This window comes from Silene latifolia, chromosome 10 (genome assembly GCF_048544455.1).
Source record: "Silene latifolia isolate original U9 population chromosome 10, ASM4854445v1, whole genome shotgun sequence".
Classification (NCBI taxonomy): Eukaryota; Viridiplantae; Streptophyta; class Magnoliopsida; order Caryophyllales; family Caryophyllaceae; genus Silene; species Silene latifolia.
Window position 1 is genome coordinate 69355267 of NC_133535.1, and position 72089 is coordinate 69427355.

The following is a 72089-nucleotide window of genomic DNA, read 5'->3' on the forward strand; positions in this document are numbered from 1 at the left end:
TCACTAGCTTCCACAACTTCATCCTCAACTTGCTTCTTCGGTGCTTCATACCTTGTACCACTTCTCAAGTGAATGGCACTAACCGTTTCATGTCTAGGGGGATTACTTTGAGGTGGTAATTGCCCCTTTTGTCTTTGTGAGCTTGAAGATGCTAGTTGAGTCAATTGTGTTTCCAACATCTTGGTGTGAGCTAGAATGTTGTTGATGGTGGTTTCCTTTGCTTGGCTATCTTTTTGCATTTGAGTGAAAAATTCTTGTTGATTCTTTTGCATTTGGAGGACCGCTTTTTGGACATCAAAACCTTGGTCATTTTGGTGATTGTATGGATTTTAATTTTGGTAACCTTGGTTTTGATTGTAAAAGGGTCTTTGATTTTGGTTTCTCATGGGTGGTGGAGTGTATGTTGTTTGAGGGTTTTGAACATTTTGGCTTTTGTATGAGAGATTTGGATGGAATTTGGTGTTTTCATTGTAAAAGTTGGAATAAGGGGTACCACTCTTGTATGCTTGGAAAGCATTCACTTGTTCATTTGTCCCCCTACATTCACCTTGGTCATGTCCCAAAGTTCCACAATTCTCACATATCCCACTTGGGATTGATGAGGATGCCGTCATGGCATTAACATGATGCTTCGATGATTTTGAGTTTTCCTCAAGTCTAGCCATAGCTTGTTCAAACTTCAAGTTGATTGTGTCAATGTGAGCACTAAGTTGAGCACCCAATTGAGTAACAGAGTCCACTTCATGCTTTCCTCCTCTAGTAGCCTTGCGAGGCCTACTATATTGTGAGTTATGGACCGCCATTTCCTCAATCTTGTTCCATGTTTGATTGTCATCAACTTCGGTGAACATTCCATTTGATCCCATATTGAGAATGTTCCTAGAATCTTCATATAAACCATTCCAAAATTGTTGCACCAAAAACCATTCGCTAAGTCCATGGTGAGGACATGAGCGACAAATTCCCTTGAACCGCTCCCAAGCTTCATACAAAGACTCTTCATCCCTTTGCTTAAAACCCGTAATTTGAGCTCTTAGCATGTTAGTCTTTTCCGGTGGGTAGAATTTTTTGTAGAAAGCTAGAGCCAACTTCTTCCAAGAATCTATTCCAAGGGTGGCCTTATCAAGGCCCTTCAACCATTGCTTCGCGGTGCCGATTAAGGAAAAAGGAAATAAGACCCATCTAATTTGGTCTTGAGTCACGCCCGTTTGAGAGATAGCATCACAATAGTCGCAAAAGGTTTCCATATGAGAATGAGGGTCCTCACTAGGCATCCCCCCGAATTGGCTCCTCTCAACTAATTGGATGAAGGCGGACTTGGCAATAAAATTTCCGGTGAGATGTTGCGGTGTAGGAGTACCATTTGGTAGATTCTCCTCGGTGGGTACGGAGTGTGACGAGAATTTTGGCATTGTAGGTGGATTTTGTGGGGTATTGTGTAATGGGTTTTCTTCTCCTTCTATTGCGAAAGGATTGACAAACTCACTAGTGGGTTGGACAACTTCACTAATACCTCGTAAATTCCTCCTAACAACTCTCCTACTGTTCGTCAAGGTTCTTTCGATTTCACGGTCAAAAGGTAACAAATCACTTTGTAACCTTCTAGACATGCAAAATATCAAACAACTCGAAAACAATTAGAACAAACCTTGAGGAGTTTTACTTCCTCAAGGCGAAGAAAGACACAACTAATGACAATAAAAAGAAATCTAAATCAAACAAACACCGTCCCTGGCAACGGCGCCATTTTTGATGCGATCCCGTTAAGTATTCACAAATTAAGATGTGGTCGTTGGTCACGGTCGAATCAAAACACAATTTATAGCTCCACAAACAACTCTACAATTAGTAAAGAGGTAAGTAAAGGTCGGATCCCAAGGGACGGGAGTTGAAATGAGATTTCTATTGTAACTAGTGGTGTCTAAGGGGTGTCACAAATTGGGTTGATGTAGAAGGTTACTAAACTAAAATAGCAATGAAAATAAACAAGCAAGATGAATTAAAGGGGTGTAAACAATTGATTAAAGGCACTAGGGTGTCATGAGATCATAGGGGAATCATGGGATATGATCATACAAACATGTTCTCAAATTATAAGCAAGCAATTATTGTTGTGATGGATTGAGTTGGGTTATATCTTACAATCCTAGGAAAGTTTGGGTCCCGGAGCCGAATCGATTAGATTGTACAACACCTACAAGTCGACTTAATCTTCCCTACTCAACAACATGCATGGTCTAATGAGACTCGAGTTGGGTTATGTCTTACAAGTCTCATTGAAAAGATAGAAGATGATAGTAAATGCAAGGATTCATAGGCTTAGCATTTCATCAAATATAACATGTGCATGAGTTGAGATCAAAACAAGCAAGCAAATAAAACATGAAAGCATATTAATTTAAGCATGAATCATTCCCCATGTTGGTTTCCCCTAATCACCCATTAACCCTAGCTAAGAGACTACTCACTCATTATCATGTTGATCATGCTAGCAAGGTTGTCAATCATACCAACAATATGAAACATGATGAATAAATGAAAGTAATTAACAATAATTAAAAAGGGATTAAAAGATTATACCTACTAATGATTCCAATAATAAAGCAAAGATAAAAGAAGTACTTGAATGCTTGATTGAGAGGTTGTCAATCTCCCAACAATAACCCAAAATAATCTTCAATTACCCAAAATAAAGGATGAACAAAAGAGAGATTAAAGAACTAAAACTTGGATTAAAACTTGATTAATACTTGATTACAATATTAAAGAGAGATTTGATTGATATTAACTACACTAATTATTGATAAGATGAACATGCTCCTCTAATTAGACTAATGGGGTATTTATAGTGGAAATTAGGGAGGATGCACTAGGGTTAACTAAGGGCTAAACTAGTAATTACACTTTTTAATATGAGCAAGGAGGAGCCGGTATTTTCTGAGAGAAGGGCTTCTTTCTTCGTAGCTTGGAGAAGACAATCCGTGCTGTGCTAGAATCCGGGCGGAATAGGGTCGGGACGGGCGGATTCTGGCGTTGGAATCCGAGCGGATTCAGGGGAATCCGGGCGGATTGTGGAGGGGGAATCCGCGCGGATTGTGGCAAAGCCGCTCGGATTGTCTTCTTTGCTGGGACGGACGGATTGGTGACAATCCGCTCGGATTGTCGATCGACAACAAATCTTCTTCTTTTCTTCCCTTTTCTTCATAAATTCCTTGGGGATTTCCTTGGGGACTCAAGGATCTTTTCTCAACATTGCTCTTCTACTATGATATGTACAAAGGCCTTCTAATCTTGTCCCTCCTTGATGCTTGGTCATTGAATTCGATCAATTTAGTCTCGTTTTGCCATGAAAATGCAAGATTCTTACTCCTTTCCTACCAAGGGATCAAAATCTCAAAGAATATGCAAAACAAAGAACTAAAGATAAGAAATGACCCAAATAAGCACTAAAAAGCATGGAAACAAGGCTAATTCGGGGGCAAAATATGCGCCAATTATGGTCACATCAGAGGGAATGGGGCTCCCCTTTTTTCTGTAAAAAGAAGCGAGGTGGCCAAGCACCCCATAGTCTTCGTCTTCTTCGACACAAAACCACAAAAAACCACGAAAAATCGCCATTTTTCGACTTTGCTGCTTGCTTGATTTCGTGCCATTGCCTTTATGTCATCTCTAGGTATGTAAATCCTTTCGAATCCATTTGAATTTGTTTGTCTTTTTGTAAATTGAATTAGGGCGAAACCCTAATCCCTCGAAAATCGATTTGGGCGTTTTTGTTTAGCCCATTTTCGAGTGAAATTGATGATTGCATTAGGTTAGAAACCTGTTTAGGAGTATAGGGGTTCTTTTAGTTTGCATTTTGGCCCCGTTCCCGCTCCCTAGGCTCGAAAAACGTGAATGAGACAGAAAACCGTCTTATTTCACAATGTCGTGTTTGTTTGCTTGAGTTGTGTTCCCCACTAGGTTTCATTGTAGTCGGGGAAGACCGTCTTTGCCATATTGGACCTTTGTTGGGCGTTGTGGGCAAAATTTGAATTTTTTGCCTTTGTGAGACGGTCTTATGCTGGCGAAATAAGCGTCTGTCTGGGCTCAAATTGAGCCGGTTTGTCTTGAAATGGACCTTAACGGTAGTTTAGGTCACTGTAAGACGTGACTAAGTCACGTTGTTTTGTCGTCGCCGTGTTTTAAATTTTTGACCTAATTGTGCCCGGATCGGCGTAACATTGCCTTTTTTGAGCTGTGAAAAATACCCAGTTGTGTCGGGAATTTTTATCGCTTATTTTGTTGGTCTTGTGTGGGCTTTGAGGTGTTGGGTGGTTTTTGAAATTTTTGTTGTTTTGACTCGTCTTCTGCTTGAAAAGAAGGGCGAGTCGTTTTTCTTGTGCGATTTTTGTGAAGTGTTTTTGTTGGATGGGTTTGGGCGGGTTTACCCTTGTTCTGTTTTGCATTTGCAGGTGGTTTGCTTTTTTTTTTTTTGGATTTGTCCATTTTGTGCCGTCGTAATGCCAAAATTTCGGCTGACGTATTTATGTTTTGTCCTGATTGCAGATGAGTGTTCTGGGCCCACTAGGTCCGTTGCTGTTTTAGCAGGAATTTGTACGAAGAAAATGTCCTTCCAGGGAAGATTTTGCAGGGTGATCTAACTCAATTTTAATCGCCTGACGAATATAATTGAACAAATAGGAAAATAAATGGAAAAGTATGACACAAAGATTTATACGTGGAAAAACCTTGGGAATAAGGCAAAAAACCACGGGCACCAAGGCAGGATGGATTATCACTATGACTTTAGATAGCCTGACAGGGAATGTGTATGTCAAGCAAAATAATTAACAAGGCTGCTCAATAATAATGCTAAGACCGTTTGTTGGGTAAATATTAGAGTAGAGTACGAGTAAGTAATTGTGTCAATGTGTTTCTTCTTTCCTTCTTCTCTCCTTTTTATAGTGGCTTGCCAATGGTCCATTCAAGATCAGTTTAGGGTTTCCTGGTAAATAGGACTCGTGCCCTATTTACTCGGAAGTGGTTAATAGACTGTTGCTAAATTCCAACCGTTAGCCTTGCTTGGTCAATTCTTCTATGTTCTTGTTTGAATGTTGAATGGGTCTTCCTTATTTATAGGAACTCTTCTTCTACAGCCTGACCACGCTTCCCTTGTTGCCTGACTTGCTTCAGTTATGCTGCCTTTATCCCTGATGTGGTATCTTTTCAGGCCAGGCCTATTAGGTGCATGTCCTGTCTTTCCCTCATGATTGATGCCTGAGCAGGTGTCCCAATTGTCTTGCCATAGATGATTTTAGTCCAGGCTTGGCCTTGAGTGTCGCCTGACTTATATCTGATGAGGCAGGGTAATTCTGGGCCAAATAATTGCCCCTTATCTTCTTATTCCCAATGGATCTGGCCAGAAATAAGGAGATAAAAATTCGGGCCAGGCAAAAAGGTGTATAAGATTTTTTACCGGAAAGAGTTTGTGTTTGCTTCAACTTCTATAACGGCTAGTTTACCATAAATGAGGTAGGTTCATCAAACCCTAGGAGAATCATGATTAGGTTTGTCCACTTGCATTTCCCGTTTATTTTTGTGGCTATAAATACCTTGCTCCGTTCATCTTTGCCTTCATATTTCCATTCCTCAAACTTTTCTTTCTTTCTCTAAAATTCTCTTTGCAATTTTGTCTCTTCTAAAAAAATCACTCTTCAAATTTAAATCTGAAAAATGGCTGGGGGGAAAAAAAAGACAGCTGCATCCAAGGCTGCTGCTGAGGTTGAGAAAACCTCTTTAGTTATTGATGTTTCTGAAATCATCCCATAGGATGAGGTTATGGAGGTTCCTGCTCCTCCAGAAATTGTCTATGACGCACATGGGAGTTACTTATGCCCCTGTGAGGGCTTTGTCTGCCTCCTTTCCTAAGGCTAATTAGTTGAAGCCTGCTTTCGAGCATTATTTGAAGGGCAAGGGTCTTCTTCCTACTGAGGCTGAAGTTTGGATTCCTGAAAGTAGTCCAGTCAGGGCTAATTGGTGTAGTCCTGGCTGGTTCTGTATTTTTGAGTGGGCATTAAAGGGAGGTTGCCAGCTTCCACTTTCTCCATTTATGGCTGAGGTTATCAGGGCTGTCAGGGTTCCTCCTTTCAAACTCATGCCAATGGTTTGGAAGATCGTTCACTCTGTTGAACAATTGTGTGCTAAGCACAAACTGGTCATCACTCTTGATGATTTTAAGAATGTCTATCATCTGAAGAGCAACTCTGTCGGTCGTTTTAATCTTCGAGTCAGGTCGAAGATGGCTGATCTGTTCACCGATTTTTATTCAGGTGATGATAAAGGATGGGCGCAGACTTATATGTTCATCAGGGCTGATTCCATTGCCCCTGATCTGGATTATCTTATTATCCTGCTGTCAAGGGAGGTAATTTCTTCTTCATGCACTCAATTTTGGTTAAGGATAATTTGTTTTGATTTGTTAAAAATAGGCTTACTTGATTTGTCCTTGTAGTGGCTGATTGGGCTAATAATCCTTATGCTGAGGGATCGGCTGACCGGATTGTTGCTTTTATGGCGTTGCCTGAGGAGGAGAGAACATGGCCTGCCTGTCTGGGGCAATCACCTATGCCTCGCTTCAAGAAAGCCAAGTTGAGCACCTATAAAGCTGTTAAGGGTGCTAAAGCTTCAGGGGCTTCTTTGTCAAGCAATAAGTTTCATTGTCTTAGCTTTGTGAATTTTTCTTATTTGAAAACATGTTAGTATTACTAATAGAATTTCGTCGTGTAGCTACCAGGGCTTCTGCTAGAATTGCTAGCTTTGGTTTGTCCTTGGTGAAGGTATGTGTCTCTCAGATTACAGGGGAAAAATCACTGAGTAGCGAGGCTACAGGGAGTGATAGTACGTTGCAGGTTCAAGCGCCTGCCCAACAAACTCAGTTGGTATCTCCTCTAAAGGTTTTGGTCGATGAGCCTGGCCGTGCTGAAAAGAGGAAGAGGCCTGATGAGACTTCAGAGGGGGTTGATGAGAACAGGGGAGTCAGGGCCAGGCTTGATGAGGCCAAGTTTGCCAAGGAACAGATCCAGGCCCATTCTTTCTTGGTTGATGATCCTTTCTATAAGTACCAGGCCGAGGAGTCTTCTGCTCGTGCTTTGGCTGCTATGTACCGCTCTAGGGATCATGCTGCTAACCTGGTTACTTTGCTGCAGGAGGTAATTTTTTGTCAGGTTTGTTTTGGTTGCGTTTTGTTTTTCTTTGCCTGATTGGTGATATTTTTGCAGAATGTGAATGATATGTTAAGGGGCGCCTGTCATTTGGAATCTGCAAATGGTGTTAAGGATACTTTAGACTGGGAGGTGCAATGCCTGAAGAAGGATGTTGCCACCCTGAAAATAGATTTGGAAGTGGCAAAATCGAAAAATCAAACTTTGAAGGAAGATAATGAGGCAGAGAAGGCACAGTTGGTGATGGAGACATCAAAGCTGGGTTCTGCTCAAAATGCCCTGAAATCTCTCCAGGCCAAGTTTGACACGGTCCGGGAAGAGTTAAAGGCTGAGAAGCAGGCTATGCAGGAGCAGCTGAAGGTGAATGAGGAGTTGGCTGCTGAGAGGGACTTGCTGCAGGGTAGATACAAGGATGCTGCTCTTTACTTCTTTGGTAAGGGTCGTGTAGATGCCATGAAGGAGCCTATTGAAGTCAGGCCTTACTGGAATCCTGATCAGGAGATGGCTGATCTCAATGCCACTTATCCTGACCTTTACAAGTTGCATGCTGACGACGAGGTAGATTCTTCCCCGTCCAAGGAAAAGAGCGGTGAAGCTGCTGATGGAGAGGATGATGATGAGGAGGAGGAGCCTGTTGATGAAGGAATTAGCTCTGCTACTGCTTCCAAGGCAGGCTAGGTGACTTTGGTTTTTAGGGTAGTTGTTTTTGTTTTCGTCCATCCAGGAGGGGATGTTCCCTGGATAAACAATTTTTAAATATTGCTAGTGTTTTATCCTACCCAGGAGGGATGTTCACTAGGCAATATTTTTTGTCTTGATGCAATTTGAAGACGTTTTTCTGGTTCCTTTGAATATCTTGGTTTGAGTAATTGGTACCTTTAATAATGCATTTCGAAGTATTTTGTTAGAAAGATGCCTGTCATGAGGGCTTATGCCCTCGATCCTTTTTAGGAAATCATGGCTTTTTTGCCTGTCAGGAGGGCTTTTTAGTAAGAGGGTTGGTTGCCAGTCAGGAGGGCTTATGGCTCTCGATCCTTTTTAGGAAATCATGGTTTTTTTGCCTGTCAGGAAGGCTTTTTAGTAAGAGGGGTGGTTGCCAGTCGGGAAGGTTTATGGCCCTCAGCCTGTCTGGAGGGCTTTTAGACAAGTGGTCTGGTCTTTTCCACCATTGTACTTGTCTTTTTTATTTTTGTACTGAGCTTAGTTTTTTTCGGTCAGGCAGGCAGGTGCTAAGTTTTGTGAAGCATTTTTGAGATGCTTTGTTCAGGCTGGGTAGAGTGACCCTCAATCCTGAACATTTGTTTAAGCCTGTGTGTAATATACAGTTTATGGAAAAAAGGCGTAAAAAAAGTTTTCAGGATTCAACATAGTAAGAATAAAATAGGCAGACATGATAGAATTTGTATTGAAATAAAGTAGGCAGATATTCAGGCAAGATAGCAGGTAGCAGAAAAATACAGCATGTTAAGGTCAAATGATTTTATTCAGGGGTTTTCCATATAAGACTTAGTCAGGCAAGATACAAAGTTAATGGTCTTACCTGATTTGGATCATAAGATATTTGGGTTTAAACATGGAATAACTTTAGGTGGGAAATGTTCCAAGATCTGGGGATCAATTCTCCGTCCAGGGTTTGTAGTCTATAGGCTCCCTGTCCTACTATTTAATCAATCAGGTAAGGTCCTTCCCATATAGGAGCTAGCTTGCCAGCATTTTTGTCCTTGGTGTTGAAAGATCATAGATCCATATTAGACTCTCTAATAAAAATTAAATTATCTCATAATTTATCATTTTAGTGATCTATGTAACATGCATGCAAATATAAAAGCATAAAAATGAAAGTTAAGGAAAAACAATTTCCTTACATAGATTTTTATGGTAGTATTTGGGCACAATCAAGATCTCCTAGCTTGATTGTTCTTGAGCTTATAACAAAAGGATGATCCTCCTAACAAATCTTCAAAGAGAAGATCTCCTTCAAGATGCACCCAAGAACTCAACCCAAAAATCTAACAAGTATTTTACTAGAAACTTGTTAAAATTATTCCCTTGATAATATTTGTAATATTACTAACACTCTTAGTAATAAATTTTGATTACTAACTTCTTAGTAAAGATGTATATTAATTTTAGAGAGAGGAAGACCAAGAAAGATATCACATGCAAAAATGTACAAGTGAAGTGTAGAAAATGAACAACAATTTGGTCTTATTATGGAGGAAGTGGCGGGTGGAATTGATGGAGTGAAGGAGTCAATTTGTTTTAATATTGTCCAATCTTTTGTCACATGCACAAAGATGTTATGACAACTTATGGAAGAAAAACAAGTAAAAGTGAAATGATTATAATCATCCACTAACTTCATTTACACGGTCCACTTGCCCATTTACGGGTCCATATTAGTTCTTATATTTGTCGCACAAATACGTGTAATTTTATTTTAAACATCGTTTCATGTTTAAATACTTCCATAATTAATTAGTTCAAACCACTCCATAAATATACATGTACCGCTACACATATTATTTACGTACTAATATTAATCACATTAATCAATTAGTACAATTTTAGCGAATTAACAATTAATTAACTAAAACCCGTCTCCCAAAATTTATTATTCAATTATCGCATAATTAAATAATAACTGTCGTGCCTCGAGTTCGCAACTCGAAATCTCTCTAAAAATAATTGACTAACCTTTTAGTCTATAAATAAGGGGACTAAATAAATTGTATCTCATACAATTAATTAGTTGTCAATTGGGGTTCGTTCCTATAGGTGTGACCGAAAGGGGTCAGTTGATCACCGCCGTCTCACGACAATAACGTCAAACTCTAGTCAGCCAACCGTTATCGATTTACGTTAATCAACTGACGAGGATCAAATAATTAAATATCTGATGATATTCCTTTAATGAGATTTATTATGTAAACGCACTATTGTGGAGGACACGAACTTCAACAATCTCCCACTTGTCCGACACAAGGTGTGCGCTACCAATTCTCTTGTCCGTTTTAATCTCCCACTTAATGCAATGTGTCTTTTAGGTCGCACTTGCACATGAACATATCGCGAGTGGTTTTCTCGATCGGGAGTGTGACTACCTGACCGAAAAACTCTCTCACAGATTACTTCCGAGCGTGGCTACGCATTTGTAGTCATTAACTCCTCGAGTGGCCTTGAGATATAGTTTACCCAACGTGGGTGGACAATTCCTGTATGCCATATCTATCCTATTGCACAATACAGATCACCATGACCTAGTAAATGCCCTTTTGGCCTCCATTCACAGCACGACCTAGGACAAAAACCAAAGTCACTCGAAAACTGCACTTGCTCAGATAATAGTCTCCAGTCAAAAGAATCGACTCATTAGAACATCTTAGAGATCCCCGCCATGACCAGGCGTCTATAATAGAACTTAGGGACTCTCTAAATGGTCACTGTCCGGCAAAGTGTCACACACTCTGCCTATGTAATCGACTAGTCATCACGTATGACCTCATGGCGTTGAACAACCATCAATCGACTTACAATCTAGTCACTCCAAGACGTCACCTAATTAAGTGACTAGGGACAAAATACAATGTTCATCTTGTTCACTTGAATAGTGTTCAACATTGTCTCCACAACTTATTCAGATAAACAAGGTATTCAATGTTTTCAGTCAAACTGAATAATTGAGTTCTTAAAGAAACTCTAATAATGAATGCGATCATCACTTATGTAAATATCAATACTCTATCCAATATTTACATAACGATCTTTAGCAATTAAGGTATACTCCTCAATTCACATTGAGATGACATAACCATCACGTCTACGGCTTTGGTTAGAGGATAAGCAACAGTTGCATTACTCTAATTTCCATTGCTATTTTCTTTTGTTCTATGCAATCTTTTCATCACATAGAACATTTCTAAGTACACGTCTAAATAAGTTTTTAGACTCTGGTTCTAAAGCCAGTCAAACACTCCCACTGTTTTCACAGTCTTTTGGGATACGATATTCGGCTAACAGAACTACTCTAGTCCCATTAAATTCCGGTTATCAACTATCTCTCTTACAACATCGGATGTTGTAATGTACTTAGCTTTCGTTCATGATTTGTACGTATAACACTTATACATACACATCCTTCATATGACATCTTTTATGTATGACTCCTCATACATGTTTGCTTTATACATGTATAACTTCTTATACACATATGTATAACTTCTTATACATATTATTCTTTATGCACATAGCACTCTTACATGCTAATCATTCCTTAACGAGGCCCATAACATCTTATAAGCATAGGAATGTTTCCGTGTAATCCTTTTACACAAAATTTACAAATTCCTCCAAACTACAAGATTAAATCCTCAGTGCTTCTCAAGTACTCAAGGTTGCTCTTGATAATTATCTAGTGACACTCACTAGGAAATTATTGGTAATGACTTCTCATATTCTCAATATAATAAGTCCCGACGAGAGCAGCTTTTAGCATATTTAATAGATCCTGCAGCGGAAGCAAAAAGATCATATTAATTTATTCAACAACTTGAACGAGTCAAAAATCTTATCACATAAGTCTCTTGACTAAGGTGCTAGTATCCATGGAGATCTATCTCATTAGATCCGGATATTTAAGATGCGCCATAATACTCTCAAGTATTTACCCGACAGTATTTCTAGTCACTAATATGTCAAACACATATTTTAGACTAAGAAATATCACCTTAGCTACATTTCTAGTCAATAATATGTCAAGCACATATTTTAGACTAAGAAACTCACTTTAGCTCCCACTAAACTCCATGTATCATCATGTTATCTCGACACTCGAGTAATACCGTTTTGATAGACTACATGATTGAACCCAAAGTTCCAACTCTTTGACGTATATAAATCACAAAAAGGGATCTTTCAAGCATGCTAGGCTTCTTAACATTGACAACATCAACAAAACTTCTCCCTTCATAAGATACATTCAAGGAGAAAGTTTCTTTATCCTTTTGCCTAAACTCATCCTCATGAGAGGCTATATTGCTAAGACCATACGAATTGATAAAGGCATTTGGGTTGTCACAAACTCTTTATAACAAGCCCAAATTTTAAACATCTTATGTAACCTTAACGACAAGATCAAGGTAACCAACCAAAGTATTCACCTTAAATCAAGTCTCGAAAACATCTCGTGTTTCCTTCCTTATCGCATCGTGTGCAAGGATATCAATTCGAATTGCATGGTGACATGCCATCACATAGAGTTCATATTATAGAAAAGCCTTTGATTAGGGTTTAAGATTCGTCACTTTTGAAAAGTAACGCAATATTATCGCAAAATGATCTCCTTATAACCACTGAGCCACAATAAAGAACGTCTTCTTGCATTATACTCAGTTTGTGGGTCTTGGACTTCCATAAGTTCAAAATTTCTCCCACTCTTTCTTCCAGAAAATGAAAATCTTTCTGGAAAGACAGTATTATGAGCCACAAACTCTTTGTTCTCGTTTTGGAGGAGTAAAAACCAAGTGGTTCAATTTTGGATAACCCTCACAAATATACAAATTGGTTCTGAACATAAACATTTATGATCCCAAATGTATAAAAAGACAAGTTAGGGACTCTCCCTATCCATATCTCATATGGAGTCATTTAGGCTATTATAGTCGGGTTTTAAACTTTTAGTGAGAAAATAGCTTACAAAAATTGCGAAAACCCTCAAACTATATCTCATAAAGTTCGGTTTATATACTTGACTACACCATACTCTATGGTGTCCCAAGGAGAAGGTATTATGTGAACTGGTTCACAATCTTCTTAGTAATTAACAAGGTCATTACTTGATATTACCCATTTGATCTTCAAAGTCATTACTTTGAAACTTCCGATCAACATCTTGATCTTGACGTGCTATTGGTTTACTACCTCATTTTGAAAAAATTCCACGTTTCAAAAAAGTACTTTTATGTCTTATTAAATAGATATGAGGTTTTCATATCTACTTAACATTACGGTAAAAGTAACGAAGTATATATATAACCAACTATTGTCCTTACACATCTGTATGTATATGGTCAATCACCTCACTATTGTGTTTCTTTTCTGCAAACGAAAACATAATACATGCACACATACCATAAGACTCATAATCAAATGGTTGTTCGATGTGCTTATCGTTTATTCGTGTAAACGAATTTACTTGAGGTTTGATCAATTTGGGTTCACCGAATTAGAGACATTAAAATCTACAAAATAGTATAATATTTAGTTTTCGTGAAGAATGTAAAATTCCTCTAACTTGAGTGGTCTAAACCAACCACCAAGTCATCATAGGAGTAGGTACAACATTTTGTTTTAAATCACATGAGTGATGCCTTCTATGTATAAACATAGATACTTACATTCTTTTAAAATCAAATTTAAGTACATTTGTCCCTATCGAAATCATTGCTACTCTAGCACCATTTCGATACAAAATGTCCTATGTTAGACGTCTTACGTTTTATCAATTCATGTAAACTTCTTTACAAAGAAATGACCCATACTTGATATCTCATACCAAGATAGTGGAACTAGCCTATCCATTGAGTAGATGTCTCTTTCAACTTTTGTTCTTTCGCATACATCTCGGGTTGATTCTTCTTAACTCCCACTCACTTTCACATTTCTCTTTGCTTCATTCAAGCAAAAATGAATCTCATGAAGACCTCTCTTCATGTCATTCGTGATATTTTATACACTTAGTAAGAGTGAATTACTATAAAGTGAGTGCAACATGTGGCAAAATCTCAACTTCTTGCGAAATTTGACTACCTAACCGTTCAATTGTTATCATATGCCTAAACTCTTTAGCGCATAAACAATTGATTTGGCCTTTCTCGAAGTGAGCCATTTGACGGTATCATATTGGAGTATTATAAGTGTTTTTGGAAACTCTTTTCGCAAACTTTTGAATTACACTTGAGTAATTAAAACTAATATGTCATCATCATGATGGAGGTGTCACTTCCGAAATTAAGACTCTCTTGATAAAATGTGACTTCCTTTTAAACTCGTAATATGAGTTTGTAACATGAAACCCCTTTTTAATATGTATGGACGTTAATTAAGTTGTATAATAACCGCAAAAATCGTTGTAAGCTTATGTAGGTGAATTGGTAAATCATGTTACCAATCATTAATTCCTTCAAAGAAACCGTTTTCTATGAAAGAATGAAACAAGTATAACAATAAATAGAGAAAGGAGGATGAAGTGCGCGATGCCATACATATATGAGAATGAACGAAAAATAAGAAAAATTAACATTCAATGTTTTAATTTTACTTGTGAAACATCTTTAACAAGTTTTAACATTTATATAATGATCTCCCACTAAATTATATAAATGATTCCAAGACCCAAATATTAAACAAAAATGAGCATCGCTTGGGCGAAACATCCCATAATTGTGTAAATTCTGTAAGTCACGTTGACTAATTCTACCTCTAGAACTCTTGGTCGACGAATTTCTTTAAATCCATCTACTAGCCTCGGAACACAAGACCGTCTTATATCCCATTGAGTCCAACCAATTTTGGCGTGTGATAACCGCTTACCACCCTACTTACTCAAGGTAAAAAGAGAACACCCCGCTTGGGCGAGCGTGGCTCTAATGAACAAGAGATTCATAGGTGTTACTAATTGGTAAGGCTAATCTCAATTTTAGTTATGTGAGAGATCTTGTCAATTTAGTCATAAATTCCCAATAAGTGAACTACGTTGGCGAATGTAAATGACGTGAATTGACAATCGCGAAGATAAAATGCATGTGAATGGCGATTTTGGCATGCGCAAAAATAAAAACAAGTAAACAAGTAAGCATATGAATAAATCCTAGTATGGCCACCTAGTTAATAAAAACTAGTCTATTATATTTCGGAAACCAACTCCTTGGTCCCTTGCCTCTTCATTCCGAAAGTAACTTCTTCTTTAGGGATTTGGAACACCTTCCAAAAATAGACTCCGTCTCGATGTAATCCGTCTTTTGGAAACGCCGGTAAGAATAACTATTACAATTGAATTACATATCTATTCCTATTATATATTAATTAATAAAAAGAAATAAAACTATTAATTAATTACAAACCGATGATACGAGATCGTATTTAATTACAAACAAATCGATATTCCCATTCATTTCGGGTAATAACGATTAGAATAAACTAGGCCATACTAGGTACAACAAGATAAATACTTTAAATAAATGACAATAATTCATTTAACTTAAATATATATGCTTAAAATGCTGTAAAATGATGCCAAAATCGCTCTATCTATCAATCGTTGGTATCCATCTCGGGTTTTGTGGATTTAATCGATTTTTAACATGTAAAAATCAATAATCAACTCTTAAATCTCATTTAAGTCCAAACTAAATGTCTAAACTATTTTGAACCTCAAAATTAGTCCTCATTAATTTTATGATGAATAACTAGTTTGATTTGGTGATATTTTGCTAATTTAATCGGTAAAATCATAATTTTTAAGTAAAAATCCAAAATAATTGAAAAATTACCCAAATAATTGAAACAAAAATTTTAAGTATTCTGGAACACTCCCAAGAACAACAAAATGTCAGAAAAAATGCCCCAAAAATCCGGATAAAATTTATGAAGAAAAAGATTGATATTTATCGGTTTTTAACCACCAAAACCAATAAACATCAAAAACAAGGTGAAAACATATTTTAAATTACACTTTTAATATTTAAATTATATTATCAAATGTACATAAATTTATAAAGGGCAGAATCAATTATTTCGAAATTATAATTAATTTATTTCACTTTTATCGACTTTTATCTCATAAAATCAATAAACATGCAAACAATTCAAACCAACCTTCAACCTTTTGCATACAATCAGTAGAAAACATGCATGAAATACCATAAAAATTCCATGGCCCGAATCATCATTTAACAGTTTTTTATTCAATTTATAACTAAAATACGGCATTTTAACTCGGTTTTCTACCAAAAATCATTAAAAATAGCAAAATAAATTCATAAATCACCAAATTTTACCACAAATCTTTTGAGATCAGTAGGTGTGCATGCCCCAAAAATTTCGTGCTAAAACCTCTTCTAACACAATTTTTGAGTTTTTATAAATTATCTCATAATTCATTAATATGCTTGAAATCAACATGCAAATTACAAGCCTAAGCTCTGATACCACTTGAAATATCATAGATCTATATTAGACTCTCTAATAAAAATTAAATTATCTCATAATTTATCATTTTAGTAATCTATGTAACATGCATGCAAATATAAAAGCATAAAAATGAAAGTTAAGGAAAAACAATATCCTTACATAGATTTTTATGGTAGTATTTGGGATAATCAAGATCTCCTACCTTGATTGTTCTTGAGCTTATAACAAAAGGATGATCCTCCTAACAAATCTTCAAAGAGAAGATCTCCTTCAAGATGCACCCAAGAACTCAACCCAAAAATCTAACAAGTATTTTACTAGAAACTCGTTAAAATTATTCCCTTGATAATATTTGTAATATTAATAACACTCTTAGTAATAAAATTTGATTACTAATTTCTTAGTAAAGATGTATATTAATTTTAGAGAGAGGAAGACCAAGAAAGATATCACATGCAAAAATGTACAAGTGAAGTGTAGAAAATGAAAAACAATTTGGTCTTATTATAGAGGAAGTGGCGGGTGGAATTGATGGAGTGAAGGAGTCAATTTGTTTAAATATTGTCCAATCTTTTGTCACATGCACAAAGATGTTATGACAACTTATGGAAGAAAAACAAGTAAAAGTGAAATTATTATAATCATCCACTAACTTCATTTACACGGTCCACTTGCCCATTTACGGGTCCATATTGGTTTTTATATTTATCGCACAAATACGTGTAATTTTATTTTAAACATCGTTTCATGTTTAAATACTTCCATAATTAATTCGTTCAAATCACTCTGTAAATATACATGTACCGCTACACATATTATTTACGTACTAATATTTATCACATTAATCAATTAGTACAATTTTAGTGTATTAACAATTACTTAACTAAAACCCGTCTCCCAAAATTTATTATTCAATTATCGCATAATTAAATAATAACTGCCGTGCCTCGAGTTCGCAACTCGAAATCTCTCTAAAAATAATTGACTAACCTTTTAGTCTATAAATCAAGGGACTAAATAAATTGTATCTCATACAACTAATTAGTTGTCAATTGGGGTTCGTTCCTATAGGTGTGACCGAAAGGGGTCAGTTGATCACCGCCGTCTCACGACAATAACGTCAAACTCTAGTCAGCCAACCGTTATCGATTTACGTTAATCAACTGACGAGGATCAAATAATTAAATATCTGATGATACTCCTTTAATGAGATTTATTATGTAAACGCACTATTGTGGAGGACACTAACTCCAACAGGTGTTGGGGAAGACTTTTCGTAGGACCAAGTCTCGTTCTTTGAACACCTTGATGTTCACATTTTTATTGTAGCTTCTTGCTACTGTTTGCTGGTAGGAAGCTATCCTGATCTTGGCTGCGTCTCTCAATTCTTCAGTCAAGGTCAGGCTGTCTTGCAATAGTGGCCTGTTCTTCTCTATGGTATTCAGGCTACTTCTGGTAGTTGGTATATGGATTTCTGTTGGGATTACTGCTTCACAGCCATAGACCAAGGAGTTTGGGGTTCGGCATGTGGATGTGTTAGGTGTAGTTCTATCAGCCCATAGGACTAAGGGGAGTTCTTCAGCCCATCTGCCTCTTCTTCTTTTAAGTTTTTTCTTAAGGCAACTGATTACCACTTTGTTGTTGGATTCTGCTTGACCTTTGGCTTTTGGGTAGCCTGGCGTGGAGGTTACCAGGATGATATTCCATTGTGCACAGAAAGCCATTGTCCTTTTTCCCATGAACTGAGTACCATTATCACAGACTATTTCTGAAGGGATTCCATATCTACATATGATATTGCGTTTGATGAATGATATGACATCCTTTTCCTTGACTTGCCTGTATGAGTCTGCGTCTATCCATTTTTAAAAATAGTAGGTCATGGCTAGCATAAAGACTTTCTGTCCAGGGGCTTGAGGTAGCTTGCCTACAATGTCCATTCCCCATTTCATAAATGGCAAGAGGGCTGAGATGGAGTGAAGTAGCTCTGATGGTTGGTGGATGAAAGGAGATTGGATTTGGCAGGCTTCGCATTTGGAGCCGTAAGCTATGCAATCAGCTCTGAGGGTTGGCCAGAAGTAGCATGTCCTTAGAACTTTCCTAGCCAGGCTTCTACCACCTTTGTGATTTCCACAGTATCCATCATGTATGTCCTCTATAACTTGTTTAGCTTCATGAGGTTCCAGGCAACGCAGGTAAGGTCCAGCCTGAGACTTTTTCAACATCGAAACTGTCCATATCCGGTTCATCCTTCGGAACCATATCACATCCCGGATCTGGTGAAATAGGATGAATTGAGACGCTATTTTGTAAATACGTAATTATCTTGAATATATTAATCATTCTTGCTAACTGTTCGAAATGAATTTTTTATTAAAAGCCTTCTACTTTTTCAAAAAAGTTTTTTTTTAAGGGTAAGTCCAATTCGAGTATTTGGATTGAGAGACGAATCCATTGAAATTTAATTTCCTCAATTTGTCCACTCCTTTTAATTTCAATTATACGTTTACCAATAATAATAAATAACTAATAAATCTAAAAAAAGGTTAAATAACGAAAAAGAAAAATTCTTCCTAAGTCTTTGACAAATTTAATCAAGACTCATTACTCATTATTATTTTGACACACGACAAGGCATTTTAAGCTTAAGCATACTTTACTTGTCGTGTGTCGAAGACCGGGAAGGCAAGGAATCCCCCTAGAATAAATTTTCCTTTCATTTATATTTTTTCGCTATATTTTCTGCTTAGGCTAGTATCTAGTCGAATTATATTCTGGAATAAAAAACTTTTGATCCACTCTATGACATTGAAATATGATATATGATGATAATAGTAACATCATTCCAATTTCGATTGAAAAAGGTGAAAAAGTCAAATAGTTTTCTTCGCGATAGTTATATTATAACTAATAATGTAATGTATTATTAATTAAAGTAATAATTTCAGACTTATTGTAAATGTAGACAAAAATATAAGTAAACTTTTTAAGAATTTTTTATTGATAGTCTAAAATTGTCAAAGAATTGTCAATACGAATTATCTTCTTGTTACGATCTTTATGTTGATAAATCCACGAATCTAGAAATTCATTTCGGACATACGAACAGTTCCTTGATTTGGGTTAAATGCTTGTTGAAGTTTGGCTTTGAATAAATGGTAAAAAATGGATTCATATTGGTATACTCTAAGCCATCATCAGAAAAAAGGGGGGGATTATTTGTTTTTCCGATATACGAAAGAGTCCTATTCACTAAACTGATCTTTAGGAAATTTCGAATTATACCATTTGTCCTTACTTCAACAAATGAAGCACGGGCCTCTTTGATAGAAGAATCTTTTTTGTCTTGGTTCCAATTCAATACTAAACAAGTACGTACTAATTGAATACTTGTGTCATAAATTCCCCGAGTGACTTTGCCATTTCCATAAAGGATATAATTGAAACCTCGAAGTTGCACATTACCCCTTTCTTGCAACAGATCTTGAGGGAAAAGTGTTGCTAAATTGATACCGTCCGTGATTTCATATGTGACTACGGGTCGAACCAATACAAAATACTTTTTCTTAATTTATCTTGCCAGTCCATGTCTTGTTTTTTGCCATTTTTATTTGATTTAACTTAGTGCATTTCGTTTAAATTCGCGAGAAGCGACTGGACGCATTGTATGTGCCAATTGCCATTTAGCTAACAAGCCCGTGGATATTGAGGTTCCCCAAGCGATTCTTCCGGATACTGTATTTGAAGCAGTTGTTAGAATTCCTTATGATATGCAATTAAAACAAGTTCTTGCTAACAGCAAGAAAGGAGGATTGAATGTCGAGGCTGTTCTTATTTTACCCGAGGGATTTGAATTAGCCCCAACCGATCGTATTTCTCCAGAGATGAAAGAAAAGGTCGAAAATCTTTCTTTTCAGAGTTACCATCCCAATAAAAAAAATATTATTGTGATAGGTCCTATTCCTGGTCAAAAATATAGTGAAATAACCTTTCCTATTCTTTCCCCGGACCCTGCTACTAAGAAAGATATTTACTTTTTAAAATATCCTCTATATGTAGGTGGTAACAGAGGGAGGGGTCAGATTTATCCTGACGGAAGCAAGAGTAATAATACAGTTTATAATGCCACAACAACAAGTATAGTAAAGAAAATTTTACGAAAAGAAAAAGGCGGATACGAAATAAGCATTGCGGATGCCTTTGATGGACGTGAAGTGGTTGATATTATCCCTCCAGGACCAGAGCTTCTTGTTTCAGAGGGTGAATCTATCAAACTTGATCAACCATTAATGAGTAATCCTAATGTGGGTGGATTTGGTCAGGGAGACGCGGAAATAGTCCTTCAAGACCCATTACGCGTACAAGGTCTTTTGTTCTTCTTTGCATCTGTTATTTTGGCACAAATTTTTTTGGTTCTTAAAAAGAAACAGTTTGAGAAAGTTCAATTGTCCGAAATGAATTTCTATATTCGTGGATTTATCAACATAAAGATCGTAACTTTTTTTATTAAAATTCATCAGATTTTTTTATACTAAAAAAATTCAGGGGGAGGGGTTATTTTTGGATCTATAAAAAATAGGTTCAAGAAATGAGTGAATTAAGGATCCCCACTAGAAAAACTAACCCAATCCATGATGATGTGCCGGGAAATAAAATAATTTTGTTACTTGACCAACCATCTGGAGAAGCAAATACAACGGGTACGCTAATCAGTAAGATTGATGAAGTAGCGACTAATGCAAAAATAGCCAATTGGAAAGCTATAGTCATAATTGTAATCCTCCACGTTACCAACAAACGAACTATACCATTTGATCCCCCTAATCAGTCATTGTAAAAAAAATGTATCGTAGAAGGATTTTATACTACGGGAATCCATTGATATAATGAAACGCGCAAGAAACATTACTTCGTTGATTTGTACAAGTCTTTTTTTTCATTAATTATTATTACTCTAAATACCTCATGGTATGGTATTATTTGGACTACAAAATCAAACCAGATTCTAGAACAAGATTTGATAACTACTAGTCAACAAATCGGAATTCATTTATCAACAGATTTTTTTCTTCCCTTTGAACTCATTTCAATAATTCTTTTAGTTGCTTTAATAGGTGCAATTGCTATCGCGCGTCAATAATAAATTTTTAAAACTCTCCATGAATCTAGGAACTTTTGCTTGCATTGTATTATTTGGTCTACGTACCGGAACTGATAACATTCGAGATTGTGCAGGATTATACACGAAAGATCCTTTTTTGGCTCTCTCTTTAGCCCTATGTCTCTTATCCCTAGGCGGCCTTCCTCCACTAGCAGGTTTTTTCGGAAAACTCTATTTATTCTGGTGTGGGTGGTAGGCAGGCCTATATTTATTGGTTTTAATAGGACTCCTTACGAGCGTTCTTTCTATCTACTATTATCTAAAAATAATCAAGTTAGTAATGACTGGACGAAACCAAGAAATAACCCCTCACGTGCGAAAACATGTTATTGATAATAGTATTGGTGGAAGCTTTGATCCTAAGGGCCCTTGCTTCATTCTTATCTTTAGGAAGTGTTCCCTATAAGAACCAATCATAGTATGGTTTGGTCCAAGAATTTGTGTCCTCATTGATGGGACAAGTTTGGTCGGTTTTTTCAATGGTTTGTTCTAGCAGGTGAACAATGGGTATTTTATCAAACACGGCAGGGCTGAAATTTGACCCAGGCTGGCTAAGGCATCAGCCTGAGTATTCAAGTCTCTTGGTATTTAATCAACGTCAAATGAACTAAACTTTTTGCAAAGGTTTTTGACGTAGTCTAAATAGAGAATCATTTTGGAATCCTTTGCAGCATATGTTCCTTTGACTTGATTCGAAATTAAAAGGGAGTCAGTTTTTACCTTGAGGTTTGTCACACCAAGTTTTATACATACCTTGAGTCCAGCTATCAGGGCTTTATATTCAGCTTCATTGTTTGTGGCTTTGAATTCACAACTAATAGCCTGAGCAATTAGGTCTCTCTGTGGTGATTTTAGTACTAATCCTAGGACAGTTTCTCTCATATTTGTTGCTCCATCTACGTGTAAGGTCCATTCCTGGCCTAATTTACGGGTGTCTAGGTGGTTGACCTCTTTTATGAGGTCAGGTTCTAGGTTGGGGCTGAATTCAGCCATAAAGTCTGCTAATGCCTGAGATTTAATTGTTGTCCTAGGCTCAAAGGTTATGTCATAAGTACTTAGTTGTACGGACCATTTTACCATTCTGCCTGAAAGCTCAGGTTTTCTCCGGACAGATTTGATAGGCAGGTTGGTCATGACAATTATTGGGTGACTTTCAAAGTAAGGGCTAAGTTTGGTGCATGATATAATTAAAGCAAGTACATATTTCTCAAGTAGTCCATACCTTGTTTCTGCATCCTGGAGACTTTTACTTGCATCGTAGACAGGGTGTTGTTGGCCTTTAACCTTCTTGGTTAGGACTCCACTTACTGCTGTTTCAGTGACAGATAAGTAAACCGTCAGGGATTCTCCTTTGTTTGGCTTAGCCAACAATGGAGGAGTAGTCAGGTATGCTTTTATGTCCTGGAAGGGTACTTCGTGTTCAGGCAACCATTTGAATGATTTGTTCTTCCTGAGGAGGTCATAGAAGGATCTGCATCTTTCTGATGATATGGATATGAATCTGTTCAGGGCTGTAACTCTTCCTGTTAATCTTTGGATATCTTTGACTGATTTGGGAGATTCCAATTCCAGGATGGCTATTATTTGTTCTGGGCTGGCTTCAATCCCTCTCTTTGTCACCATGTATCCTAGTAATTTCCCCGAAGAGACTCCAAAGTGGCATTTGGAAGGGTTGAGCTTCATATTGAATTCTTCCAGGATTTTGAAGGCTACTTCTAAATCTTTTACATGGTCTTCAGCCTTTTTTAATTTAACCACCATGTCAATAATATAGACCTCCATTGCATCACCTATTTGATCTTTGAACATCATGTTGACCAGGCAGGCATTGGTAGGTTGCCCCTGCATTCTTCAGACCAAAGGGCATTGCTGTGTAGCAATATATGCCCTTTTCCGCGATGAATGCAGTGTTTTCCTGGTCAACTGGGTGCATCTTGATCTGGTTGAACCCACTTGAGGCATCCATATATGTTAAGAGTTCATGCCCTGCTGTGGCATCTACGATTGCATCTATATGAGGAAGTGGGAATGGGTCTTTTGGACAGGCTTTGTTTAGGTCTGTGTAGTCTACACAAACTCTCCACTTGCCATTTTTCTTTTGTACCACAACCACGTTTGCTAACCATTCAGGGTACATGACTTCTCTGATCATTCCCATATCTAGAAGTTTGTCCACTTCTTCATTAATAATAGAGTTGCGTCCAGGGGCAAACTTCCTTCTTTTCTGTTGCACAGGCTTAAATGATTTGTCAATATTCAGTTTATGGGTAATAATGTTGGCGTCTATACCAGTCATATCAAAGTGGGACCAGGCAAAACATGAAAATTTATCTTTAAGAAAACTTACTAGTTCTGGTCTGATATTGTCAGGGACATCAGATCCTACCAGTACATGCCTGTCAGGATACTCAGGGTCTAAAATTACTTAATCTGTTTCCATTTTGGTTTCTGCCACATAAGTGCTCCTGAAAAGGGTACTATAATTGCAAGGCGAGAGAGTTACCTACCTTGGAAGGCTTTAATGATTCAGTATAACATTCTTGGGCAGACTTTTGTTCACCTTTAATGGTTGCTATTCCCCATTCTATTGGTATCTTGACACACTGGTGGTAAGTGGAAGGTATAGCTCTGACATTGTGGATCCATGGTCTGCCTAGGATAGCATTGTAGTATAACAGGCAATCCAGGACTCTAAATCTCTCATATGAGGAGACTCCTTCCACGTATGTTGGCAGGTAGATTTCTCCCAGAGTGTTCTTCGTTTCACCACTGAATCCTACCAAGAAATTTGATTTCTTTATGATCTGGCTTTCATCAATCTTCATTGCTTTCAGGACGTCAAGCATGATCAGGTTGACTGAGCTGCCCCCATCTACTAAAATTCTTAGGACACGTGCAGTTCCTATTTGCATGGTAATGACTAGGCCATCATGATGTAGATCAGGGATTCTCTGCATGTCAGTATCATCAAAAGTAATTTGAGGTAAAGTTTTGGGTTTAAAAGAGATTTCATTTTTGACTCCCTGGCTATTTTCTTTGCAACAGAGCTGGTTAGGCCGCGGATCTCAGATCCACCATTTATGAACTTAACCTCATAGATGGGTGGTGCTTGAGGTAGGTCACGTTGTGGTCTTTCCTGGTCCTTTCTTGCTCCATTTTCTTCCCTGCTTTTTGATGGCATCAGATCTTTTAGGTAGCCTTTCTTTAGCAGGTAAGCCACTTGCCTGCGCAGTCTCAGGCATTATTCTGTTGTGTGTCCTATGTCCATGTGGAATTCACACACCTTGTTGTGTCTTTCCTTGAGTTGGGGTTGTCTGTCTTCTTTGGCCACTTGACAATGTCTCCCATGTTGTCAAGCCTTTTGATTATCCTGCAGTGTCAACAGAGAAGTTATATTCTTGAATAGGGGAATAAAGATAGGAATTACCTCGTTGTTCGTGTGCATAGTTGACTTCTGAGTTGTCAGGCCTTGTATAAGGGGATGGCCTGGAATTGCTTCCTCTGTGATTGGAACTTTTCCTATTAGACCTGTCATATCCTGAACTGTTGTCAGTAGTGTCTGCTTTGAAACCTTTAATCTTCTTCCAGCCGGATATAGCCAAGAGCCAATGCCTGGATGTCTTCAATGGTCTGGCAAGGCTTTATAGTCATTTCATCACAGAAATCACTATCCAGTGGTAGCTCCTGCCTGAAAGCATCCACAGCTGTTCCAACATCACATCTGGGAATTGATACCTTTTTTTTGTTGAATCTGGTCATGATTGCTCTGATTGATTCGCCAGGCTTTTGCTTAATCCTGTACAAATCACTAGATCTCGTTTCAAGTTCCCTGCTGCTGGCGAATTGGTGGTTGAAGGAGTTTATCAGGTCAGCAAAGGACTTGATGCTTCTATTTGGTAGATTTATGTACCATTGTAGGGCAGGCCCATTCAGGGTTGTTCCAAATCCCTTGCACATGCAGACTTGTCGTAGTTCACTAGGTATAAAGGCTGCCAACATTCTTTATTTGTAGTAGGCTACATGATTTAGTGGGTCTGTAGTTCCATAATAAATTCTCATTGATGGAACCTCAAATTTCTTTGGTAAATCTATCCTTGCTATCTCATCCACGAATGGTGAGTCAGCATAACTCTCTGGATTTGCTTCTTCAATGGGTGTGGGTACTCCAGGGATCTTCTTAAATTTCTCATGGAGTTTCTGGATTTCCTAGAGCATGGCCATCATTATTGCTGTGTTAGTTTGATCTGGTATAGCCTCTTCGTTTGGGATTTCTTCTGAGTCTGTATCACCTTCTCCTGCTCTTTATTTTGATGGAGTAGGAGTACCAAAGTTGGAGAAATCAATGTTCCTGATGATTGAAGAGAATGGTGTGCCAGGCTGAATTTTTAATTTTGAGCCTGAGGCTTTGTCTCCTAGCCTTTGTTTCAGATTGGATTCTGATTCCTTTAGTTTCATAACCTCAGCTTCAGCCTGAGACATCTTCTGTTTCAGCTCTTCCAATTCCAACAATTGTTGCTAGGCGACAGCCAGTTGTTGTTCAATGCTATCTCTAGTCATTTTTTGGAATTGTTTTTGTGTTATTTCGTTTTTGGTTTTGATTATTTTTGAGCTAGATGCCCCATGGTGGGCGCCAATTGTTTTAGCAGGAATTTGCACGAAGAAAATGTCCTGCCAGGGGAGATTTTGCAGGGTGATCTAACTCAATTTTAATCGCCTGACTAATATAATTAAACAAATAAGAAAATAAATTAAAAAGTATGACACAAAGATTTATACGTGGAAAAACCCTGGGAATAAGGGAAAAAACCACGGGCACCAAGCCAGGAGGGATTATCACTATGACTTTAGATAGCCTGACAGGGAATGTGTATGTCAGGCAAAATAATTAATAAGGCTGCTCAATAATAATGCTAAGATCTTTTGTTGGGTAAATATTAGAGTAGAGTACGAGTAAGTAATTGTGTCATTGTGTGTCTTCTTTCCTTATTCTCTCCTTTTTATAGTGGCTTGCCAACGGTCCATTCCAGATCAGTTTAGGGTTTCCTGGTAAATAGGACTTGTGCCCTATTTACCCGGAAGTGGTTAATAGACTGTTGCTAAATTCCAGTCGTTAGCCTTGCTTGGTCAATTCTTCTATGTTCTTGTTTGAGTGTTGAATGGGTCTTCCTTATTTATAGGAACTCTTCTTCTACAGCTTGACCATGCTTCCCTTGTTGCCTGACTTGCTTCAGTTATGCTGCCTTTATCACTGATGTGGTATCTTTTTAGGCCAGGCCTATTCGGTGCATGTCCTGTCTTTTCCTCCTGGTTGATGCCTGATCAGGTGTCCTAATTGTCTTTCCATAGATGATTTTAGTCCAGGCTTGGCCTTGAGTGTCGCCTGACTTATGTCTGATGAGGCAGGGTAATTCTGGGCCCAACAGTTGCTGAGGCTTTAAAGGAGGAGGATGACCCAGGAAGAGGAGATATGGCTGTTGCCTTGTCCTTGTCGAGTTGTGTTTCTCCCTGGTGGCCTTTGTCCAGCCTTTGATCATGTGTTGATCATTGGCTGTTGTCTGCAGAGATTCAGACGTCTGAAGATTGGGAGTCAACGGGGGTGCATCATTCTGCGTTACCGTCTTCGATCGTTGTTGAATTCTGATAATTGGGGTTCAACATCGGGGTGACACCCTATGTCGTGGCTCCTTCTCATCGCCGAATTCCGACAATTGGCAGTTAACGTCGGGGTGATGCATTGAGTCACAATTTCTGATTGTCATGCCGTCCGAAATCTGCCAGGCACTTTTTGTTTTTTTTGTTACGGAGTAGGAACGAGGTATTACCGTCATGGTAACCACCTCTGCTTCCGCGGTTACTCCTTTCTTTTCCATGTTGCTCCTTTTCTTTTCCGATCAGAAGGATAGGGAGTGCTTGGTTCGGTAGGTGGCGGATAGCCCCCAATTCGTTGTTTTAGGCCAGTCTCTGTATGATAAATACTTGTACCGAATCCTGTTTGTATTGTCAGTCGTTTGTATCAAACGTGTGTTGGATGTATTTTGCGTGAGGCGGTATGTATATATGTGTTTTTGGTTCGTAGTTTGTTCGTGTTTGGCTTTTTTTTTGTGTTGTGATTCGGAGAAGCACGGTCATCGGCTGATTCCCCTTTGCTTTGGCATTTGTTCCTGCATTGTTAGTGTAGCAAACAGGCAACAAGTTGCACGTATGCACACACATAAACACGCAAAAACATCTGATGAAAACAAAAACAACCACGATGACTCGAAGTTAAAAATGAAATCGAAAAGAAATTTTTAAATTTCTGCGACCCGCCGCCACGTTTGGATTTTTCTAGTAAAGTTTTTTTTTCGTGGAATGTTAGTAATATTGATAGCACAGTCCCAAAAAGGACACCATTACACCAGCTAGAAGCACTGTTTTTTGTAACTAATGACAACATTAACTTAACACATACAAAATACATTCACTTAATGCCAACCATCAAACACCAATTCCTATCAACCTACTTCATATCACCTTGGAATACTCCTAACATGCGTCTCTTACAGTCATCTTTAATCCGCTAGACTAACTGACTAGGCTGCTGAACATATCCTTCAATTCTACTGATTTTTCTAGTAAAGTTGATTTGAAGTTTTGAGTAATTAACTCGTGTTTGAATTAAATTGCATCGAATTTTGCCGAAAATTGATTTGTAACTCGAAAAACTAAAACTCAAACCGTCATGGATGAATTTCAAAAGAGATTTTTGCGAGTGTATTTGATTTTGATATTTTGCGAGATCAAAACTCGGATTTGCAAAAGTTTGAATTTTGAAGAAAATTGACGTTGTGTTATCAATTGTCGATTTTTGTGGAAAATGCGAAAAATTGAAATTTTTTCGGAATTTCCGACTGACATAGGAACGATCTGTTGCGGATCGGGGCGACTAGCCCTTCCCCCCTAAAAAAAGAAGAGAAAAATCCGTATGTTTAAAGCTGCGTCATGGAAACCGTGTCGGATTTCGTAAAACGCGAAAACAAGGAAATGTGAGTGTGAGAAAACACAAAAATTCCGGATAATCCCGAAGAGGCGCGAGCCTTGAGGCGAGAGAATCTATGTGCCAGGAAGAAACACAACTTGATTGGGACAAATGAAGGTGTAGATCCTCAGGACCAGCCCAAAGAGGCGCGAGGCCATTGGCGATGAAAGCGAGCTTCCCCCTTTTTGGAAAAAAGCGCTGATTGTTTTGTATAAATAGGGACATTTGTGCTTCATTATTTCATCATCCGAAACACGGAAAATATCTCTACGAAAACCTTTCTTCTTCTTCCACAAAATAATTCATGGATGCTTTCGAAAATAGGTTGCGGCATTGGTGTCGGGATTTGTCGCCTCCCGAGAAGTATCAACTCGTTGTAATGGGAGTTGGTCAATTGTTGGTGGTTCGTCAAGTCAAGGTGCAATCCTTGTTCCTTGAAGCATGCTCTCGGTTTTGGGATTCGAAACATCATGTTTTCGTTTTCCCGAAAGGTGAAATTTGCTCTCTTGCCGAAGAAGTAGGCGCCATTGGTGGATGGCCGGGTTGTACTCCGGTGCTTCCTCCGAATCTGTTGTGTTACAAAGAGAAGTTTCGTTCAAGGTTGGGCTTGTCAATGAGCCAAGTGAACTTTCTCCTTGCTCCCCATGGTGTGGATATTTTGGCTCTCATCAACATTTTCTCAAACCGGTTGGATGTCAATGTCTCGGAGGTGGCTAGGAGAAGGGCTCTTGCCTTTTTCCTAGTGCATGCGTATCTCCTTGTCGATGCCTTGAAGAAGGAGGGGTCAAAATGGTATGGTAGTATGACCCTTGTGCACATAGTTGAGCAAATGGAGCACGGTTGGGATCCATCATGGTTGGTGCTCGGCGAGATCATCCAAGCTTTGGACAAGAAGGGCTCTTGTGGAGAAGCTCCTTCGTTCGAATCTCCAAGGATCCTCCAAGTGTGGCTCTTGAAGAGGATAAGGTATGTAGAGCCTCCGACCGATTCTTCTTCTTACTCCTTCCGTCACTTTACTATGAGGAAGAAGTTGTACTCAGATAGTTTTACATCCGCCGAGGCCTATTGGACCTCAAGATTGGTGTAGGAGGGTGGTCCTCATATCCGTTGGGTGGTGCCGTGGTGGCACTTGAGGTCCTTCATGGGGTTGCTCGGTCTGACCGCTTGCTCTTGTTCTTTGATGGTGGTGGGCTTGAAGGTTGCTTCTTTCATTTATCCCGAAATGCTCATGAGGCAAATGGGGCGTCAACAAAAAGTGCCCGCTCAAGATACTCTCGTCCAAGAGAGTGTTTTCCGGAACTCGGAGCTTGTGGAGGTCTTTGAAAGGTGGTGGGTCACTCGACCGACTTGGGAGGTGCCAAACCCTGTTGCCACGGCGTGGGTGACTCCTGCTTATGTCAAGTGATCAAGAGCTCAAACCTTGGAGGAAAGGTCAAAATCTCGAAAGGACGAGGTCGTCGACTTGAAGTATAGAGAGGTTGGCAAGGCCAACTGTGCCTTCTTTGTAGATTTTGCCGATGGAGCTAGCCCGGATGTAGTGAGACACCGAAGAGGAGAAGCTCGGGTCCCAAAGAGATAGTGGGCCGTGTATGGGCTCGGCTAGGACCGAGTATAGGGTCATGCAACAGACCGGAGGTTGTCGCCGTTGTAGATCCATTGAGGATCCGTTCCGAAGAGGAAGTCCATGCTAGGCGGGCCAACAAGAAGAGCAAGAGGAAGATGTACCCCGAGGGGAAAGGCAAGGTTAGAATGGAAGAATGAAGTCCTCCATTACCCGTTTTACTATTATGTTGTAATAGTGTTTGTGAGTTTTTATTATGTTGTACTAGCTATGTATTGTGTATTTTGTGCTACTTTTACTGTGTGAGATGTCTTAGTCGACATCCTAGCTTTGACAAGTTGTAGACTTGCTTAGCCTTATTTGTTGTCAAATTTGTAATCCTTCTCATTATTAATTAAATAAGAGGATTACTTGTGTTAAAAGAGTTGTGAACGCTTGTTTCTTTCATCCATTTTGTTAAGGAAATTCGGTTTGAATTATCCTAAACATTGCACTTGTGTAAGGGGATTTTTGTGGGAAGGGAGAAAGGCTTTCTTTTTTGTATTTTTGTGGAAAAGGGAGAAAGACTCCTTTTTTTTGGAAGTTGATATGGGTGATTTTTTTTATTTGTGGGGATGGTTGTATCCTTATTGTGTAAGAAAAGGACTGCCTATGTATCCACCTAAAGAGGTGAAATCAAACCATGATCGTAGTTTGTCGAATGTTTTGTTAATTTTATTTGGGTGTTGTGGTTGTATCCTTCTTGTGTAATAAAGGATTGCCTACGTATCCACTTGAAGAGGTGAAATCAAACCATGTTCGTAGTTCAGGTTTTTGGTTTGAGTGCAAATGGATGTCCCCTTTGACAGATCAAAGGTCGTTTGAAACATGGCAAGGTGCCGTAACTTTGACTCGGTAAAGCATGCAATTTCAAATCAGAACGCGTTGAGGAACTTGACTTGAAAGAGATATTGTGGTCACTAGTTGTGAAACTAGGGAGAGGTTTGTTGGTTGCCAGGTTTCAAGGGTAGTATTTCTTGAGTTGGTCTAGGTTGGTCGGGTTTATGAAAATGTCCCCGTCTAGGTAACTCAGTCTCACTGTGCCCCCCGAAAGTATTTTCTTGACCAGGTATGGCTCGGCCCAATTGGGTTTGAATTTCCCCCTTGGATCGACGGGTAGTGGTGCACGAACCGACTTGAGGACCAAGTCGACTTCTTTGATGTTCCTGGGTTTGACCTTTTTGTTGAATGTCTGTTGTATACGTCGTTGGTATAGCTGGACGTTGTGTAAGGCTGTAACACCCCCATACTCCAAGTGCCTTACCAGGACCACCTAAGGCATGTGAATGCTACCATCTCGGTTACCCGAGGCAATGTATATCAAATAGAAAATAAAGAAACGTACTTTATTAAGTAAATTTAAAACGATACATGTCTAATACAGAAACTGTTAAAGAAAATACAACTGTTTCCCAAAACTGTCAAACCAACTAAAGTAAACAAATGTTTAAGACACAGCGGATGACTTCTAGACATCTCGTGGCAACTCAACCCAGCTATCCCATGCGCGTCCATCTTATACCTGCTCAATAACTGCTCACCACCCCCGAATGAATCACCATAGTTTTCAAAACATTTAAACAGGATCAGTTACTGATTACACAAAAACTATACAACAGAATCAATACACAATTATCCAATCTCCATCATAACTCCACACACCTGACTACACACTAAAGTGTATAGTCCTGCCAGAATACTCATTGCAACAAGTATTCCACACAGCCAGTGGGGGACCGCAACCGTTCCCACCTAAGCCCCGATCATCTCATTCGAGTGATAACCCATGTTCCTAAATGTGCACATCCCCTCTGTGGCGGGTTTCACAGAGGGCAAATCAAGGGCGTGAAGCCACTCCCGCAAGTGACTCCACTCAGCCGAGGACGCACCTCAAGAACCACAGACAAACAATCACAACCAACTACATTATACAACAACAATCACCAATTACCAATTCTAATACGATATGAATCAACAACAATAAACAACCATCAACAACACTATGTAATCAATAACCGAGTATGGAAACCGTACATGGAAAAAGCAACCACAAGACCGTCACAAGCAGCTAATCAGTAATGCTCCTCTACGAAACCTCCTCCTATAATCACATATTCATACAATTACCATCTAAACAACGTAACACTCCCAAAAGCCCCAATTCTACCCAATTAGGGTTTTAAACAAACTCAACAAAGCCGTATAAAAATTATACAAGAATCTTACCCTTGACACGATGAACTCAACGGCGTAAAGAACACGACGATCCGACAATCTTAGCCCTTGGGATTTGATATTAACGCGAAGAATGAAATAACGTACTATTTTCTATCTTTGAAAGGTTTTTTAGAAAAGTGAAAAGTGATTAAGAAAAATGACGAAACCCTTAAATATTAATCACACGTTATTAACAAAACCCGGCTAAAATAACCCGTAAGACCAACTTACTCGATCGAGTAAGTGACATACTCGATTGAGTGCCCCTTACTCGATCGAGTGTCACACGTACTCGATCGAGTACCCATCAGGCAGACTACTGTTTCATATAAAAACATATTTACTCGACAGAGTAAGCTCCACTCGATCGAGTACCCATAGACATAGAAAACCGTAGTATTACAGTCTTCCTTTCTTAAAAATAACTTCGCCCTCGAAATTCAACCCAAATACAAAAACAAAACATACTAACTCAACCACGACACAACAACGCAACTAAAAACTCAAAACAAAACTCCAAACTAAATCTCAAACCGACTCAAAAAAACTAACAACTCTACCAAAACCAACATAGACCATACCAAAACCTTATGCGATCAACTCCTACCCCTTAAAAGAAACATGGTTACGTCTCCGTAACCATATATACCTGATAAAAAAGAGACGGATACCGCTCCCTCATAGCCTCTTCCGCCTCCCAAGTAGCTTCCTCAACCTCATGGTTAGACCATAAAACCTTAGGCAACACTGTTTCCCCGTTCCTAGTTTTCCGAACCTTGCGATCAAGAATTTGTTTTGGAACCTCAAGATAAGACAAGGACTCATCCAACTCTATGTTCTCCACCTCTATCACATGTGAAGGATCGCTCACATACTTCCGTAACTGTGACACATGAAACACATTATACACCCTATCCAAAGCCGCTGGCAACGCTAACCGGCAAGCAACCTCACCAACACGATCCAAAATCTCATATGGTTCGATAAACTTCTGGCTCAGCTTCCCTTTCTTACCAAACCTCATAACCCCACGCATAGGAAACATTTTCAAAAGAACCTTGTCCCTAACCTGAAACTCTATGTCACGGCGGTGTAAGTCTGCATAACTCTTTTGTCGATCTTGGGCCGCTTTGATCTTTTGCCTGATCAGCTTAACCTGTTCTATCATCTCCTGTACCATCTGTGGTCCTAAAACCATGGCCTCATCTCTATCATCCCAACAAATCGGACTCCTACACCTCCTCCCACACAAAGCCTCGAACGGTGCCATCCTTATACTCTGTGGTAGCTGGTGTTATAAGAAAACTCAATCAGATCCAACCTATCCTCCCAGCTACCACTAAACTCCATCACACAAGCCCTCAACATGTCCTCTAAGGTCCTGATAGTTTTCTCTGTCTGCCCATCTGTTGCAGGATGAAAAGCAGTACTCATCTTCAAAGTAGTTCCCATCAAATCCTGCAACTCTCTCCAAAACCGTGATATGAATCTCGCATCTCTATGTGACACGATATCCTTAGGCACCCCATGCAAACGAACCACATGCTTCCTATAATCCAAAACTAACTGTATCTTGGTCCAAGTATCTTTCATCGGAACAAATGAGCTGACTTGGTCAAACGGTCAACTATCACCCATATCATGTTGTTACCCTGTTGACTCCTCGGCAAAACCACTATAAAATCCATAGATATAGATTCCCATATTCACTCAGGTACCTCAAGAGACTGAATCTTACCTTGTGGTCGTTGCTGCTCTTCCTTGACCCTTTGACATGTCAAACATCAAGCCACAAACTCAGCTGTTTCCTTCTTCATCCCAGGCCACCAGAAAGTCTTCTTCACATCTTTATACAACTTGTCACCACCTAGATGTACTGAATATGGTGTGCAATGAGCCTCTGTCACGATTATATTATTCAACTCCTCATCACTAGGAAGACACCATCTACCATAAAATCTCACACTGCCATCTGTATGAATAGAGAACCGAGACACCGTCCCTTTGTCTACTCCAGCCCTCCACTCCTCAATCTTAGGATCCAAATCCTGTTTCCCGCAAATATCATCATAAAGATCTGGTTCCACTGTCAAGTCACTTATAACATCCCCTTTTTGTATCACATGAATCCCCATCTTCCCCACCTCATCTCTCAACCTCATCAAAGACATAGCTGTGCATAGAGAATGAAGTGTAAACTATGGGGACAGACACAATTTTGGACAATCCTTGAAACAGACAAAGAACAAATCTCAAGGAATGCCATAAACTTGAGGATTTTTGTAAAAATAGTAAATGGACTTGAAAAATTGTGAAACTTGGTAACAATTTAGTTAAAATGGTAAACTTAAATTGTGCCAAATCTTAGAATTTTAAACGCAATCTAAGTATTTTTAGTAAATAGAAAACCAGACTGAAACAGGCTAGTTCTCAGGCAGTCTCCTCAGTGTCACTCTTGTGACTGTTTTTGTGATATTTTCTGACTTAAGAGGGGATATAATTATCAAATTTACTCTCAAGCAAGCACAAAGATTAAACTTAATAATTTAGGGAGATTAAGACTGAATTGTTCAAGCAAGCACAAAATCAATTCGAGCTCAATCAGACGATGCACTCAAAACAGATCAAGCAAGCACAGACCTGCTCTAACTAGCACCACAGATCCTTAATCAACACCTTAGCAAGCACAAGGTATTATTAAGTCTGACTTATAACTAAGACTCAGCAAAGTTAGAAGATTTGCAAATTTTTGAGAGAAATCTCAAGGTTTTCATTAATCAAAGTCTGAGTAAAACAGACTCAGGAATGGTCCTTATATAGGCCTTCCTGTGAAGTTTTCAGTACATGAAAAACCCTAGACAACTCCATCTAAGGGTCAGGATTAAACTAAGGAAACAAACAAGAACATTGGGACTATATTACAACGGGTACAAAAGAAAATTAAGGCAAACTGAATAGAACAAAAGAGTTGCAGGCTGATAGTGACAGGTTGTCCTCTTGACTGTTGTATCTCCTTGGCTGGTTGTTGAAGGTCAAAATGGCACTGGTCCAGGCATCTTTTATGGCTCAAGGCTTTATCTATAAATGCTGAAATAAGCCAGTGCTTTCTTTGTTGAGAGTTTTCACCTGTTTGGCCAAAAATGGCAATCTTGCTTTATTTGAATTACCCCACCTGTAACTTGCTTTCAGTTTTGATTTTTCTGTGGAATTCTTTATGATTGGTCCCTGGCTCCTTAGGATTGATTTAATATTAGTTGAAAAGAGAGTTAGCTGGCCAAGGTGGCCGTTGGTGGCTAGCTTGGCTGTTGTTCTGGTGGCCTGATGAGACTGTACTGGCAGATGAGGTTGCCTGAGTGTTGTTGCTGGTTTGATTTCTGCCTGACATCCCTGGCAAAATATGAGTGTGCTTTGGTTGTGCCTTATCAGTCTCTAAAAGATTGTTGGCTTGGATATCAGCTCCTGCTACAACCCCCCCGGTTGAACATGGCTTGACCTCAAGCCTGGGCCCTCCCTCCCCCTCAGAGTCTTCATAGAATGGACTGAGATCACCCACATTGAATGTAACATGAACCCCATAGTCCCCTGGCAAGTCAATTTTATAAGCATTTGGACCAATTCTTTCCACGACCTCAAATGGTCCATCTGCTCTGGGCATACGCTTGTTCTTTCTTTTGGAAGGGAACCTTTCTTTCCTGAGGTGTAGCCAGACCAAATCTCTTGCCTCAAACTCCTTCTTCTTTCTAGGCTTCTTGGATTATTTCTTGTACAGCTCATTAGACCTTTCAATTTGTTTCTTTACAATTTCATGTAGCTTTAGCAGTTGTTCAGTTGTTCTCTTGGCATCAGGACTGAGCTCTCCCCTTGGAACAGAAGACAAGTTTAAGGGCATAAGTGGATTAACACCATAGACTATCTCAAAAGGACTGTGACCAGTAGCATTAGATGGTGCTCTGTTGAATGCAAATTCAGCTGCTGCTAGCTTTAAATCCCATCCTTTAAAGTCTTGCTAACTAGACACCTTAGTATCCTTCCCAAAGTTTTGTTAGTGACCTCAGTTTGGCCATCTATCTGTGGGTGGTGGGAGTTACTAAACAAGAGCTTTGTTTTCAGTAGCTTCCATAGGGTCTTCCAGAAGTAGCTCATAAATTTTGTATCCCTGTCTGACACAATTGTCTTAGGAACCCCATTATTTTTCTTTTTGATAAGGTAAGAAAACTAGGTTGATCCTCTAGAGTAGGACCAACCTATCTCATCCTTTCGAATGAGTGAGGTAAGTTGAAGCCACCGGCTTTCAAACCACCTCGAGTCTTAGGAATCCCATGGAGCCTCACAATATCCTTGAGATATAGCTCAACAACACTAGCAGCATCCTCAGTTTTCTTGCAGGCTATGAAGTGAGCCATCTTACTGAACCTATCCACAACCACCAAGATTGAGTCCTTGCCTCTTTGTGTCCTAGGTAGTGCCACAATGAAATCAAGGCTCACATCTTCCCACGGCTTATCAGGGACAGGCAGTGGAGTTTAGGGTCCTGCTTGGAAGGAGCTCTTCGCTTTCTGGGATGTTGAGCACCTTCTAAGGACTGCCTGAACATCACCTATCATTCTAGGACAATAAAACTGATCCTGTAAGATCTCTAAGGTCTTCTGAACCCCAAAATGTCCCCCTAATCCTCATGAATGGACTTCCCTGATCAGTAAATCCCTATAGGATCCTTTTGGCACACACAGCTTGTTACCATGAAACAGAAATCCTCCTTGCAGCATATATTTCTTGCCCGGAGTTGAATCTTCCTCTGTAAGAGTAATCCACTCCTCAGAGAAGTCAGGATCCTCCTTATACATCTCTTTCATGTATTCAAACCCACGGACCTTGTTACTTATGACAGTCAACAAAGAGTGCCTCCTTGACAGGGCATCAGCTACCACATTTTGTTTCCCTTCCTTATATTTGCTTGAAAAGTTGAAGTCTTGTAAGAACTCTACCTATTTAGCATGCCTATGGCTCAGCTTGTGTTGGCCATTGATGTATTTCAGGGCCTCATGATTAGAATGCAACACAAATGGCTTAGGCTTTAGGTAGTGACTCCAATGTGTAAGAGCTCTTATGATTTCATAGAACTCCTTGTCATAAGTTGAATATTTCAGCTTGGCTCCATTTAACTTCTCAGTGAAATAGGCCACAAGTCTCTGGCCTTGGATTAGGACATCTCCTATTCCAACTCCACTGGCATCACATTCTACCTCAAACAATTGTTCAAAGCCAGGCAGCTTTAGAATGGGAGTCTCACACATTAACTTCTTGATTTTCTCAAAGGAATGCTGAGCAGCTTCAGTCCATTGGAAATCTCCTTTTCTCATACACTCAGTTATTGGTGCAACAATTGAGCTGAAATTCTTAATGAACCTCCTGTAAAAAGATGCTAGACCATGAAATCCCCTTACTTCTGTGATTGTTTGTGGGACTGGCCATGTTTGCATGGCCTTAATCTTCTCCTGATCAACTGATATCCCTCTTCCTGATATAATGTAACCTAGAAATGCTACCTCATTAACCATGAAAGTACATTTCTCAAGTTTTCCATACAGCTTCTGCTCTCCCTGAGTATTTTAAAAACTGCTTCCAAGTGTAACAGATGTTCAGATGGACTGCTGCTGTAGATGAGTATATCATCAAAGTATACTAGAGCAAACTTCCCAAGGCAAGGCCTTAGAACTTCAGTCATTAGCCTCATGAAGGTGCTTGGAGCATTAGATAAACCAAATAGCATGACAAGCCACTCATACAGACCATGTTTGGTTTTGAAATTTGTTTTTCATTCATCACCTTCTCTTATCCTCACCTGGTGGTATCTTTGCCTGGGATCTATCTTTGAAAAGATCTGAGCCCCACTGAGCTCTTCCAACATGTCATCTAGTCTTGGAATAGGGAACCTATACTTGACTGTAATATTGTTTATGGCCCTGCTATCAGTACACATCCTCCAAGTTCCATCTTTCTTAGGTACCAGAAAAGGAGGAACTGCACATGGACTCAATGATTCCGTCACAAATCCCTTTGTCATTAGCTCTTCAATCTGATGCTGCAGTTCCTTGATTGCTGTGAGATCACATCTGTAAGCTGGTCTATTAGGGAGCACAGAACCAGGTACAAGGTCTATGTGATGCTCAATTCCTCTCAGGGGTGGCAAACCACTAGGCAACAGAGCTGGAAAAACCTCCTTGTATTTCTCAATGAGAGGTTGAACCTCTACAGGCACATCATTACTCTCCTCAGTGTTGATTTCCCTTGATAGAAGAATCAACACAGGTTGCTCTTGCTTTAGCTCTTTGATCATAGCTCTTTGGTAGGATCTATCTCCCTCTTTGGTGGTAAACCTGGTATCTCCTCCGGAAACTCTACCACCACTGGTATCTTATCAACTGTTGAACTCACCATACTATGGTCTCTCACATGGCAAAGGATCAAAGGACACCCCTTCCTCAGATAAGAATTCAATGTCACCGCTGCAATCACTTTGACTTTAGGTTTGACAACAAACCCACGATAAGACACACTAACTCCCTTAGGACCTCTCAAAGAGACTCTCTTTTGGTGACCGTCTATTCTAGCTTTATACTTACCCAACCAATCCATGCCAACTATCATCTCAAAACCATCCATAGGAAACTCTAACAAATCCACTGGAAGGTCAACCTGCCCAACTACCATAGACACACCCTTATATAGCCTCCCACAAGATATAGACTCGCCCAACGGTATAAAAACTTCATCTCTTACAGACTCAAACTCTCTCAAACCCAAAAGCTTAGCATGACGCGACGATACAAAAGAATGTGACGCCCCCGAATCAAACAAAACAAAGGTAAAGACACCATTAACAAGAAAAGTACCCGTGATCACGTGAGCATCATCTTCAACAACTTTCTTGTCCATCATGAATAGCTTACTGCTGGTCTTCTGTCCACCTCCCTGGAAAGAACTGGCAGAAGTAGACGGCTTGGCAGCCGACCCCTAGTTGTTGCTTGTTGTCGGTTTCTGATATGAATTACCGCCATTGCGGTTAGCCCCACCGTTGTTATTATTCTGACTACCCTGATTGTTCCATGACCCAGTCGGCCTGTTAGTAGCATAACTCTAAGAAGGACCCTGAGAGAAACTACCCTATGATGGCCTCTGAAAACCCCTGCTCACAGCACTGGTGCACTCATCTCTCTTGTGGCCCATACCGCCACAGTTAAAGTAAGATATTCCCCAGCTGCTACTACCACTACCTCGGCCATGCCTATAGAAAGCTCTACCACTGAACCCCGATCCCGATGAGTAAGCCCTCGCCTGGGTATGGTTGCCCCTCTTGTAACTAGACAGACCACCACCCTCGCTCTCAGCCTTTCTCTTCTAGGGACCTCTCTCCCTATTCTCATTGGCCATCTCGACCAACCTCTCAGCTCTCCCGGCTCGCTTATACACTTCCTTAACATCAGTAATGACTCATACAAGTAGCTTCTCCATAGTCTTATAGGTCAAGCCTTTCTCAAACCTCGACAGTAGGTTCTCCTGGTTCAACCCCATATCCTCAGCATACCTCAACTTCTCATTGAACTTATGGTAGTACTCAGCCACTGTCATATTAGGTCATTTTGAAATCATCAAACTCCTCTCTCAGCTTACTACGGACATGCTCTGGCATAAACTCTCGACGCATAGCTCTCTTGAACTCCTCCCAAGGTATAGCTGATTTCCTTTGCCTCACATACAGGTCTAAGACACTCTCCCTAACCTTATCCCACCATTCTCCTGCCACATCTCTCAAGTGAATGCAGCTTGTTCCACAGAGTAAGCCCCACTCGATAGAGTACCCAAAGATATAGAAAACCTTAGTATTACAAAGGCTTTAAGTCGCTGTTCATCTAGAAATGTGAGTTGTTCGAACCTTCGATAGGTCCATTCTGCCTCAGGAACTTAACTCTCTTGTAGGATGCGTAGAGATGGACCTCCGACTCTACTGGTTGAACCGCCTCCAAACCGTATGCTAGGTATAAAGCTGTGGCGCCTGTTGGTGTTCGAATGGAGGTTCAGTATCCTGAGAGTGCGAATGGGAGTTTGCTCGGCTGATCGCGGTAATTGTCTTGCATATTCATGATAATGGTGACAAGAGTTTTGTTTGCTGCCTCTACCGCTCCGTTAGTTTGGGGATGATAGGGGATGATCGATGCCGCTTGATTTTGTATTTGTCCAGAAAGGCTTGTGTTTCCGCCCGGAAGTGGGTGCCTTGGTCGCTGATGATTTCATGGGGTACCTCATATCTACAGATGATGTTGTCTTGGATGAACTTGGCCACTGGTTTTGCGGTTAAGACTGCATAGGACTATACTTCCAACCATTTGATGAAGTAGTCGATGGCAGCGAGGACAAAGCAGTGCCTCTTGGTGCCTATCGGGTTGAGTTTCCCGATGATGTCGATGCCCCAGGTCGAGAAAGGCCAAGGTGATGTCATGGTGTATAAAAGGGATGGTGGTATATGTTGTATGTTGGCGAAGATTTGGCAATTGTGGCAATGTTTGACGTAGTTTCTGCAATCGGCTTCCATAGTGGTCCAGTAGTAGCCTAACCGCATGATTTTTCGGGCTAACATCATTGCGCTCATGTGAGGGCCGTATTCTCCGTCGTGGACCTCTTCCATGATTTTTTTGGCTTTTTGGTGGTAAACGCAAAGGAGAAGGATCCCTTAGGGTGTTCTTTTGTATAGTTGTTCTTGGTTTATCACGAATTGTGAAGCAAGTAAATGGATGGCTCTTTGTCCTCTTGTATCATAATTAAGAGGGAATTCGTTTTTGGTTTTGTAGTTGAGGATGGTTTGGTACCAAGGTTCGACATAGTTTTCCTCGTCGTTATTGATGGCGCAGATTGGAGCGGGCTCACTCCTTCTCTCGACACATAAGGGCATCGATGACATATCGCCAGGTATGTTAACGAGCGCAGCAAGTTTTGCTAGGGCATCAGCAAATTGTTTTTCCTCTCGTGGCAGGTGGAAGTAGTCAACTTGGTCGAAGAATTCGGCCTCTTTATTGATTTTTGCTCGGTAGGGTGCTAAGCTGTCGCTTCGGATTTTTCATGACCCGGACACCTGATTGATGATGAGAGAGAAATCGCCGTGGACCCTTAGTCTTTTGCCGCCAAGTTTTATGGCTGCTTGTAGGCCGATGAGGCATGCTTCATATTCGGCGGCATTGTTGGTGACGGCGAAGTCTAGCTTGACTGATATCGGGACATGTTCCCCTTCCGGTGATATTAAGAGGATTCCTACCCCCGGAGCCTCTCAGGTTTGATGCACCATCAAAGTATAGGTCCCATGCGTCGGTATCGGCACAAAGTATGTCTTCGTCAGGAAGTGACCATGTGTCGGTCATTGTATCCTCGTTGATAGGGTTTTCTGCTAGGAAGTCGACGACTGCTCTTCACTTGATAAACTTGAGGGGTACGAATTTGAGGACAAATTCGGATAGCATGAGTGTCCATCTAGATAGCCTTCCATTTAGTACGGGTTTTTCGAAGATGTATTTAACCGGTTCCATCTTGGAGTAGATGTGAATCGTGTAGCTAAGCATGTAATGTTGCAGCTTCTTTGTTGACTAGACCAGGGCAAGGCATGTCTTTTCCAGTTGGGTGTACCTTGTCTCGTCACTACTACAGATACAGGCTATAACAACGGGTCAAAACCGTTGTAAAAACAAAAAGCGGACGTTGTTAAAGTGGCCGTTGTAGAAGGTATTTACAACGGTTTGGTTATTTAATGAAACCGTTGTCGAAAGTATTCACCACGGTTAAAAGCCGTTGTTGTTGGGTGTTCTCCGTTGTGGAAAGTGTTTCAAAAATTTGGAGGGAATAATATAACAACGGTTGTCATATGTATAACCGTTGTTGTAACTTTCCCTCCAAAATTGTGAAGTCTTTTGACAACGGGTTTATGCTACATACCCGTTGTTGAAATTGTTAGTAACAACGGTTCTTAGTTTAAAACCCGTTGTTGTAACTTTACCTCCAAAATTGTGAAGACTTTTAACAACGGTTCTTCGTTTAAAACCTGTTGTTGAATATTATGCGCGGTATTTGTGAAAGTCATTCACAACGGTGTTCTTTTTATTAACCGTTGTGAAAGGTCTTCACAACGGTTTTTTTTTAGTAACCGTTTTTATTACGAACTCCTATGTTTTGAAAAATTAAATTCGTTTCATGCCATTCAAAACCTCGCATATATCAAGAAGACCATATACCAAAGACTAAAGATAAATCACAAATTGGGTTAATCGAACTCAATAGATTCAATTCAACCACAACAAAGAAGATCATATATATATATATTTATTTATATATATATATATATATATATATATATATATATATATATATATATATATATATATATATATATATATATATACTTACAAGGAGTTGAATTTACATGAACTAATCATTCCCTAACTTCAACAAAAATTTTACTAATAAGTTGATCTTGTAACACCCCCATACTCCAAGTGCCTTACCAGGACCACTCAGGTATAAGGATACTACCATCTCGGTTACCCGAGGCAATGATAATCATAAGACAATAAGGAAACGTACTTTATTAAATAACTTTAAGTGATTACATAACAAACCAACTGTAAGCAAAATACAACTGTTCTCAAACTATAAACCAACCGAATGGAACGCTTAACAAACACAAATGGAAGACTAAAGACTACGATATGTGATGACTCCATCCCCGGCTAGATCCCACGCGTATCCAAGATATACCTGTCAAGCAACTGCTCACCACCCCCGAAGGGATCACCACAGTTTTTAAAACATTTAAACGGGGTCAGTACTAATCACACAATTCCAATGTATATATCAACAATAAGACATACAGACAACTTAGCTGTCACATACACACACCACCACACCAATTCTCATCCTCTCAATCACTGACTGTCCACTGGACCAGCCCTGCCAGTGGGGGACCGCGGCCGTACCCACCAAATCCCCGCTCCACATAGTGAGCGATAACCCTGTCCATTAATGTGCACATCCCTTCGTGGCGGGTTCCACGATAGGCGAAACTAGGGCGTGAAGCCACTCCCGCAAGTGACCCCACTCGGTAGAGGACACGCCTCGAGAACCATAGACAACAATCACAATCACAATCACAATACAATTACTATATCAAACAACCAAACACAACACATCAACCAACATCCCATTATGGGACTAATACGAGTAGAAATCCTACCTGGTATGCACACAATCGACGGTCTCTCTTTGCCGCCAATCAAAAAGCTTCCTCTATGAACCCTCCTCCTATCATACAACACATAAAGGCTACCAAATCACATACTACACATAAAACCCCCAAATCCCTATATTAGGGTTTAACCAAATTAAAGGAAAGACAACAAAAAGGGTACATAGATCTTACCCTTGACGCAAGGAACTCAACGGTATGAACAACGATAGAACCGACCCTCCAAACTCCTAAATTGCTAACAATGCGATTAAGAAGGTGAACTTGCTTGCTTTCTCTCTTAAACAGTAATTTAGGTTTTGCAAAAGTGATTTAGAAACAATGACGGCAAAGCTTATATACCTCAATCGCGTAATTAACAAAACCCGAGAAAACTCCCCTCAGAAACCGCTACTCGATCGAGTACCCAAGATACTCGATCGAGTACCCCCTACTCGATCGAGTATCCCACTACTCGATCGAGTACCCAACAGTCGAAACTTTTCTAAAACGCAACTTACCCCTACTCGACAGAGTAAGGCTTACTCGATAGAGTACCCTAAGACTCATAAATACGGAGTATTACAGTCTTCCCTCCTTAAAAAGAACTTCGTCCCCGAAGTTCAACCCATAACTAAAAACAAACATACTAACTCGGTCGAGACGTAACAAAGCTACTAAGGATTCAAAACAAAACCCCAACTTACAAAATATGAAACCGTGAACTCTTAACACCAACTCTACCAACTATTCCTACCTCCACACCTCGCTCACGATGTCGTATCAACTACATCATAAATTCTCCCGACACTAACTCCATACATAACCAACTACATAAACATCCAACGGAATGTTACATTCTACCACCCTTAAAAGGAACTTCGTCCTCGAAGTTTACTCATACACATAACCTCATCATCCAACTGTCAACACTAGTGAAATATTCTCACACTCCTAAACATCACGCTACTACAAGCACGGTCATGACCTTTAATAAAATCACCCACAATACGAATCAATCTTTTATTCTACAACAGACTCAAACTTCCAAATATATTACCATATGCACAACCATCAAAATCTCTTTGATCGCTTCCTACTCCTCTTAAGACAAATGTTACGTCCTCGTAACTCACTAATACTAAATCCTAGCTATATCTTCTCATTATCCTCATCACCACCGCACGTCATAAATAACCACCTATACTCTAAACATCGCCATGCATATATCCAAGGCTCTCTTACTTAAACATTTCTCATACCTCAACTCATATGGCACACCACCTAACCTATACCATAAAACTCGTAGCAAAATCACCATACTAACTCTCCATTCTTACTGCAAGACAACATACCTCTCCGTATAAAGCACCTATCTCCCAAAAGCATAACTCACGATCTACACTCGTTACGTACACTCACCCTAGATCCTCAAGTTCTTTTCTTTATTACCGCACAACTCATACAAAACTTAACATGACACTAATCCCCAACACCCTACACTCACTGTCCCAAAATCTGATTATGAACCACCTGCAGGCGTCCCGGATCAATACAACACATGTTCCACCAATCACTTACCATGACTATGTCTAAAGCCTCATCGTAAAACAAGATCAAAAGTATCAGAACAACTTCGACAACCGTGTCCCATCAACAGAATGTCACTATACCATGACAACAACGAAAACATAGACAACTCTCTTTCATATGATACTCTACCCTCATACCAAAACTTAACCGGTAAGAAACATCAATAAACAAAACAACTGTCTATCCGTACAAACCGAAACTCACAGAAGCAACATCAAACAAAATAACAATCTATATATGGCTGGTATGTACTTTTGAAAACTCGTATCATAAACATCCCGCCTACTCCACCACAACCGGTGACGTCATCGCGACACCGCCACCAACAGCCACACCACAGTGCGAAAATACCCGCATCACAATACTAAATACCGTGCCCGGATCACCACCGGAGGCACCACAACCACATCGATAGACCTCACAGCTACATACAATTCCCACAAACACTGACTCAAAATAACTTCTCAGACAAGAAAAACTTATTCAAATCCACTTTACTAAATCACATCGCAACATATTATATGAATTAAACAGATAACCTCATGAATATCATCCCCTCACCATATTACAGATTAACATGTATCATGAATACATACAAGCATAACCAATCCGCGCCGATCACTCAAATTATTACCTTTTTGAATACCATTCAATTAGATTAGCGTACCCAACATGCATTACAGAACATTCAAAAATGACTTTATAATAATCACACTATACCACTTCTTGTGAGGTCAAAACCTCACACAAACATTCATACACATCATAGACCCGTAATCACATCCAACAGGTCAGTCCTGATCACGTAAGTTACCACCCAACATAGGTTACCTGCCGCCCGAGCTTAACTCATATGCCCCCTCACAACATTTTCCCCTATTCGCACAACCATCACTTCCTGCCAAGTATAACTATACCATTACTATTCAACTAGTAGCATCCGCCTCATCTAACCACATCTTATACCCTCTCACAATTATACACAACAATCAGGTCCCTACCAAATCAACCTCTTTTGAATTGCTACCCTTCTAATATACCATCACTCTTAACCATTAGTCACAGACCATAACACCACCACTGTTCGGACATCAAACCTCTTTCACTCATCTCTAAACATCACGATTTCTTTCCTATCTTTGGTTAACATTCCAAATAACTATCCTCAAATTCACCAATCAAAATTACATCAACATCATTCCCAATACTATCTTACTCGTATTTTCATCTAACTCTCCACCAATTATCGATTATCGTGCAAATTCTCCACCAACTTCTTACTCCCTTAATTCCTCGAAACTCATGATTAATCATGTTGTCCTGAAATTTCTGTACAATTGTTAACTTACTTACTCTTTATAGTATCATACATCCCGATGATTCCTTACTTTTATATCACATAACTCCGGTGAATATTTTTCTCAGCTTACTTTTATCCATCACAATTCCATTTAATATCTCAACTCCTATTACTTCTACCTAACCCCTTTAGTGCTCCAATTACCTTCTCATCGCTCCAAAACTCAAATCTCACTATTTCATGTCTATATCATCTCATTCTTTCTTACCTTGGATCCTTTCTCATCACTCCACTCACTCACACTTGTCACTAATTTGTCCATAAAAATCAACGTTTAATGTTCAAACAATTACATCTCCCGTTTTACATCTCTAGAAATCAAAATTCTTTTTATATCGTTAATCTTCCAATGAAATCACACATTAGTTTCGTCTCTCGATAACACAAATTTCCAAACTCAGTCACTATCTGCAAATCCACCTCGCGACATGTCTCCATTAAGTTCACTATATACCACTCTTCTCAATTCCTCTAAAATGACCTTTCATTACGTATATTCTTACTCAACACTATTCCTAACCATCTCCCTCCATAATTCGTTATACATCTCAGATTGTTACTATCCACATCCTTTCTTTCAATCTTTTCATTCTCACGTTCCATAAACTCACATCATCCCCTGCCCACATTCACTTACTTTTACGTTACTCAACACACAACCATATCACTCATCTCATTTCATCTCAGAAAACATGCTCTATGTCTCAATTAAGCCATAACAATCTTCCTTTTCTTTTTCCACTATCTATCACAACATATATAATCCATGTCCTCCCACCAAATTCCTACTCACCACAGGCGTCACTCACTTCACCATAAGATTGGGTAACTTACGTATCAAGACCAACATACATGTAAAACAATGCATAAAGAAGCAAAATAACACCTTTGAATTAAACATACTATGTAACGAAGTCAAAGGGCAAGCATATGACCCAAAACAAGGGTCACTAGATCGAGTACAGGCCACTCGATCGAGTAAGGGACTTACTCGATCGAGTAGGTGAAGATCAGAAGCACGTAAAACAAATCACCAGGGCTACTCGATCGAGTAACTGAGGTACTCGATCGAGTGCCCCCTTACTCGATCGAGTACCAAGGATACTCGATCGAGTACCCCAATTCTCAGCACTGACCAGTTTTCGTAAAACAGTCATAACTCACTCATTTCTTGGTCGTTTTGGGCGTGTGAGCTATCGTTAGAATCGTAAAAGGACAAGCTATCACCTCCAATTGGAATCACATCAAAATCATTTATACATTTCAAGTAATAACAGTTTAAAGACAACCTCTTTATAATCGAAAAACACAACTACTTGATTTTACTTCCAAACAACTTAAACAACAACCAAGCAAACAAAACCAGTCCAAAACTCATAAAACCAGTATTCCTAATCATATGTTACTATGTTCAAAGCCAAGCATCAACATTCTTCATGCACATAGATTATTTAACTTGTCAATCACGATTTACTCACATGCTCTTATTTTATAACTTCACGTACACAATAACATAATATACGACATGAAATCCCCTATTCACATGTTACTAACATAGCAAAAGTAGAAAATCCACTTCCATCACATAAACATGTCCTCCACATGAATTTCATATTCTCATGCAATTCCTTAACTCATCTTTTTAACCAATTCAAAACAACATAATAAACCAACCGTCTTGCAATTCATGTATTCAATCAATGACAATTATAATCATATCATCATTATCCTTCACTACACATCTCACATCCCCCACATGTATACATCCATTGATTCATACAACACCTTACTATATAGATACACAACACACAAAGTATGCACATAGCGATCCCGACTCATATCCCATGTGACCGGTTCAAAATTGTAGGGCGAGTTCGCGACTTTAGGACGTCTCCCAAGTCTTTGCATTAGCTCCTACAACTTCTACCCCGGGTTCATTTTAATTAGACTCCCTAGGTTCATTAGATTCATTGGTTACAGGTTTCAGGATCGTCGCTCTGATACCATTTGTAACACCCCCATACTCTAAGTGCCTTACCAGGACCACTCAGGTATAAGGATACTACCATCTCGGTTACCCGAGGCAATGATAATCATAAGACAATAAGGAAACGTACTTTATTAAATAACTTTAAGTGATTACATAACAAACCAACTGTAAGCAAAATACAACTGTTCTCAAACTATAAACCAACTGAATGGAACTGCCTTAACAAACACAAATGAAGACTAAAGACTCGATATGTGATGACTCCATCCCCACTAGATCCCACGCGTATCCAAGATATACCCGTCAAGCAAATCGCTCACCACCCCCGAATGGATCACCACAGTTTTTAAAACATTTAAACGGGGTCAGTACTAATCACACAATTCCAATGTATATATCAACAATAAGACATACAGACAGCTTAGCTGTCACATACACACACCACCACACCAATTCCAATCCTCTCAATCACCGATCGTCCACTTTGGACCAGCCACCCCGATGGGGGACCGCAGCCGTACCCACCAAATCCCCGCTCCACATAGTGAGCGATAACCCTGTCCATTAATGTGCACATCCCTTCTGTGGCGGGTTCCACAGAAGGCGAAACTAGGGCGTGAAGCCACTCCCGCAAGTGACCCCACTCAGCCGAGGACACGCCTCGAGAACCATAGACAACAATCACAATCACAATCACAATACAATTACTATATCAAACAACCAAACACAACACATCAACCAACATCCCATTATGGGACTAATACTGAGTAGGAAATCCTACCTGGTATGCACACAATCAGACGGTCTCTACTGCTGAATCAAAAAGCTTCCTCTATGAACCCTCCTCCTATCATACAACACATAAAGGCTACCAAATCACATACTACACATAAAACCCCCAAATCCCTATATTAGGGTTTAACCAAATTAAAGGAAAGACAACAAAAAGGGTACATAGATCTTACCCTTGACGCAAGGAACTCAACGGTATGAACAACGATAGGAACTGACCCTCCAAACTCCGGAAATTGCTAACAATGCGATTAAGAAGGTGAACTTGCTTGCTTTCTCTCTTAAACAGTAATTTAGGTTTTGCAAAAGTGATTTAGAAACAATGACGGCAAAGCTTATATACCTCAATCGTGTAATTAACAAAACCCGAGAAGACTCCCCCGTAAAACCGGCTACTCGATCGAGTACCCAAGATACTCGATCGAGTACCCCCCTACTCGATCGAGTATCCCAGCTACTCGATCAAGTACCCAACAGGTCAGAAACTTTTCTAAAACGCAACTTACCCCTACTCGACAGAGTAAGGCTTACTCGATAGAGTACCCTAAGACTCATAAATACGGAGTATTACAGATCTAAACTCTGAGTATCATGCATTTCTATTTTCTAAGACGTATTTGCCCAACATATCCCTTACCTCGTCTATATCTATACTTGAGTACTGCTCAATCTGTTGTGACGGGTTGATTACATACTGCGGAAAAAACAAAGAGAAGACATTATTGTAACAACATCAATTCTTTGCATAGCAACATCATGGTATATATAGCGAAAGAAGCAAGACAACATTAGCTCTAATTTAAAAAAAGTAATAAACACATTATTAAATTACTAATCTTTTCTGGAATAATGATATATCTTCGCCTAATAATCTCCAACATGAACCGACAAACGTAGTATCCACATTGTATGCTATCCGGTCAAGCGAGGGGCCTATTATTACATAAAAACAAACAGACGAGAGAAGGCTCACATCAAAATCTTGAACTTTAGGTATTGTATTAGTATTAAACACAGATTTTGGCACTTAATGGATTGTATTTGAGCACGTACCCCTGTTATCGTAATAAAATTAGGGCCATCATCAGAATCTTTCGTGGGTTGATTTTGCTCGTTAGCTCTTCTCTTCTCAAAGGCCCTTATTTTAAAAAAAAAACAAAAGGAGGCAGACACTCATTTTTTTAGGGGCAAAAATGAGCTTTTTGCTATAAATAAAAATTGAAACTTAATGTTATTATAAATAAATCAGTATTATAAACTTACTTATTAATCAAGTGCTTAAAAGTCTCGCTTGGTTGATTATGTAAAGAGTCCAACCAGAAAACCTTATTCCTTGTCGGCATGATGGCTGCTAGCACCCAATGAGTCCTACATCAAGAGACATCATCATTATTAACAAGTACGTATATTAGTTATGAAAATGCAATTGTAGGGGGAAACGTAATATTAATTTGTTTATTACCCTTTTTCATTATAAGCGCCAAAAATCAGCTTCTTGGTTGTCGCCAATTGCTGAGCAATATAGTCTACCCGTTCTTCGAAAGAGAAATCCGGAATAAATAAAGATAAAACATAGGGGCACAGGAATCCGTATTGATCAGATGGAATATTCTTCTCGGGGATCACTCTCAATTTCAATATCCTACATTATTACGGTATTAATTCCGGTATTTAAAACACTATCTAGTAGTCAGAATATTAGAATATGGAATTATTTATTAAGAAACTTACTTCATCCAAACAAATAGGTGTGCCACATCAATCTGGTCTAGGCCAGCCCAAATGGCTAGCATATCCCATGATAGAAGTGCTTGGCGCTCAACCCCTAGAATATCCTCCTCGAGCGGAATAACTATCAATTGCTCAGTGGCTATGCGATGGCCAGCCTCCTCATGCAGTTTCCTCATCGTCACCGTTCTTACTTTTTGCATGTAATCCTTCCCAGTATATTGTGTGGAGTTTAAACTCCTAACTTCTTTCAGGTTCGGGAAAGAATGAGTCTTTGATTTTGTGCTACTACCACCAGCCTACACATGTAGTAGATAATTAAAATAATAAAAAATCCAAAGGTAACATATCCTAGTTGGAGTAATAAAAATAAAAGCGTACTTAATTAAATACCTCGTCAACCTGCTCTTTCAATGATGAGGTAGTAGTAGCAGGTAAGACTGGGGACTTAGGCTTATCAGTCTTTTTTGTCCTCTACACAAAATTACCATGCTTTTTATAAATACAGACAAAATATAAATAAAGGGAGCGAGGTTTTTAAAAAAAATGGAGAAGTTAATTAAATACCTCATCAAGTTGTTGTCTCGACGAGGTTGTTGGCATGTCTGTGGACTTAGGCTTATCTGCCAAAGCCGGCTTTTTTGTTCCCTACCAAAAAAAAAAACAAATAACATATAAATTTAACATATAAAGACATTCAACAATTAAAAATTTAACATATATATAAAGGTATTTCTTCTAACCCCAACTGCTTTCCGCTGCTGAGGCGGAGACGGCCGAGCCAAGTAGATGTGAGTTTCAGGCCATTGGATGAAACTTCCAACCGCATCTACCAGAATGGTAATGTCGTCACGAACTGGGACAGGCAGTTGAAAGTTTTCATGGCCTGGAAAGACTGTAGTTATCTCTACTTTGGTATGATTCGACAAAAGTTTTTCGCCATGAACTACAGTTTCCGCTGCTGCAGATTTGGTGTGCATTTCTACAAGACTCCGGCCAACACGCACATGTGGCTTTTCGGTTTTACGGTCAGCAAGAATAACTGGCCTCTTGTTTACGGCCTGAAGAATACACACATACATTATTATATCCCAAAATTTAATAGAATTCATATAAATTTAACTAATTAAACACTTCATGCATGCCTTAACAAAAACAGAACCGACTTGAAGGGGATGTATCTTTTTTTCCATCACCGTCTTCTCAAGTTGCATCTCCTTTTCGGACCCATTATTTACCTAATAAAATTAACCAATGGCACCATGTCGAAGTTATAGCATTAAAGCTGGCGGGGAACACACCCCCGATCTTACCCAAAAAAAAAAAAAAAAAAAAAAAAAATAAGGAAGTATTAGGTACCTGATCGGCTTTAGTTGTTACAACTTCAGAAGCATTATTAGGTACCTGATCTTTCTGAATCTCGTTGACCGATACTTCCTTCTCATGTATTGCCAAGGTAGTAGCGGCCTCTTGACCAATCTGTTGTACCTTATTATTACCCCCTTTAGAAATGACATCCTTCATCATCTTCACTTCTTCTTCGAAAGCTTGCCTCCGAAGATTCAAATTTAGTAGTACGGATGCCATTAATCAAGTCTGCGTGCCAAGAATATAATGTGTCGGCAATTTTTATCCCAACAATAACATGTGAATTGAACTTAAATGAAAATAATAGAATAAATGTTACCATGTCAGCCTTCTCGGACTTAGTCTTCCTTTTCTTCTTTATCGGGGCAGTTGTCCCATAATATTTCGTTACTCCAACCTGTAACGGACGCCCCTCAAACGACCTGGATGTTCGGGTCGGCCGATCGCTCTAGCAAGAACGTCATTACGACCACCGGGAGTGAATTTCCCTTCTTCTACCTCTTTCAATACGTTGTCCTATAATATATTAAATAAACTTCAAATTATATTTGTGACTAAAATAATAAAGTTAGTAATGAACTCGTCTTAATAAAATAATGCTTACTATGTTGGCCAACATTTCCTCATCATATTTGTCACGCGACCGGGATCCTTTAGGCGTGTGCCCTTCTTTATAAGTTACATGCTGATCCACCTCTTTCACTCCCTTTGCCACCTACACATTAACATGGTAACATTTATACACGTAAATGTGTATCAATGCAAGTCCAAGTGTGATTAAAAAAATAAAGTCTCACAGGGGAATAATGCGTGCTCCTTACGAGGTTCTCTTCTATCTTTCTGTAACCGCCTCGAGAACCATACCATTTCCCCTTCTTGCATGAAATGTTAGCACGATTTATTCTGCTAACGGCGTTCAAATAATTATATAAAAGCGCAAGTAGATGAGATAATAAAAAGATTATATAAAGGACTCATTAATTAAAAAAATGATAGGTAAATCGTTAAAAGGCGAGGATATTTAACCTGAAACTTCTCAGTAGTTCTCATCTTTTTGAAAAGATCCCATTGTTCCTGACTGATGGTGGGACACTTGTTTTTCGGTGGGCTCTTACGCATCTCCCCTGTTGCCTTGTCCACATACAACCAATCCCTAGCAACGTCACACCTCCACTGCTTGTGGACATCCGCTGCCTTATGCATTAATTACTTATCATGGCTTTCATCGGGTATAATAAAGCCTTACTTTACACGAGCCAAGTATAACTCCGCCAATTTTGGATTCAAAGTTCTAACATCATCTAAATGGATAGGCACAAACTGTCTTGTGCAAGTACCAATCCAATTGGAGAAATAACCCGCATTTGGACCAGTATGGAAACCCATCTCACTCCATGTTATTTCCAACGGCTGTTTAGCAGCTATAGCTGCAAGGACTTTCTGGCACTTCGTAGCACCCCTCTCACCAGGCTTATTATCCTCATGCTTATTATTATTTTGACTTCTTTTACATTTTTCACCCATGATAATCCTAAAACCCAAATATGAATGATATAGGAAATGAACAACTTAACAACGTACATGCAGAGTATTATCTAAAACCCTAAACCCTTATAGGAATGAAAATTTAAAACAACAGATTGAGCTTCTAAAATCCTAAACCCTAATAAGAGGAGTGAAGTAGATGATGCGGGATGATAAAGATAACAAAGAAGACGAAAAACAAACAGATGCATGAAAAAGAAAAAAGATGATCGTCTTAAAACCCTAATGACGAAACACAAAATTAAAGTGAACATACCTGATGATGATGATGATAAAGAGAACGAGCAGGATGATAAGGGAAGGCAACGGAATCTGGGCGTCGGAAATTGGGCGACGGCCGGCAACGAGAATGTAGAAAGCGAGGAAGAGAGAAGAATTAACTCAGGATACCAACGGTTGAACTAATGTTGTGTGTGTTTGTGTATGGTATGCTGTATGGGTTTGTAAATTAATTTTTTATTAAGACAAACTATTGACAACGGGTGCTCAAAGAAGAACCGTTGTTATATGTTAATAACAACGGGTCAATAAAAGTCAACCGTTGTCAAAACTTTATTACAACGGTTAAAATATACCAGTTGTAATATATTTTCACCAAATTTGCGCTAAAATGAAATATGTCAAAAAAATCATTGACAACGGGTAGAGGTACTACACCGTTGTTGAAAGTATTAACAACGGGTAATTTAAATATAACCGTTGTTATTGTTGAACCTTTTTTTTAAAAAAAATTACTGTAGTTCCATTACAGTCCAAACCTGTAATAATACATACTTTAATGTGAAGCACCATATCTTTGCAACATTATCAGCAATTTCAACAACAGCATCCACATCTAATAATAAGATCAAGAAAATAAGACAACACCAGCATGCATGCATACTGCATATCTAAGCTACAGGATTTACCATGCCATGCAAATTTGGGAATTTTTATTTAACAATGACCATTATTGATTTACCAATAAATTAAACCATCAAATTATTGGTCTGAAAATGACTCAAAATGTTGGTCTCCATATCACTGTGTCCTGATGAACTATCTCAGGATCGGGGACGTTTCTTGGATGTCATAGTTTCTTCGTTAACCCAAATACCTTCACCATGGTCATCACGCATATAGATGCTTTCAGTGTCCTCATGATCAGTGTCAACATCGTCGAAATAAAATATAGTGGTAGACTGATCCTGTAACACCCCCATACTCCAAGTGCCTTACCAGGACCACTCAGGTATAAGGATGCTACCATCTCGGTTACCCGAGGCATGATAATCATATGACAATGAAGAAACATACTTTATTAAATAAGTTTAAGTGATTACATTACAAAACCAACTGTAAGCAAAATACAACTGTTCTCAAACTATAAACCAACTGAAAGGAACTGTTCTAATAAACACAAATGAAGACTAAAGACTACGATATGTGATGACTCCATCCCCAGCTAGATCCCACGCGTATCCAAGATATACCTGCCAAGCAACTGCTCACCACCCCCGAATGGATCACCACAGTTTTTAAAACATTTAAACGGGGTCAGTACTAATCACACAACTTATATATATATCAATAATAAGACAAACAGACAGCTGAACTGTGTCACACACACACACACACACCACCAACCAATCCCCATCATCTCAATACTGACTGTCCACTGGACCAGCCCTGCCAGTGGGGGACCGCAGCCGTTCCCACCTAAGCCCCGCTCATCATACCGAGCGATAACCCTGTCCCATTAATGTGCACATCCCCTTTCGTGGCGGGTTCCACGAAGGGCGAAACTAGGGTGTGAAGTCACTCCCGCAAGTGACCCCACTCAGCCGAGAACGCATCTCGAGAACCATCAACAGCAATCACAACCACAAACACAATACAATCATCATATCAAACAACTAACTACAGCACATCACCAATATCCCATTATGGGACTAATACTGAGTAGGAAATCCTACCCGAAAGCACAACTATCGACGGTCTCTACAAATTGTCTCAAAAAGGCTCTTCTACGAAACCACCTCCTATCATACAACATACAAATGCTACCAAATCACAAACTACTCAAAAACCCCCAAATCCCTAGATTAGGGTTTAACCAACTTAAAGGAAAGACAATAAAAAGGGTACATAGATCTTACCCTCGACGCAAGAAACTCAACGGTATAATCAACGCACAGAACTGACCTTCCAAACTCCGGGTATTGCTAATAATGCGATTAGGATGAAGAACTTGCTTGCTTTCTCTCTTAAACAGTAATTTAGGTTTTGCAAAAGTGATTTAGAATAATGACGACAAAGCTTATATACCTTAATCGCATAATTAACAAAACCCGAGAAAACTCCCCGTAAAACCGGCTACTCGATCGAGTACCCAAGGCTACTCGATCGAGTACCCCCTTACTCTATCGAGTACCTAAGGCTACTCGATAGAGTACCCCCTTACTCTATCGAGTACCTAAGGCTACTCGATAGAGTACCCCCTTACTCTATCGAGTACCTAAGGCTACTTGATAGAGTACCCCTTACTCTATCGAGTACCTAAGGCTACTTGATAGAGTACCCTCAGTCGAAACTTTTCTAAAACGCAACTTACCCTTACTCGACCGAGTAAGGCCTACTCGATAGAGTACCCCAAGACTTATAAATACGGAGTATTACAGTCTTCCCTCCTTAAAAGAACTTCGTCCCCGAAGTTCAACCCATACTCTAAAAACAACCATACTAACTCGACCCAGACACAACAACATAACTAAGAACTCAACAACTCGACCAAACATAAAACATGAACTCTTAACACCCACTCCACCAACTATGTTTACTTCCTTAACATGACTCACGATATCGTATCCACCACATATATATCTCTCACGACACCAACTTCATACATAACCAACCACCATCCACTAACACTGCTAGCTCCATAATATCATCCACTATCAAATCCAAAATCAAGACACTCCTAGACATCAAACGGAATGTTACATTCTACCACCCTTAAAAGGAACTTCGTCCTCGAAGTTTACTCAGACTCATAACATCATCCTTCAACTGTCAACACTATATAAAATATTCCCACACTCTGAAGCATCACACTACTACAAGCACGGCCATGGCCTTTTATAAGTATTGTCCACAAAACAAATCCCTCCTTTACGCTACGCTAACACTCTACTTCCAATTATATTACCGCATGCACCACCATGAAACTCTCTTTTATTGCATCCTACTCCTCTTAAGACAAATGTTACGTCCTCGTAACTCACTAATACTAAACCCTTAGCTATATTATCTCATTATCCTCATCACCACCATATGTCAAAGATAACTGCCTATAACCTCATTTCCATAATCACTCCTATTTCTCAAGGCTCTCTTACTTCAACAGTTCTCATACTTCAAATCAATCTGCACACCCCTAACCTATACCATAAGGCTCGTAGCAAAATCACCATACTAACTCTCCATTATCACTGCAAACCAACATACCTCGCTATGTAAAGCACTTATCTTCCAGAAGCATAACTCCCGATCCACACTCGTTACTTATACTCACACTAGATCCTCAAGTTCTTTCCTTCATTACCGCAAAACTCATACATAACTTAATATGACACTAATTCCCCCAACACCCTACACTCACTGTCCCAACAAAAGATTATGAACTACCTGCCGCTTTCAGATCATTACAACACATGTTCCACGAATCATTTTCCATTACCATGTCTACTAAAGCCTTATCTAGAACAAGATCAAAATTACTGTAACAACCTCTCACAACCGTGTCCCATCAATAGAACATCACTGTACCATGACAACAACGAAAACATATTCAACTCTATTTCATATCATACTCTACCTCATTCTTAACTTAACCTGGTAAAGACAACATCAATAAGCAAGACAACTGTCTACATGTTCAACCAAAACTCACAAAGAACAACAGCAAACAAAACAACAATCTATGTATAACTGGTATGCACTTTCGAAAACTCGTATCATAATCATCCCGCCTACTCCACCACAACTGGTGACGGCATCACAACACCGCCACCAACAGCCACACCGTAGTGTGAAAATACCCGCATCACAATACTAAATACCGTGCCCGGATCACCACCGGAGGCACCACAACCACATCGATAGACATCACAGCTACATACAATTCCATAAATACTGACTCGGAAATAACCTTTCGGACAAGAAAACTTACTCAAATCCACTTTACTCAATCACAACGCAACATATTATATGAATTAAACAGATAAGCATCTCATGAACATCATCTCTACCATTTCACGGAATACACATGTGTTATTAATACACATAAAATTATAACTAGCCATGTCAAATTAATCAAATTATTACCTTTTTGGATATCATTCAATTAAACTACCGTGTCCAACATATATATTACAGAACATTCATAAAACAGCTTTATAATTATCACACCATACCACTTCTTGTGAGGTCAGAACCTCACACAAACATTTACACATATCATAGACCCGTAATAACAACCAACTAGTCAATCCTGACCACGTAAGTTACCACTCAACAAAGGTTACCTGTTGTCCGAGCTTAACTCGCATGGCCCTCATCACATTCTTCCATTCGCATCACCAGCACCTTCTGCCATACATAACCATACAACTAACACTCATTATGAGAAACCACCTCCTAAGACTATGTCTTATACTTCCTGACAACCATACTTTTATCAATTCAGTCTTTACAAAATCAGCCTCTTTAGAATTGCCACTTTTCTAATATACCCTTAACCTTAACCACTAGTCAAAGACCATAACACTACCACTGTCCGGACATCAAACCTCTTCACTCATCTCTAAACATCATGATTTCTTTTCTATCTTTGGTTAACATCCCAAACAACGAACATCGAATCCATGAACAAAATTACCTCAACATTCTTCCCAATATTTTCCTTAATTGAATCATCATCCATTTTTCCACCAAAATCTCATATCATGCAGATATTCTACTAACTTCTTACTTTCCTTAATTTCTCGAAACTCATTATTAAACATGTTGTCCTGAAGCTCCCATATAACCATTAGCTAACATCCTCATGATAATATCACACATTTCGATGATTCCTTACCTTTATATCACATAACTCCGGTGAATATTTTCCTCAGCTTACTTTTATCCTTCTTTTCTCTTTACACTCAATAATACCAATTAATAGTTCAACTCCTTATTCTTTCTAGCTAACTCTTTAGAAATCCAGTTACCCTTTCGTTGCTCCAAAACTCAAATTCCATTATTTTCTATCGACATCATCCCACTCTTTCTTACCATGGATCTTCTCTTATTATGCTATCACTCACACTTGCCACTAATCTATCCATAGAATCAACGTTTAATGTTCAAACAATTGCATCTCCCTTTTTACATCTCTAGAAATCATAATTCATTTAATACCGTTAATTACCCAAGGAAATCACACAGTAATTTCGTCTCTCGATAACACAAATTTCCAAACTCGGTCACTACTCGCAAATCCACGTCACGACATGTCCCATTAAGTTCGCTATATACCACTATTTCCAAACGACCTTTCATTACATATGTTCTTACTCAACACTATTTCTAACCATCTCCCTCCATAATTTATTATACATCTCAGGTTGCTACTATCCACATCCTTTCTTTCAATCTTTTCATTCTCACGTTCCTTAAACTTACATCATGCCTTGCCCACATTCACTTACATTTTCATTACTCAACATACAATCATGTCACTCATATCGTCTCACACAACATGCTCTATGCCTCAATTAAGTCTTACTAATCCCAACACATATAAATCATGTCCTCCCCACCGAACTCATACTCATCATAGGTGCCACTCTTTACACCACAAAATTGGGTAACTTACGCGTCAAGACCAACATACATGTAAAACAATGCATAAAGAAGCAAAATAACGCCTTTGAATTAAACATAATATGCAACGAAGTCAAAAGATAAACATATGACCCAAAATAGGGGTCACTAGATCGAGTCTGAGCCACTCGATCGAGTAAGGGACTTACTCAATCGAGTAGGTGAAGATCAGAAGCACGTAAAACAAATCACCAGGGCTACTCGATCGAGTAGCTAAGGTACTCGATCGAGTGCCCCTTACTCGATCGAGTATCCTAGTTACTCGATCGAGTACCCCAATTCTCAAGACCTTTGTCCGAGTTTTCGTAAAACAGTCATAACTCACTCATTTCTTGGTCGTTTTGGACGTGTGACCTATCGTTAGAATCGTAAAAGAACAAGCTATCACCTCCAATTGGAATCACATTAAAATCATTTACGCATCTCAAGTTATAACAGGTTAAAGACAACTTTGCTGTAATCAGACGACATAATTATTTGATTTTTACTTCCAAACAACAACCAAGTTAAACGAAAACAACCCAAAACTCATAAAACCAGTATTCATAATCATATGTTACTATTTTCAAAAGCCAAACAACAACATTCATCATGCACTTAGCTTATCTAACTTGCCAATTATGACTTACCCACATGTTTTTATTCTATCACTTTTCGTAAACAAAATCACAAATACATGACATCAAGTCCCCTATTCAAATGTTACTACCACGATGATTCATCTTTTCCACTAATTCATCCATCATACCACATATTTATCCACCATATACGTTCAACATATTCACCCAGCACATGTTCAATTCATACTCCTAACCTTCTGTACTTTTACTCAACACGACAACAACAACATGTATACTTACACATCGCTTTATATATATATATATATATATATATATAGACAAAACACTTTTCCTTGCGTAATTATAACATGTCAAATTACATGTATCAATAATTATACTTTCATGCTTTATAATCAACCAACATACAATTCACGTTATTATCATCTTTCATCCATCAATTCATACAACATACTACTACATAAATACACACAAGACACAATAAGCCATAACGATCCCGACACATATCCCATGGTGACCGGTTCAAAATTGTAGGGCGAGTTCGCGACTTTAGGACGTCTCCCAAGTCTTTGCATTAGCTCCTACAACCTTTACCCCGGGTTCATTTTAATTGACTCCCTAGATTCATTAGATTCATTGGTTACAGGTTTCAGGATCATCGCTCTGATACCATTTGTAACACCCCCATACTCCAAGTGCCTTACCAGGACCACTCAGGTATGAGGATGTCACCATCTCGGTTACCCGAGGCATGATAATCATATGACAATGAAGAAACATACTTTATTAAATAAGTTTAAGTGATTACATTACAAAACCAACTGTAAGCAAAATACAACTGTTCTCAAACTATAAACCAACTGAAAGGAACTGTTCTAATAAACACAAATGGAAGACTAAAGACTACGATATGTGATGACTCCATCCCCACTAGATCCCACGCGTATCCAAGATATACCCTTAGCAAAATCGCTCACCACCCCGAATGGATCACCACGATTTTAAAACATTTAAACGGGGTCGAAGACTAATCACACAACTTATATATATATCAATAATAAGACAAACAGACAAATGACCGTGTCACACACACACACACACACCACCAACCAATCCCCATCATCTCAATCTGACTGTCCACTGGACCCACCACGCCGATGGGGGACCGCAGCCGTTCCCACCTAAGCCCCGCTCATCATACCGAGCGATAACCCTGTCCCATTAATGTGCACATCCCCTTTCGTGGCGGGTTCCACGAAGGGCGAAACTAGGGTGTGAAGTCACTCCCGCAAGTGACCCCACTCAGCCGAGAACGCATCTCGAGAACCATCAACAGCAATCACAACCACAAACACAATACAATCATCATATCAAACAACTAACTACAGCACATCACCAATATCCCATTATGGGACTAATACTGAGTAGGAAATCCTACCTGGAAAGCACAACTATCAGACGGTCTCTACAGCTGTCTCAAAAAGGCTCTTCTACGAAACCACCTCCTATCATACAACATACAAATGCTACCAAATCACAAACTACTCAAAAACCCCCAAATCCCTAGATTAGGGTTTAACCAACTTAAAGGAAAGACAATAAAAAGGGTACATAGATCTTACCCTCGACGCAAGAAACTCAACGGTATAATCAACGCACAGAACTGACCTTCCAAACTCCGGGTATTGCTAATAATGCGATTAGGATGAAGAACTTGCTTGCTTTCTCTCTTAAACAGTAATTTAGGTTTTGCAAAAGTGATTTAGAATAATGACGACAAAGCTTATATACCTTAATCGCATAATTAACAAAACCCGAGAAAACTCCCCGTAAAACCGGCTACTCGATCGAGTACCCAAGGCTACTCGATCGAGTACCCCCTTACTCTATCGAGTACCTAAGGCTACTCGATAGAGTACCCCCTTACTCTATCGAGTACCTAAGGCTACTCGATAGAGTACCCCCTTACTCTATCGAGTACCTAAGGCTACTTGATAGAGTACCCCCTTACTCTATCGAGTACCTAAGGCTACTTGATAGAGTACCCTCTGAGTCGAAACTTTTCTAAAACGCAACTTACCCTTACTCGACAGAGTAAGGCCTACTCGATAGAGTACCCCAAGACTTATAAATACGGAGTATTACAGATCCATTCCCTCAAAAACGACATCCTGATCATCATCACCATTATCGGATGGACTACTCCTTCTACTCCTTATAGACAGTACAACAGACCACTTCTTATCCATAGGATCGGTGACATAGAACACTTGTTTAGCTTGGGATGCCATTATGAAAGGATCATCCTTATTATTGCCAACCTTATCCAGATTGACCAACGTAAATCCCATCTTATCCTTTCGGACACAATGGATGTTGTTATCAACCCAGTTACATCGAAACAAAGGCATTGTGAAATCAATGTAATCTAGTACCAATATTTCTTGAATAACACCATAATAAAGGCATTTTCCCCAAATAGGCTTTTTATCTTTTGAAGTAGCAAAGTGCATTGCCTCAAATTCAGAACTCACACCACTATTTTGCATTGTGCTCAACTCATCTTGCTCGCGGGTATAAAAAGTATATTCATTAATGGCAAAACTGTTGTAAAAGTGTGACCCTGGCATTTGGACCTAAACCAAGACGTAGTAACCTAGGAGAGATGTCATCACCAGTTTGATCATTACACTCTAAGACAATATTCCTAAACCACTCTGCAAACGTCTTCGTATGCTCGTTCGCAATCCACTTCTCGGTCTTGTTTGGGTGATCGTATTTGAGCTCATCTTTGTGTTGTTGAATATAAGGTTGCACCTCATCTTCGTTGTTTAGCACATACGTGTGTGCTAAATGCAACATTTCACGTGTCACAATTTTTTCAACCCGACCCCTAATACCTTTTCCGGTCATCCAGTCACTATGACGATTCTTAGGAACGTCAATCAACTCCTCGGGGGAGAGATGAGCGTAACAATATGAAAGAGCTTCGTCTAAAATAGCGCGTTCAGCAATACAACCTTTCGGACGATACCGATTAGATGTATAGTCCTTGTAGACTTTCATCAATCTTTCGAAAGCATACTGGTATCTCAAGTACACGGGCCCAAGGTACAAAATCTAGGCAACGCCTGACCTCCAGGTCAGGCCAATATGGAAGTTTATCAAAAAATATGGATCTTTTCTTATACCCACGAGTAGACAATTTAGAGCCGCTCTTCTTCCCATAATCTATCTCAATATGCTTTACTTTCTGATAAACTTCATGCCCACTCAAAATTCTAGGAGGTTGACGAAGTTCTTGTCTTCCATTGAATGCTTTCTGCATCTTGCGATAACAATGGTCATGATACAAGAACCTCCTATTTCCCATATACACATACTTACGAGAAGACTTCAAGTATTCAGACTCGATATCCTCCCCACACAATGGACAAGCCTCTTTCTCATGAACTGTGCGCCCAGAAAGGTCTCCATAAGCCGGATATTCAGTTATTGTACACAATAACATCGCTCTCAAATTGAAAGTTTCGTTCTTATATGCATCAAATACTTATATCCCACTATCCCACAACAATCGCAAATCATCTAGAAGAGGTTCCAAATATACATCTATATCATTTCCAGGATGTTTAGGGCCGGAAATTAACAACGACAACATCAAATACTTTCTTTTCATGCACACATATGGAGGTAAGTTATAAATAGCCAACACTACTGGCCAAGTACTATGTTGGCTACTCATGTTTCTGTGTGGGTTCATTCCATCAGTGGACAGCGCTAGACATAAGTTTCTAGGTTCATTGCCGAACTCGGGATACTTAGCGTCGAACGATTTCCATTGCTTTCCATCTCCCGGGTGTCTTAGCTTTCCATCATTTATTCTTCCTGTTTCATGCCAAGTTAACATTTTTACATCATCGGGATTCGCATAAATCCTTATGACTCTTGGTATCAATGGAAAATACCACAACACCTTAGCCGGGATCCCTTCCTTATCCTTATAACGCCACTCCAAACATTTAGGGCAATTGGTTAAGTTTTGATATAATTTCCGATACAATATGCAATCATTTGGACATGCATGTATTTTCTCATATTTCATACCCACTCCTCTTATTAGTTTTTTCGCCTCATATGTCTTAACATGTAGAACATTACCATCGTGAAGCAACTCCTTTATCAAGGCTAAAAACTAGTGAAACACGTGTCACTCACCCCATTTGCCCCCTTGATATTATACAACTTCACCACAGCCGACATTTTTGTGAACTTACAACCAGGATACAGAGGTGCTTCAGACTCACACAACTTCTCATACATGTTGTTAAGGTCATCCCAATTACTAGTGTCATCACCTACATCTTCAAAAGCAATGGACATCATCATTCTCTTCATTATCTATAGACCCAACATTCAACTTCTCTACTTCGAACTCTTCCAACTCAAAAAACTCGGCAAACTCAGGATCATCATTTAGCCTTTCCTGTACCTCAACATCATCTTCTTCAGAGTTATTCTCTTCCTCTAATGATTCCCCATGAAAAATCCAACGTGTATAGGATCGACTAAATCTCCACTTTTCTAGGTGTATTTTAACGTCCGGAAAAGCCATATAGCTAATATTACCACATCTTTCACAAGGACATGTAATACTAGAAGAACCTTTCAAATTGTTCGAAACGAATTCATAAAATTCAGCTAAACCATCCTTGTAGGTGCGGTCACTCCTATTTGCATCAATCATCCAAGTTCAAGTCATTATTCTACATTCGTAATAATAGGCGACTAATTCAGAAAATACAATAATAGGCAAACAAATACACGAAATTCAGGAAAGCAATTAAGCTAAATTATCAACAAATTAGATAATAACCCAAAAAATCCTATATCTATAAGCGTTGCGAAGAAACATATATATACCTGATTGATAAACATGATAAGGGAGAGAAGACGGTGACAACTGTGACGGAGATGAAGACAGTGAGACGATCAGGGAGGAATGGAGGATGATATAGTAGCAGTATTAGCTTGTGTTTGTGTTTTGTAGCGTATAGCAGAATAAAGCAATCTGTTGTTCTTAAGATTTTCATAACATTAATAACAACGGTTATTGAGTCTACAACCGTTGTTAAAAAGTATTAAAAACGGGTTCTAATATAACCGTTGTGATTACTTTTCACTAATTTGGCGCCAAACCATTAACAACGGTTAAAATTTAACCGTTGTTATTAGTTTTTCATTAACAACGGTTTTTCAAGTATGACCCGTTGTTAAAACCAATAACAACGGTTAACAACACAGAACCGTTGTAATTAAGTTTGGTAAAATTCACGGAATCAATTTTACAACGTGTTTTGATGATTTTCGTGAATAAGCGTTGTTAAAGGGCCGTTGTGGTTGCCTGTATTTGTAGTAGTGTGTACTCGATGAACTTCTTGCTCATATAGTAGATGGCTCGTTCTTCGCCGTCGACCGTTTGTGTTATCATTTCTCCCATGGATGTGTCGGTGACAGTCAGGTATAGGGATAAGGGAATCCCTTGTCGAGGTGGCATAAGGACATGAGGTTTGGATAGGATTTCCTTTATCCTGTCGAAGGCCTATTGATAAACGTCATCCCAATCGGTGTAATCGGAGGCGCGAAGCTTCTTGAATATTGGTTCACAGATCATAGTGAGTTTGACTATGAAGCGGCTGATGTATTAGACTTGACCGAGAAATCCTCGAATCTTCTTCTCATTCTTAGGCCGAGGCATTTGTTGAAGAGCCTTAATTTTGGTAGGATCAATTTCAATGCGTCTCAGGAGTTTTCCGGAGGTGACCCCGAATGCACACTTCTGATGATTTAGTCTCATGTTATATTTCCGAAGGTGAGCGAAGAATTTCCGAATGACGTTAATGTGGTCGTCCCGCTCTTTTGATTTGACGATCATATCATCGACATATACCTCCACCTCCTTGTGCATCATGTCATGTAGGAGAGTGGTAGCTGTTCTTTGGTAGGTTGCCCCAGCGTTGATTACACCGAAAGCCATGACATTGTAGCAATAAGTACCCCACTGTGTAGTGAATGCAGTCTTGTACATGTCTTCCTCAGCCATTTTGATCTAGTTGTACCCAGCATACCTGTCCATAAATGATAATAGGGCGTGCTCGGCGGCGTTATCCACCAGGATGTCAACATGTGGCAGAGGGAAGTCGTCTTTTGGACTTGCTTTGTTTAGGTCCCTGAAGTCGATGCAAACCCGAATTCTCCCGTCTTTCTTAGGTACGAGGACTATGTTGGCCACCCAGTCAGAGTATTCTGATACTTTGATGAATTCGGCTTTGAACTGTTTGTCTACCTCTTCCTTGATTTTTCAAGGCCCATTCAGGGCGCATTCGGCGCAACTTTTGTTTCACGGGTTTAGCTCCGTGTTTAATGGGTATCCTGTGTTCTGCAATCTCCCTGTCGATCCCAGGCATATTTTTGTAGAACCAAGCAAATACGTTCTTGTAGTCGTGCAGGAGGTCGATGAACTGCTTTCTTTCCGAGGGGTCAAGGGTGGTACATATCCTACGTTCTTGAGGTGTATTATCGGTCCCTACATTAATAGGTTCCGCCTCCTCAATGATGGGGGTCCTATCTTCTCGTTTGACAAGTTATTTTGCTAGGTGAGGTGGATAGTCACTCAAGTCAAATTCCTCATATTCGTTCAGAATTGTATTGTAGTTAAATTGAGACGAGTCATAAGCAAATTTAGCGTTCATGAAGTCGACTTGAGCGAAAAGCTCAGATAGGGCAGACATCTCATGGGCAGTCAGAGGTGACACAGCAGAGGAGGTGGCCCCTGGAACAAGCTCTAGGTTGCTGCCTTCTCCGGGAGTGGGGAAGACCCTAGTTGACTCAGACTCTGAAGCAGCCACAAGTTTGTGATAAAACAGTGGAAAGGGGACTTTGACTGGGACATCAGGAATGCTATGAGGTAAGACAGACTCTGACTCGAACTCAGACTTAGACTCTTCGGGCTAGTATCAGAGATTAAGGCGATGGGATCAAACTGGTTATCCTTTAGAGCGATGTTGATGATGTCCTCATAGCGGAGGTGCTTGATGTTATCTTCTCCGAAGAGGAGACTGACGGCTTGTCCGTCCAGGCATGGGGTTGACTCAGATTTGTTCGACGCAGGTTTGGTATTGTCAGGGATGAAGTAGCAGTCTTGGAAGACTTTTACACCCAGGTGTTTGACCTTAGCTACGGAGTCAGAGATTGGCTCAGGAAAGCCCTTGTAGAGCTCGAATTCTCCCTCGGGGACGAAGTATCCATTTAGAGTCAAATGTTAGGGATGGAGGATGACTCCATGCTTTTTGCGCTTCCGTATTAGGAGGTTCACCTCCTGGATGTCTTCTTCGGTAGGCTCGAAGGGGATGTTGGGGACCTTGGCCCGTTTCAAGAGAAGCAAGGTGCTCTTCAGCGGATTGAGAGGTAGGCCAGGGAAGTAACCCTGGCGCATCAAAATGTAATTGACTGTGAGGTTAGAGAATGGGTCACAATCAAAGGGTGCTGATTCTTCGATTAGGGCATTCATAGCTTGGAATCCCCACATTTCACTGTCGTCCTCTTCAATGACTTGAGAGGATATTACCTTCTTCATGATAACCTTGTTTGGGGAAGCGGGAATTGTGATTGTCTTCCCGTTGAAAGGGACCCTGATTTTCTGATGGAGGTTTGAGGTGACGACGTGAATCCAGGGGCGTCCCAAAAGAACGTTGAAAGAGGCGTCGATGTCGACAACCTGAAATCTGGCTTGTCTTTCCAAGGGTCCAGTTGCAATGGTCAAGATGATAATCCCCGCAACCTTACGACGAGTGCCGTCATAGGCGCGCACTCCTTGATTAGTTGGGACCAAATCAGCTTCTTTGATACCCAGTTTGTAAGCCGTCTTGAGGGGAATGACATTGACCGCAGATCCGTCCTCCACTAGAACCATAGGCACATTCTTGTTGAGGCATTGTACGGTGATGTATAGAGCCAGGTTATGTTGGCACAGAATGGGGGGATATCTTTGTCAGAGAAGATGAACGGGTTGCTCAGGTCGGGGACATCCCTTATCATGTGTGCTACCACTTCTTCAAGAGAGGAGGTAGATGGAACTGTCAACTTTCCCAAGGATTGTAACAAAGCTTGACGATGTTCAAAGGATGTAGCAATCAGTTGCCAAATTGAAATTTCAGCCTTTGCTTTTTGCAGTTGTTTAAGGATCGAGTTTTCGGGAACCTTGAGTTGAGTGTCCATGTCCGGGACAATTTGGTCATTCGTCGTTGGAATGGTGGTTGTATTGCTCGAATCCTGGTAGGGGCGTTAGGACCGGGTTAGATAACCGATCTCATGTTCTTGTTTGCCCTGTCCTGGAATAATGTAGACATCTTCTGTGTTGCCTCTCCAGATACCGTTGATTTTGGGATCTCGAGGGTACCTTGGAGGGGCATTCCTCGGCGGATAGTTTTTGTAATGAAAATTCTTGTGGGGGTATTTTTTATGGGGGTGATTATTGTGGGGTTGATTATTGTGGGGTACATGCCAGAATGGTCGCATGAGGAATCCTTTATGGTGAGGGTAGTTTAGGGTGCTTAGAGGACACTCCCTCGGGTGTGGTGTTGGTGTTGGTGGGTTGAAAATTAACCGGTGGTAGGTGTCCTAAAGTCGGGTAATCATGTATGAGAGACTGGCTATGACTTCTTCCACCTGTTGGAACATGGTGAGCATAGTTGTGGCGCTGAATACGAACATCCCGTCTGGGGTATCCTTTCCTAAGGCGTTTACCTTGTCATCAATAGGTAGGATGAGGTGTGAGCAATCTAAGGTTGGCTCATCATCAGAGATGGCATGGATTCCCAAGGGGTTTTTTTAGGTAGTTCCCCTTTCTCGATCATGTCTTGGATGGCGTGCTTCAGTTTAAAGCAGGCCTCCATGTCATGACCTTTACCCTGGTGGTACTGACAGTAGGCATTTGGATTCCAGAAACGGGTTTTCTTGGCCTCAGACGGGTTAGGAGTGGGCCCAATTGGCTGTAGTTTCCCTTGGTCCATGACTCTTTTTAGGGCACTGGCATTAGTTGTCCCTAAGTTCGTGAATACCCTTTGAGGACGTTCAGTTTTATTTGCGGTTGGTTTGAAGAGGTTAACCTTATCGATTTTGTTTATTTGACCATAGGGCTGAGATCTGGTTCATGTAGATCCCTGGTAGCCTCTACCAGTGGTTTTGGCTAGAACACCCTTGCGAAGGTCGTCTTCAATGCGGGTTCCGAGGATTTATAGGTCTTGGAACATTTTGATGTTCTGATATCTCAACAGGTTGGCATAAACTGGGTGGATATTGTTGACAAACTTCTCCACCAGAGTTGATTCACTCGGCTTACTGACAAATTGAGTGCTTACTCTCCTCCAACGGGTTACGTATTCTGTGAACCCTTCCTTATCATTCTGAGTCAGGATCTCAAGAGTGCGGGTGTTGGTCTGGGTTTCGACGTTGTCGGCATATTGCTTAGCAAATTCAATGGCGACTTCGTCCCAAGTAGTAAGGTTCTTGGAGTCGAGGGAGTAGTACCATTGGCGGGGAATTGGTTCCAGGGATGATGGAAAGATCCGGGTGAAGAGTTCTTGTTTGACCCCCTTGATAGACTTGTAGTCTTTGAAGGCTCGAATGTGGTTGAGTGGGTCCTCCATTCCCTTGAACTTGGGTACATCAGTCAAGGTAAAGTTGTCGAGTAGTTAATCCCCAACGGGTTCGAATCTTCGCTTGTTCTCAAGGTGGATATTGTTACCACGGACTATGAGTTGCTCTTCCAGGAGCTTGAGCCTTTTCTCAGTTTTAGTCAAAGGTGGAGTGTTGTGTTCTCTTGTTTCCTTGATTTCCAGGGTGTCGATACGAGTCTCGACACAGTCCAGGGTGACCTTTAGAGCGGTGAGCAGGCTTGCTAGATGAGCAGTCGTGAGATCTCTGTTGTCATCGTTGTTGTGGGACGAAGCTGAAGACGGGGCCATGGCTCTGAGGCAAAAAATGGCTCACGTTACATCCCAATCCGACATGATTTAATGACTAAATGCAGACAACACGGGAGATGGAAAAACAAATTAGATTCAATAAGACGAGGGCAACCGTGTATGGTGCCTCGGTACTGACTCGATTTATAATGTGACGGTGTTGCCGGATTTTGACTTGCGTTCAACGTAGTGGCGTGACGCCATCGAATGAGTCTCGAGGTAAGACGACTCATAAGTAAAGACCCATAAGTACACGTACTTCGACTCAATAGACACGAGGCGGAATTGGAATGGTGGACTGAAGTTTTCGAAAATAAATATTTTCAAAAAGATTCGTTTGTCACTTTAGGGACGGCTTCTAAAGAATGGAGGTCCTCGAAAGTTGGTAAGTTGAAAAGGTTGTCTTAAGTTTGTTTTCAAAAGAACGTTTGAGTTCGAGTTGAGGCGGCCTTGAAAACAATGTGTTGTTTCCAAAGGCGGTTTTTGAAATTCAAAATTGTATGTTTTGAAAAATCGAGTTTTGAAAGGTTTGAAAAGGTCTCGGGGATGGTGTATGGTCCTCGGGATTTGAAAAAAGCCTCGAAAAAGGGGTGTGTGCCATTTTCAGATTTTGAAGAGCCAATTGTGTCGGCGCGAGACGGATTAAAATCCGTGTCTTGGTGCGGTGAGTATAATGGCGTAAAAAGGTGTTTTTGAAATGGTTGTGAAAACCAGGTTTGAAAATCGTCATTACGACAGCCTAAAAAGGCGTGCATTTTGAAATGGTTGTAGAAAACCGGGTTTGAAAGTGGTCATTACGATGGCATAGAAAGGCGTGCTTTTTGAAATGGTTGTAGAAAACCAGGTTTGAAAATCGTCATTACGCCAGCTTAGAAAGGCGTGTTTTTTCTGAAATGGTTGTAGAAAACCAGGTTTTAAAATCGTCATTACGACAGCCTAGAAAGGCGTGCTTTTTTGAAATGGTTGTAGAAAACCAGGTTTGAAAGTCGTCATTACGACGGCCTAGAAAGGCGTGCTTTTTGAAATGGTTGTAGAAAACCAGGTTTGAAAATCGTCATTACGACGGCCTAAAAAGGTGTGCTTTTTGAAATGGTTGTAGAAAACCAGGTTTGAAAATCGTCATTACGATGGCCTAGAAAGGCGTGCTTTTTGAAATGTGATGGTCGGCGAAAGACCGAGGTTTGAAATGGCCATTATAACGGCGCAAAAGGTGTTTTTGGAAGATTGAAATAACACCGAATGACTTATGATCACGTAACACATAAGCACTCGCAGTTTCATTATGTTATGCATAATGCTAACACGGGTTTTGGCATAAAAGGGTGGGTTACACACCAAGCGATCAAACCCCGATTTTTTAGAGGGATATCAATCCAAAGAAAATGTGTAAGGAGGGTGCCCTAGCCTCGTGCTCGAGGGAAATGAAAGCTCTTTGATGAAACATAAATGTGTAACGTCAACAGTATGCTTGACTCAATCAAGATTCAAAGCGCGGGGATGAGAAAACTCACGCCGACAGGACATGCCAATTGGTCGAAAAAGGTTAGGTTGTGGGC

General features: G+C 39.8%; 1 protein-coding gene and 1 non-coding gene across 2 annotated transcripts; both read left to right on the plus strand.

Moving 5' to 3' along the window:
* Positions 1-933: 933 nt before the first annotated feature.
* On the plus strand, positions 934-1040 carry LOC141610084 (small nucleolar RNA R71). The gene has a single exon (XR_012527978.1). It is a non-coding gene; the product is annotated as a small nucleolar RNA R71 (small nucleolar RNA).
* Positions 1041-19553: 18513 nt separating this feature from the next.
* LOC141607741 (cytochrome f-like) lies at positions 19554-26102 on the plus strand. The gene is made up of 10 exons (XM_074427092.1): positions 19554-19567; positions 20014-20881; positions 22581-22646; positions 22811-22878; positions 23059-23172; positions 24098-24196; positions 24384-24462; positions 25138-25226; positions 25332-25416; positions 26013-26102. The coding sequence occupies exons 1-10, from the start codon at positions 19554-19556 to the stop codon at positions 26100-26102; spliced, it is 1572 nt and encodes a 523-aa protein (XP_074283193.1).
* Positions 26103-72089: the final 45987 nt, after the last annotated feature.

Excerpts from the sequence above, each read along its gene's own strand:
- LOC141607741 (XM_074427092.1), top strand. Across the intron at positions 20,882-22,580 it reads GATTTATCAACATAAAGATC|GCTCAAAGGTTATGTCATAA; the intron begins GTAACTTTTTTT and ends TTGTTGTCCTAG. Across the intron at positions 25,417-26,012 it reads TGGTTGAAGGAGTTTATCAG|CTTCAGCCTGAGACATCTTC; the intron begins GTCAGCAAAGGA and ends TCATAACCTCAG.